At 41.4% G+C, this 71,151-nt stretch overlaps 1 protein-coding gene across 1 annotated transcript; it reads left to right on the forward strand.

The window, feature by feature from the left end:
- Window positions 1–19,652: 19,652 nt before the first annotated feature.
- Window positions 19,653–46,003, forward strand: LOC124592221 (axoneme-associated protein mst101(2)-like; the record flags this gene model as incomplete). The annotated part of the gene is made up of 3 exons (XM_047131813.1): window positions 19,653–19,719; window positions 44,480–45,129; window positions 45,284–46,003. Coding segments are annotated over exons 1-3 (1,437 nt in total), but the record flags the coding sequence as incomplete, so codon positions are not given.
- Window positions 46,004–71,151: the final 25,148 nt, after the last annotated feature.

The raw sequence follows: 71,151 nt of genomic DNA on the forward strand, positions 1-71,151 counted from the left end.
AAAACCGACACAACTAGCTAACCTGACTACATGAGAAGTACATACCAGTCAGGGAAGGAATGACTCATCACATCAAAAGCTCTTTACCAGGGCCTAACATCTACAGAAGTGAGACCAAGTATTAAAACATGCCAACTCTACAATGAAGGCATTAGTTGAACCAACCAAATTCTAGGGAAGATACTGTTTAAGCATGTTATCAACATGGTTGTCCAACAGCAAAGCCAAACTAATCATGGAGATCAGCTACATACAAGAGGAACGTGGCTAGCAAGCATCAATGTGCAGTAGCGCGTGTGACAAATATCTGTAGAGGTTGTAGGTGAGCAGCTGTGCATTGTGTAAATGACAAAATTCACCGGAAATCCTCAGACTGTGACAAAGGATGAAAAGGAATAAATAAAGAGCTTCTACTACACAAAATTAATGCAGCATTAGACAAAATAGAGACTAACATTGACAATGCACCTCAAATAACCGCAGATAATGGAACTTTCAGGACAGTCAAAAATGGGCACAGGGTATTCACCTTGGTTGGGTTCAAACAGCTCGAACATTTCAGAAACATTAAACCAAACAGGGCAAAGTAGACATGTGTGTTAGCCAGATGTAATGTTAAGCAAATATCTGGGTCATTTGTTTAACAAAAATTTATTCCAATTCTGAAGAATTTAAACCACCTTCATAAACAAATTTTGGTTTTGTGAAGAAAAAAAAAAAAAAAAAAGCAGGATTGAAAATAAAATACTTCCAACATATGCCAGAGAGAGTGCAAAACCAATGGCCAGGTATTCCAAAGCTGAAGTCATGTAGCTGAAGCTGTAATATGTGAAGTTATGATACAGTAAACTAAATGAATTTTGGAAGTTGGCCACTCAGAAACTGAAATTGTCAGAAATGAGTCAGAACACAACCTAGTGCAAACCTGTCACTGTAGTGAGTTAGGATTTATAGAGGAAGGAGAAATGGAAAATGAATACATTTTAATGCTTTTCATGCGAGGAAGACGGGAGCTATCACAGAAAATCTACATCCTTGCATTTTGAATATTTCCTGTAGATCATTTCCATATTGCCATTGCTGTAAACAATCAATGCAATCCCACCAAAGGCCAGGCACTATTAAATTTCAGAATTCAGGAGAGTATGTACAAGCAGAGTGTATTCATTTTAGCATCACTTGACATCAGTTTAGTTCTCAGAGTTGGCTGATTCTGAATAGCTTTGTAAACGCATTCTCTTGCACTTCCTTCCACTAGTCAGACAGAAATGAACAGAAGAGGAGATAGTTTCAGGATTCATCAAGGGAGACAATTAGGGTGCTCCATTCATAAATATGAGCTTGGGAACTGCATCTTCAAGTAAGTCTGAGGAAATGCTGGTCTGCAGGAGAATAATAATGATTAAGATGCTGTGACTAGTACTCAAAATATGATTCAATCATTAGTGGACATGCCTGAAGGTAAATGGGAGGAACAGGTAAAAATACAAGGGTGTTATGTCGATCTGTTCTAAAAACACCTGGTCCGATCAGATGATGCGCTTGGGAAACTCCAGTTAAGAATCATGAGTGATTCCATAGCAAATTGTACCCAGTATCCTTGCCCTAGAAAGTAGTAGTTAATAAAGCAATTAAGAATATGTAGGAGAATCAGATAATTTATAACTCAGGTAGGGAAGGTTCTATTCCAATCCCCACTGTAACAAAAGAAGATGGCAGTGTGCATTTACTAACTGATGCTCATGATGAAATGATGCAGTTTACTGTACAATGTGACCAACTGGAAGATGAAGGCATAGCAGGCAGAACACAGGCTTTCTGTGGAGTGGAAGGTGTTACCAGTTTAAAAGAATGGCCTTTGGTCTGTCAGTATCATCAGTGGCCTTTATGACAGCACTTAACGAAGTTCAAAGAGAAGAATTATCGACACACTTAGTCCGCAGCTCGTGGTCGTGCGGTAGCGTTCTCGCTTCCCGGCAGGGTCAGTGATTTTCTCTGCCTCGTGATGACTGGGTGTTCTGTGATGTCCTTAGGTTAGTTAGGTTTAAGTAGTTCTAAGTTCTAGGGGACTGATGACCATAGATGTTAAGTCCCATAGTGCTCAGAGCCATTCAAACCATTGACACACCTAACATTATGTAGGCAGTATACAAATTAGTACTGCCTTTAGAGAGCACATTTAGACATTCTGTGCCATGTAATTGAAGGGTTTAGTGGAGCAAGAGTCACATTAAGGATGGATAAATAAGAATTTGCCAAATTGCAAAACAATTTCCCTGGGCATGTCATTTCTTTGTGTGGAATCATATCTGATCTGATGAAAATGAAACCAGTGAGAAATTTTCCTGCACAAATATGCTGTAGACAACTGAAAAATCTCTCATTTCATTTCATGCAATTTCTATCACAGTATTCATCCTTGATTTTTTTTATCTTCACAAGTCCATCTCCATCTGAAAATGGAATAAGGAATATCAAGAAGCATTTGAGTTAATTAAAAACCAGCTGCATGAGGCACCAGTACTTCATCATCCTGATTTCAGAAGAAATTTCTACATCGGTACTGATTCCATTTATTCCTACTGGTTGCTTAGTACATTTAATCCACCACAGGAAATGAATATGAGTATAGCAATCTCTCTAAATAGGCACATTGAAAGTATTTAGAAACATTCTAGAGAACTACTCAAGCTCTTTGCCTTCTATCCAATCGTAAAGTTACTGAATCACAGTAATAGAGATGAACAGTGAAAGAATGGAAGTGTGCAAACATGTCTAACTTCCCCTACACTGCAAGTCAATGGGAGTAAACTGCTAAATCAAACCTACTGCAGCTCACTATCTTGGTAATGACCCGATCAGATCCCCCAACATAATTACAAGTAAATCACGGAGGAACAACTTATGGAAACAGCTGTCTCATGCTTTTGATGGTATTTGTGGGTCTTTGGATTGTGGTAGTCCACACTCACATGCTCCGAGTCCTGTATCCACTAACAGAAGTTCATATTCAAACAACAACAGTTAACAGACACTTTGTATACTTGGTCCCCTGTATTGCAGTGATCAGTATCAGAAGAAGAATGGAACATGTGTTTAAGTAAAGATATGACATAGGAGAATCAAGAACCTTCCACAGCTGGGAACTGCTTCTAACTTTAGCCATAAATTAATGGATTGAGTTAATGATTTATGACCACCCAACAACCATGTACACAAACAAGATCTACACTAATCAATGTTCATGTACCCAAAATTCTTACACATTAAGTAAGAAATGTGCATGGAGTGGACATGCATGGACACATGCATCTGATGGAGAAAAATCTGTAGCCAATGGCTAGTGTAATAAAAAACAGAAGAGCCCCAATGAAGATGCACTATATTAATAACAAGGCTTTTTGACATAATAAGTCACTTTACAATCAGACAGTATTGCGAAACTAAACATCACTTATTAAACTAATGTTATTCCAGTAACTGACCTTCAAGTTAACTCTTACACTGTGGTACGGGAGATTCAGTTGTATATCCTGGAACCCAGTACCAGTCGCAAGTTGCCTAATTAAAGCCTTCCAGGAACTAGAAAAAATATTTTGCTTAATTATTGATGGACTTTAACACAACAAGACATTTTTGATGTTAGATTATACGTCTTAGCGAGTAGATATTGGCCAGTAGTACAGTGGGAAACTGTGTGCTTGTCAAGGCAGTGTAACTTTATTTGTTGAGTATTTCAGGATGAGTGCACTTACAGACTTCTGACAACTTCACGCATTTAAGGAAGAAAACGTCAAGCAAATGTTTGCAATTATGCTTTAAGTGAAACATTGAGCTCATTAACTTATTTGCATACCAGTCAGAAGATTAACTCTTGTGTATAAAATGGCATCATAGTCTGAACAATTGGCAACCTTTACAAAATCTGGATGGTAAGGTACTAAATTTTCACATATGAACAACAGGAACATGCAAATATCACTATAATTTGTGTACATATGATTATCACAACAGGGATATTATGAATACAAAGACATTATTGCAGTAACTTGTGAACCACAAAAAAGTTTGTTGTAACAGTAAGTGTGCCATATATACATTCTTGCTGACAGCACATGCACTCAGAATATATTTATGAACAAACTATTGTAATATTACCTGTTGTGTTTCAGTCACATTCTTCACCACTGTAATACTGAATTTACAAGGGAAACATGGAAGTTGATAACTGAAAACTCCAAACTGAGGTGATATTACTACAAAAGATATCTAAACTGAGAATCATATGGACTTCACCAAATAATGATGTTTTTGTATTATTGCATATTTATATTGATTAGGTGAGACTAAAGCAAAGCTTCTTAAATGCAAGATTTTTGTGACTATTGAGCTTACACTCAACACATGCCATCCACCTGCTCACTAATAATTCCAGAGTGTTTCACAATTCCTATTACAGAGAGGTTCTTGAGCAAACTTTATCCACCAGGTTTCATTAATGAACCCATGTCTGGAAACATACAAAGTCCCTTCTATAACTCTTATACACCTGTAATAGGAATTCTGACATGCCTTGGGTACAGCAAGAGGAATCTGTGGCAGTTTTACAACAGATTGCATGTTTTACATTAAATGCATGTAACACCAATGAAAATATCCCAGAAGCATAAGGCATTTAAGACTAAATAAATAAATGACCAAAATAGCGACTTTACCATTTCTATTATCCATTTCATTCTGAAGTTATGTGATCCTGCCTAACCACACCAGGTCTCACTGGATGTGTCTTAAAACATCTGGAAGGGAATTCCACATCTGAAGTGCTGGGTTAACACTGGAAACTTGCACAATATTTATTTTAAGCTGGCTCCTTCCACACCAGACAATTGTGAAATCCACAACCACTTAACATCACTTTCTGACCAATATGAAGTGCTGTGAGTAGCTACAGTGTCGACACGTGATGGAGATTCCACAACTTTTAGTTGACGACACTCGTGAGCTACCCTTAATACATTTGTGCTCTGGCTTTTATAATGCTGATGCACATTTTTGGGAAGGGAGGCATGCAAATGGCTGGAAAAAGTGTGATGCTCAGCAAGTAGGGCTTCTGATGTGAGACAGTTTGGTGCCTTCCCCAAGTGATAGGCTGCAGTTAAAGGTACTTCAGGAATCTGACAATGCTAGCAGGACCTTGTGTCATCTTCCCATTAGCAGCCTTGGAGAACATTCACCCATGATGACAATTATCTGTCTCCCAGTAGTGGACACCAAAATACAAATGATAGGAGCAGAGCAGACATCCACGAGGTCTGGGATGAGAGACATCACTCTGAACATAGTAGCATCTGGGAAACTGTTTAGCAAGAAGATACTCTCTTGTGAGGAGATACAGCAGTACCTCATACTTTCAACACTGCTCCATCACAAAGTCCTGTCCTCATTTCTATTTCAGTCTTCTCCAAACATCTGGCACCTCCAAATTACTTTTGTGTCCATCAGGGATGTCCAGTCTTTTGCACAACTTCACGGAAATTTAATAATGCTCCACCACAGCATGGTCATCACTCTGTTCTGATACAAGTATTGCTAAAGATTTCTCCAGACACTTTGAGGAGATACTAGATTGTATCACAACTGCTTCCTCTTCATCTTGTTCTTGTTCTTCAATACATGAGCATGTCCTCCTTCCATCAGAGAGAAGATTAAATAAAGAAAATGAAAGACACCCTCTGGCCTCGCAACCTAATACCATTGGGGTCGAAAAGATCAAGAGTTGGTCAAGTGAGACCGACAGGAAAGAAAACAGAATATGTCTGACAAGTAAGTGGAAGTAATGTCAGACATTTCTAGAAAGGTGATAGAACAATCATGTGTGTCTCACTGTTTATGGCAAGTGGTATTTGACCACATTTAAAACCAAAGATCATGTCAAATTTAATACTGTGAGATTCACATGTTTATGCTGAGCCAACAAGTTGGCAATACCATGTTTCCTAACATTGCATGTACATTGTTTGGTCATGGTACAATTAACAATGGGTAAATATACAGAAGTGTAACATTAAATTATTCAAAAATATAACAGCACTTTATGCACTGATGTATGCTGTTAGATATTCCTTCCAAGTAACTGGTACCTTGCTGATATTAAATTGTTTGAAATTTTATTTTTACAACACAGACACATTAATGAAATTTAACATCTAACAAGCATCTGTAGTCAGTACAGGCTACACCTCAGCTAACATTAAATAATAAGTGTTAAAAGGAATTATTAGCACCTATTACAATTTAAATAACTATGCAGCTTGTGTGAGCTGATCATAATACACAAAATAGTATGTCCTACATTACTAAATTGGAACATTGGATTGTCTAAAATGCTCAATTAATTGTATGAGGGATATACAGTAAGTAATGCAACAATTTTTCAGAAAGCAGGTTGGTTCTATTCAGGATTCCGTAACACCATATTATTTCCTATCATCTTTGATACAAAACCTGAGTTTTCAACATAATTTCTGTTCAATTTGATGGCCTTATGCCACCTTTCTGGGAGGCCTTGTATACCTGTGCGACACCAATCTACTGATTGACATTGGTGCCATCTTGTTGCTTCAACAACTACCCTATCATCCACACACTGCTTTCTGTAGAGAGCGTCCTTCAATGGATAGTTCTTCCTTGTCCACACAACAGTCTGGATATCGCACCTTCTGGCTTTTGTTTCTTTGTCCCAATGAAGTATGTGTGCTCCTCTAACGTGTGCAGACTTGGTGCAGTGTTGCCATGCCATGGAGAAGGAAAAGTTCATTTCAATTTTTGTGGTGATCTACATGCTGAAGTTATTTGTCAACTTCCTGATGGTAGTGCAGAACACGACATTATGATGGAGGTAAGCACAAAGAATAACAACTTCAAAATTTCAGAAGACCACCACCATGACTTCATTGGTTGAGGATGCAGCTTTGAACTTTTTCTTCAGAGGAGGTGATGTGGCACTACTCTGTGGATTGCTGTTTTGTTTCTCAGTTCAAAGTGTTTCACCGTCTGACAAATTCAACAAAAATTATCACTATAACCCTCCTAATGCACAGTCTGTTTGGCACAGATGGTCGTTCGTTGGTCTTTACCATCTCTAGTTTGCCGGAACAGAGCAGGGCACATCTTTGATTACCCTAACTGGTGGACAACTGTGTCTGCACTAACAACAGAGATGTCCAGCTGAGAAACAAGATTGTTCCATCCATTGTGATTGCCAGATCACCATCAGAGTGTTTGCATGTTCCGACACAGCAGAGTCACAACTGCAAGTGCCTATGAATAACTGTGATGGTCTGCTTTTGCACTGAAAACTCAACAGGTCCCTGCTTGGAACATACCTCTGTTACAAACAATTTTTAAGGCACAATTAGTGCTGCCACTTAATGGAACTTTGTGGAATATTCCTACTTCAGCTCCTATAGTTTCATCATATCCAAAGACGTTTTGTGCACATTTTTTTGAACTGGAATAGAAACATGAATAGAAATATGTTCCATTACTTAGTGAATGCCCCTCCTACATTGGGTTACAAATGCAGACTGTCATTATACAGAAAAGCATCATACGGAAATATCAAAGTTGAGAGAAACTAGAATTTTAGGGAAACATACTGCTATTGTGGTAATGGTATGAAAATGCGCAGATAACAATTTAATCAACACAAAATATGTTAATTGCCTGTATACACAGGTTACCTAACACATGGTAAATATAACATTCCACAAATTCCTCTGAGTTTCTAAATTATGCTAAAGTAAGTTTTCTATGAATAAATAAAATTTAAAAACTAATAACAATCATATTTACAATGTCATTAACAAACTCCCATACCTTCTTGACCAGCAGTTATGGTAGCTACATTTAACAAGTTTGATTATATGCACGTCCGCAGCCTCCAAATATGATAATCATTTTGTAAAAGAAAACATCGTCCACTGTAGACTGCACTGGAAAATATGCACCATGTTCCATGAAATGTGATATACAGATAATGAACAGTCCACACACACAGGCACACATGAACAACAGTATGTTCTGTATCAAATACAAAGGAAGGAGCAGTACAGTATGTGAAAATATCCATACCTAGTATAATTTAAGAATGAAGATCCTGTCCTTTCACCTCAGAACCATACTGGATCATGTGTAAACTACAACTAATCGAATCTACCAGTAACATCAACACACAGAATGAGGGATTAATCAGCTCTTCCAATTTCCACCACAGACACATTAAAAAACAATATACAAGTCTTCCGATACTGTATGCCAAGGCACATTACATAGTTTTCTGCTGTGCCAATTAGTGTCAGTTGAATCTTACATTCTAAAATAGACCAAAATGGTATAAACACTGTTACTGGAATGTTAGCAACAACTGTATGCAGTGAGACGACTGATCATATCCAGTCACTCACGATTGCCATCTCATACTTTAGTATTATAAAATATGCATCATATTAGTATAGTAAAGTGCTCTGTCAATCTTGAAAGATTGCAGCTTAGTAGAAATGTATGTACATCATGAACTGCTTTTTCAAGTTTTAATGCATGTATCCTTGTAACAAACTACTAACATTCTGATTATTAGGACAATGGCACAATACATTTCAGCCAACACGTGTATCCATTAATTATCTGTGACGTACAGTTAGAAGAGAAACCTATAACTGAAACTTCTAATAATACTTAGTAATCATTTAGGATATATACTATTGTTACATCTGCATAAGAGAATTTCAGGCATGAGTGACGAGCCACATTATTGTAAAAATATGCTCAAATTATGATGCACAACAAGTATCTTCCATATAAAACATACTCAGTATGTTTAAGGAATCAAACTACAATGTATATAACAACTTCATACTTCTGACTGCTTTGCAAATGGACAAGTATGTTCTGACATTTAGCATTTAGGAGAAGTTTGAAATTATGTTTGAAGTTTTTGGAAATCACAAAGTGCTCTCACTATGAAACATTGGATATTTACAGTATGTATAAATAGCGCAACTCTAGCAACACTGCTGCAAGACGTGCATGCACAGTTTCCGACTGTAATACTCGTCCTACAGGGTAAAACTTTTGTTGCAACAAATAAGTACTAAATTATGGCAGGGATTTAAATTCACTCTGCATTTGTATTAAATACTGAAAATCAAAGAAAGCACTTATATAGGCTACATGCAACTGGTACTGTGTGTCATGAACCTGATAAGTCATCTAGTAGTACAGCTGGAACAGAGTTTGGGTAAAGAAACACCTTCTGTCCATCAGAGTCCTTCAGCATCTCTGTTTTATGCTAAGATCTGCCTGCAGTAGTGAATGGTGTATAGTGGAAATGTACCATGTTTACAGATGACACCATCATTGTAACAGAATATCTGTCAAACACAGTCTCCAATAACATTTCACAAAACTTTTGTAACAGGTTCATTAACTCCCTTCCTGCCAATATAAACATGTTAAATTTTACGCAATTTACATGAACTCACAAAAAGCCAGACAAAACACCCAGTGACACTGAATAACCAGCATATCAGTTGATACCATCAAGTTATTGGGCATTGACATCCACTGCAAATCATGCAAGTAATGTCACATTTATCACGCTGAGCAGAGTGTCAGCTCAGCAGCTTTTGTTCTCTCATTCTGGATGATGAAGGGGTCAGACAGGTAGCTTATTCTGCTTCTGTGCACTCTATAGTGTCACATAGAAATATGCCCTGGGGGAACTCTTCCTTAATCAAACTGCTGAGAATATTTGCTACTGCTTCTCAACACTTATTTTCTCTAATGTATAGTGTTCCTGGAGACTGGATCCTTTGTGACAGAACTCAGCAGCTCACAGGTGTGGCACTAAACAAAGAATTATGTACACTGTCTCTGCTGCAGCGAGATGCTATGTATGCTGCTGTAAAAATTCTCGACCTCCTTCCCACTGAGCTGAAAATCTTATGGAATAGTAAATATCTATTAAAAACTAAATTACATAACTTTCTCTTGAATCACTATGTTGTAATATATGTTTATAAACTACTTATCCAACGTAAGATATACTTTTATTAACCTTCTGTCAGTTATGAAGCTTGTTAGCTATATCAGGGGTCAATGTAGCTTCACAAGTGCATGTGTCAACCTCAAAGGACTCTCCATGTGATCCCTGGGTGGTACTACAAAAAAGAACACAACTGGCTAATCTCCTAACTACATGAGAAGTACATACATCAAGAAAGGAATGACTCATCAAGAGCTCTTTACCTGTGCCAAAGATCTACAGAAGTGAGACCAAGTATTAAAACATGTCAACTAAACATTGAAGCATTAGTTGAACCAAAGGCCTAATTCTAGGAAAGATACTGTTTATGCATGTTAACGTGGTTGTCCAACAATGAAGTCATACAAATACGTGCAAGAAGAAAGTGACTAGAAAGTGATGTCATAGTTACAAAGTACCACTGTAACTAATGAAGGGAGCAGTACCCATACATCTTTGAATCTAATATCCCCGACAGCATTAATGTACAGTAGCACACATGGCAAAAAATGTCAATAGAGGTTGTGGGTGAGTGGTAGTGTGCACTGGAGAAAATGAAATCCACCAGCAAGTCATACACTATGAGGAAGTGTCGATGGAATAAATAGAGGGCTTCTACTGCACAACATTAACGCAGCATTAAGCAAAGTAGAGACTAACATTGATAATGCAACTCAAATAATTGTAGATAACGCAACTTTCAGGACAATCAAAAAAGGCCACAGGATGTATGCCATGGTTGGGTTCAAACAGTTCTTACATTTATTTCAGAGACATTAAACAAAACAGGGCAAAATAGACACATGCATTAGCCACATGTAATGTTAAGCACATATCTGGGTCATTTGTGTAACCAAAAATTATTCGAAAGGTGAAGAATTTTAAGCCACATTCTTAAACAAATTTTGGTTTTGTGAAAAGCAACAGGACTAAAAACCAAAAATTCCAACATATGCAGGAGAAAGAGAGCAAAAATAATGGCTAGAATTTCCACAAGCCCATGTCATAATATGAGAAGTCGTGATTCAGCAAACTAAATAAAGCTTTGGAAATGGGTCACTCCAAAACTGAAGTTGTCGGAAATGGATCAGAAGTCACAATGAACACTACCAAGTGCAAACCTTTCACTGAAGTGAAAGAAGATTTATAGAGGGAGGAAACACAGCATCATAAATACATTTTAATGCCTTTTGTGGAGGTCCAAATATGCTGAATTATGGATGTAACAGCCATTTCGTTGGGGAGAAAGGGAATTATTATGGAAAATCTACCTCATTGCATTTTCGGTATTTCCTGTTAATCATTTGCATATTGCCATTGCTGTAAACAATCAAAGTAAACCCATTAAGGATACTGGGTACTTTTAATTGGTCGAAAAACTTAAATTTTTTAATGACTTTATTAAATTCTATAGTCTTTCCAGATTACATTGATATATGTACATTATAGGGTTTCAAATGAAAAATGACCTACATATAGCAAATTTTAGAGTTATGGACATGTATGCCACCACACCCCCTTTATTTCTGTTGCAAAAACCAGTATTATTTTGGGAAGAACAGTGAACTTTCTGTTTCCAGTGATTATTCGTATGATACATTGTATATGTTAGTAACAGTGCAGGTTTCTAGTGTCTGTAAATGATTATCTTTGTTAGTATTTACCACTGTTCTGCTGAAACAGTTTACGCACGTGTTACTGAATGTCTGTTGCCCAAGTGCTACATAAATGACAAAGCAAGCCACACTGTTGAAAGTAACTTATGTATCATTTCTTTGGGGAGAAATTCCCACCATGCCTCCCAGTGATTAAAATTTTTTGTTAACAATGATGCTGTCTGTAGTGGATTTGTTGTTGGTGATGAGGGCATTTTTTTCTTCTTTGATAAAGGAAGTGGGGAAATGTAAGCAGCGTGATGGTGTAGGCTGTCTGGAAATAACTGAACAACAAGGTAGCAGGAAGGGTTTAGCATCAAAAGTAGCTGTTCTGTGTACATCCTCCAATAAATAACCTCAAAAATGACTTTGAACATTGTGCATAATACATATGGTGTGAATCTAAAGTTAGTGCCTGCATGTGTGCAATACAAAAAGGGAAAAGGCTACTCAAACATTTTGTGGTTTGATGGACCTTCCTCTTCCTCAAACTAGGTTCAAGAAGTACATAAAAATACCTTTAGGTGCCTTGACAGTTGTGCCTAAGGCATCTACAAAACGTGCAGTTAAAGAAACTGTAAATATTAGTGGAACCAGGGACATCGCCATGTCCCATCAAGTGCAACAGCAATGTCAAGGACATTGTTTCTTGAATGGTGTTTTAAGTGGTACTTCTCTGGAGAATGGAAAAGTAGTTGTTGATTAGTGCTTATCTAAGAACTGCCACACCTGTGATGGTAACATTGAAGTATGTATTGAACGTCAGTGTTCTAAGAATTATGGTGGTTATAGTGGTGGTACGGAGTGTGATGGAGCTCTAAAAAATATTTCAGAGGTCGGTGCCCACTTATAATGTTACATATACGAAGTGCCTAGGTGATGGGGACTCTAAAGCTTTCAACAAAATTTGTTACTAAGGTGTCACCATAGACACTGAAGTTATTAAACTTGAGTGTTGTGGAAATATGCAAAAGAGGATGGGTGCTAGATTGAGGAAGCTATGATGAGAAACGAAAGGAAAGTTGCTATCGGATGGAAAATCTCTGTCTGGCCAAAGCAGATTGACAGAAACTGAAATAGACCTTCATTCAGAGGTGCATGTCATCTAAAGGTCAGTCCATAACAACTCTGAAGATGTTACAGCAATGAGAAAAGCTGTATGGGCTACCTACTTTTACGAGTTGCCCACAGATGACCACCCTGTTCATGGACTTTGCCCTAGGGGAGCAGATTCTTGGTGTGGTTACAATAAAGAAAAAAAAATATCAGATATATTGTTATAAGCATTCTCTTCCTGAGCCTGTTATGAATAAAATAAAACCAATTTTTAGAGATGTGAGTGACCTTGTTTTGCTTAGTAAATGTCTTCATGGGGGCACTCATAATAAAAATGAAAGTTTCAACCATTGCGTATGGGAAGGATTACGCAACAATGTTTTTCTAAGACTAAATACATTAAAAATGGTGTACTAGATGCAGTGATATGTTTTAATGATGGAGTAATAGGAAGGTTGGAAGCTCTGAGAAATTTAGGCATAAAATGTGTATCTAATATGGAAAATCAATTGCTTGTGTGTGATGGACAATGGGTACAAGAAGCTGAAAGATTCAGCTCTTGAAGTTACCTAAGAAGCAAGAGGTGCTAAAAGGACGGCCAAGAGGGAGCTTGAAGATGAATAAATGCTGCAGGGTGAATAATATGCTTCAGCAATGTTCTGAGGCACGATTTAATTGGACTCATCTTCATTCACAATTTCCCACAACCTGTATTTTTCAGATTTCAAGTACAAATATTTCCTCGAGTTATATACCATTGCTCTAATATTTTTCTTTAACTTGTAATAGTTGATAGTTACGTAGTAGGTATAAGGTATATTGCAGAATCAACTAAATTATAGAAAATGTAACATTTTTATTAGGATAAAAATTGTAAAGGTTAAAATGTAAGATACAATGTTTCCATACTTGTAATATACATAATAGGTGGAATTAAATAGGTCTAGCACCTCAGCCATAATATCATGCATATCTGGTAAAAATTTGGTCTCCTTCAAATGTGCAACATTGGATTAAAATGGCATGTCAATTTGAGGAAGCATTTTGGGAAAAAAAGAGTTGCATCAGTTTCTATGTAATCTTTTTGAATAACCTTAAGCAGGTTCAAAAATATTGAAAGTACTTCTAAATTAATTAGAAAGTGTGCTGCATTATCTGATATCAACAAAAAATCTGTGAAACATATACAATATAAACAGTGCCTGAAAGAAATAGGTGTTGATTTTCACATAATATGGAGCTGGAAAAGTACCCTGTATAATTGAAGACCAGGCACTGTTAAAATTCAGAATTCAGGAAAGTATGTGTGAGCAGAGGGAATTCATTTTTGGATCACTTAATATCAGTTTATTTCACAGAATTGACCGATTCTGAATAGCTTTGTAAATGCATTCCCCTACACTTCATTTCTGTCTGACTAGTGGAGGGAACACAAGAGAAGAGTGTTTCAGGATTCAACAAGGGAGACCATTAGGGAGCTGCAATCATAAATATGAGCTTATTCATTTTCGACAAAAGGGGGAACTGCAACTTTAAGTAAGTCTGAGGAAGATACCGAGTTCCAGGAGAATAATATTGATGAAGATGCTCTCACTAATCCTCACAGTATGATTCAAACATTAGTGGACATGCCTCTAGCTAAATGGAAGAAACAGGTAAAAATATTAATGTCTATATATTTTAAAAACACCTGGTCTGATCAGATGTTGCACTTGTAAGACTGTAGTTAAGAATCGTGAGTCATTCCATAGCATACTGTATCCAGTACCCTTGCCCTAGAAAGCAGTAGTTAAAGTAATTAAGGGTAAGTTGGAGAATCAGGTAATTTAACACTGAGATAGTGAATGTTCTAATCCGATCCACACTGTAGCACAAAGGGATGGCAGTGCGAATTTACTAACTGATGCTCATGGTGCAGTGATGTGGTTTACTGTGCAATGTGACCAACTGGAAGATGAAGGTATAGCTGGAAAAACACAGGCTTTCTGTTGAATGGAACATGTTACGAGTTTAAACGAATACCCTTCAGTCTGTCAGGATCATCAGTAGCCTTTATGACAGAACTCACAGAAGTTCTAAGAGAAGAATTGACACACTCAGCATTATGTGGGTCATATTCTGATTAGTGCTGCCATTAGGGAGAACATTTAGACACACTGTGCTATGTAATTTAAGCATTTAGTGTAGCACGAGTCACATTAAAGATGGATAAAAAAAGAATTCACCAAGTCACAAAACAATTTCCTTGGGCACATTTCTTTGTGCAGGATCATATCTGATCTGACAAAAATAGAACCAGAGGGAAAATTTCCTGCGCCAAAATACTGTAGACAACTGAAAGTCACACAGTATATGTAATTTCTATCACCGTTTTCAACCTCAAAGTTTTTCATCTTCACAAGTCCATCTCCATTTGAAAATGGAATAAGGAACATCAAGAAGCATTTAAGTTAATTAAAAAACCAGCTGTGTAAGGCACCGATACTTCATCATTCTAATTTAAGCAAAATTTCTACATTGGTTCTGTTTTTGTTTATTTTTCCCTTGGTGCAGGAAACTGTGAGGGTAACTGAGTCATTTAACATTTCACTGTAGCATTCACAATTAGTGTACTCACAAACTCAATCACTCACTGGGAGACGTAGTACATAGTTACTGGAAGAGATGCACTTTCCATGGCAAAGTTTTGCTGTTACTGGGATGTCATATTGTCACATATAATAATACACTTTGATTCTTACTAAATTGGTGACTACTATCCAGCAGACTAAACCAATTGAGAGTTAGAATTTGAAGGTTGTGATTTTTAAATTCAGTGTATACCAGTACAACAAAAATAATATCTCAGCAAAACCAAGTGATAATTCTTGTTGAGAGAAATTTAGGAGGTGAGCATCTTAGAGAAAATTGTGTGTGTAATACCAGATGGGAGTAGGTGGTGGTTGAAATTCTTAAGAGGAATAATAAAAATATGGTGTTCCTGATGCAGACAATGGTTTTAATGGAAGCATTATTTTCTTGTTAGGAAAAAAGAAAGAAAGAAAAAAGAAAGAAAGAAAAAAAGAAAAAAAAGAAAAAAATTGTGCTCAATGATGGTAGAAGAGCAGGAGCTTTCAAAATGTGGCTGAACATTTTACATCACTGCATTCACTATCACCCCCCCCCACCACCACCTCCAAACAACGAAGTGTGGGAGCCTAATTAGCAAATGTAAAACACAAAAAGTTTACCTCTCACCTCCTTTTATTTTGAAACCTGGAAGAAGTAGTAGCATTTATTTCCCATCTCTATGGTGTTGACCTGTGTCACTACCGTGTTTACGTCACTGGCAGTACCTCCATTATTTACAGAATTTAACCTGTTTTTGCTTTTATATTCATTCAAACAGCAATTTGTGGATTAACATTTATGAGAAAGATAAATGAATAAAACATAAGAAGAGTAAAAATGATCTACAGAGCAGCTATCACATTTTCAGTTCATGTAGAATATAAAATGTAATATGTACCTACAAAGAATGGAGATACACAAAGGTATCAGATTATATAATGGTAAGACCGATTTAGGAACCAGGTTTTATATCGTAAGACATTTCCAGGGGGCAGATGTGGACTCTAACCACAATCTATTGGTTATGAGCTGTAGATTAAAACTGAAGAAACTGCAAAAAGGTGGGAATTTAAGGAGATGGGACCTGGATAAACTGATTAAACCAGAGGTTGTACAGAGTTTCAGGGAGAGCAATAGGGAACAATTGACAGGAATGGGGGAAAGAAATACAGTAGAAAAAGAATGGGTAGCTTTGAGGGATGAAATAGTGAAGGTAGCAGAGGATTAAGTAGGTAAAAAGACAAGGGCTAGTAGAAATCCATGGATAACAGAAGAAATATTGAATTTAATTGATTAAAGGAGAAAATATAAAAATGCAGTAAATGAAGCAGGCAAAAAGGAATACAAACATCTCAAAAATTATATTGACAGGAAGTGCAAAATGGCTAAGAAGGGATGGCTAGTGGACAAATGTAAGGATGCAGAGGCTTATCTCACTGGAGGTAGGATAGATACTGCCTACAGGGAAATTATAGAGACCTTTAGAGAAAGGAGAACCACTTGCATGAATATCAAGAGCTCAGATGGAAACCCAGTTCTAAGCAAAGAAGGGAAAGCAGAAAGGTGGAAGGAGTATATAGTGGGTCTATACAAGGGCAATGTACTTGAAGACAATATTATGGAAATGGAAGAGGATGTAGATGAAGATGCAATGGGAGATATGATACTGCATGAAGAGTTTGACAGAGCACTGAAAGACCTAAGTCGAAACAAGGCCCCGGGAATAGAAAACATTCCATTAGGACTACTGACAGCCTTGGGAGAGCCAGTCCTTATGAAACTCTACCATCAGGTGAGCAAGATGTATGAGACAGGCGATATTCCCTCAGACTTCTAGAAGAATATAATAATTCCAATCCCGAAGAAAGCAGGCATCGACAGATGTGAAAATTACCGAACTCTCAGTTTAATTCGTCACAGCTGCAAATTACTAATGTAAATTCTTTACAAACAAATGGAAAAACTGAGAAGCTGACCTCGAAGATCAGTTTGGATTCTGTAGAAATGTTGGAACATGTGAGGCAATACTGACCCTACGACTTATCTTAGAAGAAAGTTTAAAGAAAGGCAAACCTACATTTCGAGCATTTGTAGACTTAGAGAAAGTTTTTGATAATGTTGACTGGAATACTCTCTTTCTAATTCTGAAGGTGGCAGAGGTAAAATACTGGGAGCGAAAAGCTATTTACAATTACTACAGAAAGCAGATGGCAGATATAAGAGTCGAGGGGTATAAAAGGGAAGCAGTGGTTGGGAAGGGAGTGAGACAGGGTTGTAGCCTATCCCCGATGTTATTCAATCTGTATATTGAGCAAGCAATAAAGGAAACAAAAGAAAAGTTTGGAGTAGGTATTAAAATCCACAGAGAAGAAATAAAAACTTTGACAGAATTACAATGTCATTGGCGAACATCAGGGACAGCAAAAGACTTGGAAGAGCAGTTGAACAGAATGGACAGTGTCTTGAAAGGAGGGTATAAGATGAACATCAAGAAAAGCAAAACAAGGATAATGGAATGTAGTCTAAGGAGGGTGATGCTGAGGGAATTAGATTAGGAAATGAGACACTTAAAGTAGTAAAGGAGTTTTGCTATTTGGGGAGCAAAATAACTGATGATGGTCGAAGAGAGAGGATGTAAAATGTAGACTAGCAATGGCAAGGAGAGCGTTTCTGAAGAAGAGAAATTTGTTAACATCAAGTATAGATTTAAGTGTCAGGAAGTCGTTTCTGAAAGTATTTGTATGGAGTGTTGCCACATATGGAAGTGAAATGTGGGCGATATATAGTTTAGACAAGTAGATAACAGACTCTTTCGAAACGTGGTGCTACAGAAGAATGCTGAAGATTAGATCAGTAGATCACATAACTAATGAGGAGGTATTGAATAGAATTGGCGAGAAGAGGAGCTTGTGGCACAACTTGACTAGAAGAAGGGATCGGTTGGTAGGACATGTTCCGAGACATCGAGGGATCACCAATTTAGTATTGGAGGACAGCGTGGAGGGTAAAAACTGTAGAGGGAGACCAAGAGATGAATACACTAAGCAGATTCAGAAGAATGTAGGCTGCAGTAGGTACTGGGAGGTGAAGAAGCTTGCACGGGATAGAGTAGCATGGAGAGCTGCATCAAACCAATCTCAGGACTGCAGACAACAACAACAACAACAACAACTAATGGTGCTCAGTTACTACTATCTGAACTGTGTTCTTCACATTTGCGATATATGAAAATCAATATGAAATTTGGAATGGTGGTCACGCATGCGCTAACTGTGGATGAAGGATGTCATTGGCAAGATAGTTGAGGAGGGAGCAGGTCGAGCATGTGTCGGCGTCTTTTGGTCGCTGTTCTTGCCTGGGTAATGCATTAAGAGCTTCAGCATATGATGTGTCACCTGTGTGCTGAAGTGGTCAGTGCATCGGTTTGGAACTTGGTAATGTGTATTCATTCTGAATACTGATTTTTTGTACTGAATAGCAATTCAGCAATAACTATTAAAAGTGAATAATTTTTCCTGTCAAAGTTGTGGCACACAGCACAAGGACACTGGCATATGCTCAATGCTGCCTGTACAGGCTCTGCTTCTTCCGACTGCACTGCTATTTCAAATCACATTTATTACACTATCTATAATATTAACCTCTGTAGTTGTCAGTACATCCCTATCCTAATAGCCTGTTACCATATCATCCGGTTTAATATTCGACATTTATTGGTGTTTTGCAATATAGTCATCGACTTTCCCTTGTGATTCTCATATTTCTTTAGGGCACAATGGAAGGTTATGCAACCAGACACCTACGTTAGTAGTGAAAACACTAAAGCAACATAATTTACTCGAGTGGAACTATATAGTTCCAGAGGCCTCAAACACCAATGATATATACATGGAGACTCAAAAGAATAAAAATTAATTGTGAAAGGCAGGATTTGAACCCAATCCCCCTGCTCATTAGGCAGATGTGCTAAACACTATAGTTAATAAGATGGCAAAGTGGTTTTCATAACCTCACCAATTATCCTGCATGCTTCACTCCTCAATCTGAACTCCGATTCATGCCACAGCCCACTCAGTATTCCCCAAAAACTAACAGCACTTCATAGAGTCTCAGTATGTAGGTTGTTACTATATAACCACTGGAGAACACATACACTACTCTAGTTTCATTTGCTTATTTTCGCTTTACAATTTTGTTACTATGAACAAAAGCATTAGGTTGCACAGTAACCTGACAAATGCCAACAGATGAATGAGATATGGACGACTGGTCCCACAGCTGCTGGTTCCTTGTCAGATCCTACTGCTGCAGCAGGTAAGTCCTCTAATGCTCCAGTACTTTAAAGTAATTAAAGAGTAGTAAAAGGAGTGACCTCAGGAGAATTCTACCCCATGATGATGCCAGGGGTGCCAGATCCCCCATGCCATCAGACTCAGAACCCAATTTAATCAACATTCTTCTAGTTCAATTGATGGAGGTGGAACACAATTTTGGTCATCAACAGAGGATAGTACAGTGGTAACAAGCAATGATGGGTGCCGTAATGAACACCACGACTCCCAACATTACGACGAGCTCCTCTGAGTACGATCATTTTCAGAGGTAAAATATTCGTCGTACAATTCGATATATCACAAAAAACTTGCAGGTAAAAGACTTCAATGGCTCTCTTGTGCCCTACCTGTCACAATATTAAGGTTGAAGTGCAGCTCCTTCGAAGTGGAATTGTGTATCAGCATGTGGCCTCTTCCTTAGATGTCCTGTCATGTGTTACTTTCGACCTACTGATTACAACCAGTGTAAGCTGATACCAAACAACATCACACTCAAATTTCCAACAATCTGACTGTTTAGAAGTCTTGCCCATTTCCTCAGATACATGGTTCCAAAGAAATAATAGTTTCTGACAATCCATGTAGTCCTGCACAACTGGTTATCACATATTTGTCTAACTTACTTGTAAGTCTAAGACACATGATATCAGAAAACCATTGCACCAGAATTTGTTAAATTTGTTTCCTGACTGATAATGTCGAGTAGCTATGGAGGGCACTCAAATGTTTTGCTTCAGCCATACAGACCAAATAACAGAATTTCACTTGGTTATGATATTTATATACCATCCAACTGCCACACGCATTGGCTCTTGTACCCCCACAAAGGAATAAAAACAATTATGTCAGTTAAGTTCAGCAAAAACAGCCATTACTAGCAGAGATCAGTGGCATATAATGTTAAGGTTACATTCATGACCCCAGGAAATAATCATTCGAGAGTAAGTCTCTCCCAACAGTGACAAGCCAAGTGGTAATTGACAACAGTGAGGACAGAGGGCAGGGTTATGAATAACTGGTTTCGCTCTTTTAGTGATATTGCATATGGTAGGTGCGAGAAAGATGGCGTCTGGCCAAATCAATTACAACCAATAATGAAATTTAAGGGAACAATTGTGAGGGAGGAGGAAAGGTTGAATGTGAATTACTTTGAACTACATGTGGCAATGACCTAAGTTAGCAGCAACTTTTCTCACTATTGCACTCCTTACCCAACACACAATTTTAAGGGTAGATTATTTAAGTGAACAAGAAGCCCTAATCAATTTCAGCAGTTCAAAAATAAAGCTCACAGTAAACGGTATCTGTGTGTTGTTAAAGAAAGCTGCATCAAACCATACTTTCGACTGAAGACAACATGGACAAAATCTGGAAACTGTGTTTTGTGACAAGATATCTCAATTATGGTCAGATTAAAATTAGGACAGCTTACATTTGTCACTTTCCGCTGCACTGCTATCACATTGTCAGCCTGCTGCTGCTCATTTATGGGCTGCACACAAAGATAGTGTGACACTTCACAAAGGCTGTTAATGTGTAACAAGAGCAATTTTCAAAATAGGCTCACGCATCTTAGGCTCATGGGCAGAAATTTGTATGTCAGTGCATGTACCTTGTAAGTAAATTTTTGAATGTCTCACCTATAGTTAAGGCACATTATACAAGCAAGCTATTGCAAAGATAATATTTAAGCATTTCAAAGGTATCTACAAAAACTGGAGTATTACGACTTGAATTTTTGATCGTCATTCTTCCGTCACTGATGGAAGGTAGAGGTGTTGCCACAGCCATACAGACCAAGTAACTGGAAATCAAAGACGAAGATTTCTAAATGAGTACGATTCAGAGATCAGTAGCCTCAGATGCCAAAAATGCACAATGACAACAATTATGGCAGTAGGTTCAGTAGAAATGGCTATGAGTAGAAAAAAATTGTCGAGATTGGATCTGCAGGATGAGGAAATAATCCTGTGGGAGACAGTACCTCATAACAACGAAAGCAACACCACCAATGACAACAATTACAAAGATGATGACACAGGTGATAGTTGAGTCAACAGACAGGGTAGAACACATGATGATGATGATTTGTTTGTGTTGTGCTCAACTGGGCAGTTATCAGTGCCTGTACAAATCCTTAAATTTACTCTATCCAATCTCACCACTTTTATGAATGATGATGAAAACTATACAAACACAGTCCACATGTGGAGAAAATACCCGACCGGCCCAGGAATCGAACCCAGGACCCTGTAATCCAGAGGAAGCACTATAAGCCACTAGACAGGCTAAACAGAGCAGACTTTGTAGCAATCACTTTTTACATCATGATGATATATGGGGATGGTATCTGATACACGTTGTTTCATTTTGTATACATCTACACCTACATACATACTCGGCAAGCCACGGTGTAGTGCATGGTTGAAAGTATCCCATAATTCTAGTAGTAATAACTATTTCTGTTCAACTGGGAAACAGAGCGAAGGGAAAACAATTATCTGAATTGCTCCATTCAAGCCCTAATTTCTCTCTATCTTACGTGAAATGTATGTTGCCAACAGTAGGATCGTTGTGCAGTCAGCTTCAAATAGTGGTTCTCTAAATTTTTTCAACAGTGCTCCTAAAAAAGGAAGTTCCCTTTCTTCCAGGGAGTCATTTAACTTCCCAATCTCTATAATACTCACATGTTGTACAAACCTATGGGTGAAACATCTTGCAGCATGCTTCTGAATCTTTCTTTAATCTGACTTTGTACAGAACCCGCAAAGTCATTCACCCTTTTATTATTTCTTTAGGTGAGGTCTTGCTGTTTTGCATGAAGTGGTGTTCTGGTTATCAGCAATATCATGTGTCAAGATGAGAAACCTCACTATTTCAATCACAAAAAATAATTGACGTTTGAATTGTGGGAAGGAGAAAAATTCAGTGCAAAATAGGTTGGCCCAGACGTACCGAGGACATAAGCTGTCACACACACACACAGTTGTAGGAGAAGATCTTTAAAATTAACACCAAGCAGTACTGAATTTCAGTGGTGCAAAAACAGAGCTGAGTGTAAATGCATCAAACCCGTATTTGCACTGAAGCCCACAACAAGAAAATGGTTTGAAAACTGTGTTTTGGGAAAAGATATTGGAACAGATTGACTGATGTTTCTCACTCCATCTAGATCATGAACTGAACTAGGATTCTTTGAAGGGGGTACAGGTGAGATCGGAATGTCATCAGGTTGAAAGTTCTTCAGATTCAGGCAGACTGTAACTTGTTTATATTTTCTAATTCCAACGTCATGAGAAAGGGAGGTAGAGAAAGAACCGGCACTAAAAGGATGCAACATATTGGTGGAGGTATCAAATTCCTTTGCCATGCAGTGCAACACTTTACAAATCCATCCAAAATTAAATGCCAACCTGGGACACTCAGATTTCTCGCATTTACCACTGGACAGCCATCAGTTGTATAATGGAATGACAATCATGAAAATTTCTGCCGGGCCAGGACTCTCAGCCAGATTTCTCCTTATTGCACAAGGTAGTATTACCATTATGCTATCGAAGCACAATTCATGGGCAAACCCAGACTTCCACTTATTGTCAACCATGTGTCTTCAACTCTCACTCTTACATTCACTAGGTACACTCCTGTATGGGTGAAATATTGTGATTGAAATGCACATTTTGATTCAAATGTCACTTACCTGGTGTCAGGGGAGAGACATGCTCTGTGTTGTTAAGAAGTACCGTCCAGTGTTCCTTCGGACAGGCATGCATGTCCAAAGCAACAGTGCATCATACTTCTGAGCATCACTAGCACTGCGTTACCCCACTCCAGTGTTCAGATTGCCACGCTTCACACACTATATAAGGAACCACAGATAATTGCAATTACCATACAGGTATGACTAGCAGCTTCATTCTGACTTCAATCAAGGCTGTCAAAGAATGTGCAACAATTTTTGTAGCTGTGACATAAAATATGGGTGTACAAAGTATTCAGGTATGTGTTGATACAAATACAACAGTTTTTTAACCAAGACCAGAGGCTTTTTGTTCAATGTCACATCTGTGAAAGTTGTTGCAGAGCTATTTCACAGATAAAGGTATTGTGCTATGTAATGGACTGAAATTAAGAAGTTTCTGTACCATGTTCTTCATAACTAATCAAAAGAGTGGCCTAATATTAATAAACTGCATTACTGAGGTAAAACTTTAGTCTAACTGGTTGAGCAAAGCAGGATGTAAGGATGAAATCATGCCTACTTTCATGATGAATAGTCCAGTCCTTGAAGTACATTCTATGCATACACACTAAGGATTACTCTACTGGAGTCATTAATGACATACTTTATCTTTTGGGACTCTGTAGTTCAGCACATAAAGGTTCACCTCTATGCAACAGGTTTGGAATCTGTATTACAATTCAGGAGAATACTATAAAAATTACTGTATGTCATATATTCAGAACATATTGACTGGTACATTGTTAAGCTGAAGGCTGTTGGAAGTCAGCTTTGGAACTAGAGGATAGGAAATCAGACACAAAGCAGATAGGAGGCAGAGTGACAGTATTTAGAATACCAGAGGTAGATAGTATTGCCTCCAAATAGCAGGCACTAACTGACCCAGGGTAGAATCTTCAGTTCAGAAAATTAAATGGCAACAGCATCCACTGCCTAAATGCTGCTGAACAGTGTCACTTTAGAAGATGGCTGCCCACACACCCACCCAATTACCGTCCACAAACACACAAAATGTCTTATTATGGGCAAGTATCAAGCCTGCTGCCTATGCTAACTGCAATTTAGTTTGTTTACAAAGGTTAGAATCTGATGAGAAAGGGGAACAGTGCTGCAACTTCACTCCCCACTCATGAGATGCCTCAGGGTAGTGCCAGGTGACATAGGACACGGTTGTTGCTAGTCGTAATACAAAGTGCAGTGACCTTCAGCATTCGTTGCTACAAAACTTGGAGTTAATTTAATGGCCAGATCGTCACCACCTACACAATAGGAGAAGAGAAGAGAAACGATACAAAGTTGCTAGCCCAAGACACCAGGGAAGTACAAAGCCACAATGCACAATGCATGTGGTATGAGTGGATTGGTTGGCGAACTACGGATAAGGAGAATTAGTGTACTGCCACTATCCCTCAAAAACCCATAGTTTTCTATCTGACCATTGGAGCCCCAACTCCTTGTCATTCATAGCCAGCCTCTACTTCTACATTGCTCCAGCAGATTGCCACAACTCTGGATCTCTTATTATATTGGCCACAGTAGTGGAGAGGAGATGGTCCACTTCACATACAAGTGGTGGAAACTGGGGTCTCCATACCTGTACTGAGGGATTGCCAATCAACACTTACGTTTTCTGGAATAATTTTTCTCTTGTTTTTCAAGCACGTGAATTGTCTCAATTATGAACCTTGCATGAATGCCAGGATTCTTGGCTTATCCCAAGCAGACGATATCAAGTACTGATACTGCCTGGTCTATCATGACCCCTCTCTCCAGACATTGGAAACCTTTCATATGCACACTAACACACAGTGGAAATTACAATGGATTTATTATTGAAGTTTAATGAGAAGCCATCATATAACAAAGTAATTTCCACTAGAAAAAAATCATATGCTGCCACCTGACCCAATCTAACACTTCTACAAGCATATTTGATAGTACACTGCCAGCAAGTCTTATTTTTTCATCCTATGCAGTACCAGTTCATTCAACACAAGATAGTATGTGCAAACTTGCAACCAGTGAGATCCGAACTTATGCATATTTGACAGAGTTGTCAAGTCCTAATTGTCTGTGTATCATATCTATGATGTGTATCTTAGGTGGCTTTCCGTACCTTCACTTCTGCAAGATACCGAACGGCAACCCTCCAGAATTATGGAGGGGTACAAAGTTTAACATAAATTATTATTGTTCAGAGCCAATAACTCCATTGACACTATGACCTCAAATAATAAGGAGAACAAGGCTACATTATCACATCTCCTCCACACAGACCAGCCAAACAGTACAGGTACAAGGCTGTAGACATCTTAAATACTAAAGTTGAACGACAGTTGCATTACCCCGTATTTGGTTCTTAATAACTAATACCTGGAACAGATACTTCTCTGAAATGCACCTTTTCTGGTGAGAATTTTTTTTACCACCCAGTCTCTCAAGCTATTAAAAAGATTTCTCTAATGAAATTGTGTTTTCAAGCTTTTTGGCACTAATATTGCAGATATGATAGTATCCCTTACTACCAAATATACTGAGAACCTTGAAAAAAAATAAAAATGTACAAGAGATTGTATAGCCCTGGATAGTCATGAAATTATGCCAATATTTGGCATTTTGCATTTGACAAGTATAGAGAAAGGTCAGCATGTAAATGTAAAAGAATTTCTGGAGTCAGGCAGTATACACATGAATATCCTGAATGCCATAATGGGCTACGAGAGATTTCTGCTTGTAATACATTGTATGAGATTTGCTGACATTTCCACTCCAAATGAAAGGAAAAAACTTGACAGCATAACTGCTGTCAGAAAATGTCCACATTCCTTTGCAGTCAACGTGAAGTGATTCTATAATCCTGCTGATTATGTTACAGTCCATGAAATGTTGACTGTTTAGAGGCTGCTACTCCTGGACCCTATATATACACCACAGAAACCCACAAAATATTCAATTAAAATATGTGCCATGAGTGACAAAAAGGTTTTATACCAGTAATATTGAAGTATATGTAGGAAAGCAGCTAGATGGACCCTTTCTAGTAACAAACAGCCCAGCAATAATTGTAGGAAGGCTTGTCAGTGACATCAAAGATACACACAGAAATGTCATCATTGACAATTGTCACACAAACTGCCAGTAGTGGAGGACATGTTGGAGAAAAAATTGACCATTCTACACACTCCTCACAAGAAGGAAAGGGAGATACCTCTTGAATTTGCATCTAAGAGACCAACATGTGGAGTTTCAAAATGTTGCTTCCAAGCTAATGAATTCATTTTTTGTACCCAACCAAGAAGTAACTGTTTGCTGATACTCCTATCTACAATGCATGACATGGATGATATCAACCCCAAAACAGGGAAGCCAATTATAATTTTTTTACATTCACACTGAAGGAGGAGTGGATACTGTAGATAAAATGATTACAGGTTATTCTGTTTCCAAAATCAGAAAAAGTTGGCCTATGGTGTTATTTTATAGTAAGCTAAACATATCTGGGATAAACTGCCAAATTTTGGATTCACTTTCAAATCCAAAAGGAACCGTAAAAATTTGATGTAATTTCCTGAAGAATTTAGCATTTGCATTGACAAATGAACACTTTGCAAAATAAATAGAAAATCATATCACTGAGGTCCAGTGTCCTAATTTTTTTTTTTAGAAGGGAACTCCCTTCAAAAGTTGTCATTGACACACCAGTGAACATGAAGAACGGGTATTACTGTGTGTGCGGAAGGAAAGTCAAGGCAACTCCATGATTAAGGTTTCTATGAAGTGCAATAAGTTTACTTGTCAAGCACATCTGACTACAGAGCCTTTGTGTGTCCTTTTCACGAAAAGGAGACTGCCTGGATGTGTTGTGTCAGTTGTGGAACGACACTCTTGTCAGCGGTCATGTGAATATTGACACACCCATTGCATGGTTGGTTGGGGGAAGGGACTAAACAATGAGGTCATTGGTCCCACTGGATTAGGCAATGATGGGGAAGAAAATCAGCCATACCCAATCAGAGGAACCATCCTAACATTTACCTGAAGTGTTTTGGAGCAATCACGGAAAACCTAAATCAGGATGGCTGGATGCAGGTTTGAACCATCATCTCCTGAATGTGAGTCCAGTACACTGACCATTGCACCACCTCACTCAGATTGTCGCTCACATGAAAGAGATCCTGGACCTACACACAGCACAGACGTCTGTCTAGACAGACATATGGTAAGGGAAACAGTGGCAGTTCTTACAGCTACCACACCACAGGTAAGAGGGCTTGCAAGCCAACACATGCCAACATGAACTGTTGGAAACTGATTATTAGTGGTCGGGCTAGCCTATCTTCCACCCACGGCACAGCACCGACTTGCACAGTTCATGCTATCAGAGGATGATTTGGAAGACAGAATGGGGCATCAGACTTCAACAATGAAAGCAGATTCTGCCTGTGAGCAAGTGATGCTCATTTGCATGTATGACATGTACTGGTGAGTGATGTCTCAAAGTCATTTCATTCAAGGCACACTGGTCTCACCACCGGCCTAATGGTCGCGGTTGCGATAGGCTACTCTCATATATCTTTGCATTTCTGAAAGGGACATGAACCATTGCTCTGTATGGGCAGAATATTGTTAGCCCAGTTGTTTTGCCATTCTTGCAGCTGGAAATTAATGTGTCATCCCAACAGGGTAACACTAGCCGACACAGTGGCCGTGAAACTCAACGTGTTCTGCAAGACATGCAGACTTCTCTGGCCAGCACTTTCTCCACACTTGTCCCCAATGGAGCTGAGCAGGAGACAATTGTTGACAAATAGCAAGAGTCATTTCCTGTCCCAACAACTCTTACAGAACTACAGTAACAGGTCTGGGAAGTGTAGCATAAAGAATCCCTGTACAATAGACACCATCTGTACAATAGACACCATCTGTACAATAGACACCATCTGTACAATAGACACCATCTGTACAATAGACACCATCTGTACAATAGACACCATCTGTACAATAGACACCATCTGTACAATAGACACCATCTGTACAATAGACACCATCTGTACAATAGACACCATCTGTACAATAGACACCATCTGTACAATAGACACCATCTGTACAATAGACACCATCTGTACAATAGACACCATCTGTACAATAGACACCATCTGTACAATAGACACCATCTGTACAATAGACTGGGTGCCAAAGTCAGTACCTGCATTGCCACATGTGGGGGCTGCAGCACATACTAAAATGGACATTTTGGCATGGGCCAGTATCTGATACCTCAGTACCACTTCTGCTACCAACCTGTAAATTTAGTAATTTCATGTACTCCATATGCACTGTCGCAACAATAAATTGTAAGTGATTTGGAAACTTTTGAAAGGGTGTACAAATTTCTTATTCCAAGAGTATATTTTTACACGTCACTGTTCACTTTATGAAAAAAATCTTTATAAATCTGAAGTAAGTATGTGGATCCTGACAAATGAATGGAAGAAACTGTAATGCTATTGTAAATATAATACTGCAATTAATCTGTATATTAAAAAAATTTTGTTTTGTCCCATAATTCTGAAAAATTAAGAAAATACTATAAATACTATAACAAGAGTGAGCTTTTGTTATGTGTAGTTTATCTATTTAAAATAACCTCTGCATCACAGAGCACTGGTGCAAAGTCAATGAAATTCAATACATAAATTTGCCCTCATATGTACTAGCTTGTTCTTATTGCAGAAACTCAATGAAAGGTGGAGGATCATGTATTTTTGTTAAGAGTGGTATTTCATTTAAAGTCAGGAATGATATTATCCTACTAAGTGTAGACAAGCATTTTGAAGTGTCAGCAGTAGAGATACCAGCTGTAGATATGCCCAAAAAACTAATTGTACTATGTGTATACCGTTCTCCCAGTGGTGATTTAGAAACATTCTTTTCAAAACTTATGCAAAGCCTAGAACAAGTGTCATCCCTGAAAAGTAATATACTCTTGTGTGGTGACTTAAACATTAACACAGCTAAGGCAGATGAAACCAGTAACACTTTTCTGAATATTCTGAATAGTTTTGGCATGTCCTCTTTAGTTAATTGTGCAACAAGAATAACCAAACACTCAACATCTACCATTGACCATGTAGCTACAGATATAGGTGGGGAAAACTGTGTCATAACTGTCAAAAATCTTGGACTGTCAGATCATTTATGCCAAATCATAAAAGTAAAAGCTTCTGTAGAAAAACCAGTAAACCTCCACATGTTTAACAGAGTCTACTCAGACGCAGCAATACAAAAATTTTGCTTACAATTAAGACATGAAAGATGGGAAGAAGTATATTCAGAAAATAATGTGAATCAGAAATTCTCCAAATTCATGTCGGAGTTTAAGATAATATTCGAAGAAGCCTTCCCCAAAGCACTAAGTTCTACTGGAACATCCACCAAAAATAAGTGGATTACCACAGGAATTAGAAAATCTGCCCAAACTTTTAAATACCTAAACTCTATAAAAAACAACAGTGATCCAGATTTTCTTCATTACTACAGAAACTACAAAAAAATCTATAGGAAGGTGCTCAATGTTGCAAAAAAAAAAAAAAAAGGCCAATGATAGACTAATAAATCTAGCTAAAAATAAAAGTAAAGCTACATGGACTATACTGAAACAAGAGACAGGAACAGCAACACAAAGGCAAACAAACACCCAAATCAGGAACAAAGAAAACCTAACAAGTACCCCAAAAGAACTAGCAAACTTTGTTAATTCTTACTTTAGTAGTATAGCTACAAAGTTACAGGAAAATTTTTCAAAATCTCATAATCCACGAACACGGGAATATACATCAAATTCAATGGTATTGCTACCCACTACTGAGGAAGAAGTATGTAATGTGGTAAGGAAATTAAAGAGCAAAAATTCAGCAGGTTTAGATGAAATTCCAATGTCTGTGCTGAAAAAATGCATAAATAGTATCAAAGCCCCCCTAACCAATATCATAAATGAATCTTTCAAAGCCGGTTGTTTCCCTGATTATCTGAAACATGCAAAAATTTTACCTCTACACAAAAAAGATGATGTAGAAAACATTGAGAACTACAGGCCAATTGCCCTACTGTCATCATTTTCCAAAATAATAGAGTCCATAATGAAGAACAGACTTATGAGATATCTAAACAAATACAACCTTCTTTCAAATGACCAATTTGGTTTCAGACCAGGCAGAGATACAGAAATGGCAATAGCACATTTCACTAAAGTGGTTCTAGAAGCACTGGATGAAGGCAACTATGTATCTGGCATATTCCTTGACCTGTCAAAGGCCTTTGATACAGTTGACCACCAGAATCTATTACTTAAGTTGGAAGCACTAGGAGTAAGAGGGGTAATCAACAAATGGTTCCATTCATACCTTAAAAATAGAGTACAGTGGGTAGAGATCTCTCATGTCTCCAGTAGATCAGAGTTCATAGAAAAACACCTGTCAGATCCACAGCATATTAATATTGAGGTCCCTCAGGGAAGTGTGCTGGGTCCAGTGTTGTTCTTGATTTATATAAATGACTTTCCACAATATATCCGACATGGAGAGAAGATATTGTTTGCCGATGACAGCAATATTATAATCACCAGTGAGACATCAGCACAAATGTTGGAAAATTGTAATGAATCACTGAAAGATGTCTACAAATGGTCTACAGAGAATAAAGTGACCTTAAATATTAAGAAAACAAATAGCATACGCTTTAGAATAAACAGAAAAAACAGTCCCCTAAAGTTAAAGCTACATAACACGTCTGTAGACGAAGTGCCCACCACAAAATTCCTAGGGTTGCATATTGACAGCCAGCTTAGGTGGAGTGAACATGTTAAAAAACTCACAAAAAAGATATCTACAACGTGTTACGCACTTAGAGTTCTCTCCTCAGTATGCAGCGATGAATGTCTAAGAACTGTATATTTTAGCTATGTACATTCAGTCATAAGCTATGGGATAATTTTCTGGGGAAATAATGTACTCAACTTACAAACAGTTTTTAAAGTGCAGAAGAGAGCAGTGAGAATTATAACTAAAAGCAGTAAGTGGGCTCACTGCAGAGAACTATTCAAAATACTTGGTTTTCTAACTGTTCCCTGTTTATTTATGTTCCACACTATAGTATATATAAAGAAAAATATAGTGAATTATAGTACAAACAGCATTTTACACAGCTATAGCACAAGAACAAGCCACTGCCTTCATCTAGATAGGAGAAACAAGCATAAGACCCAAAAAAGTTTCTTGTATCAGGGTGTAAAATTGTATAACAAGCTGCCACAGGAAATCAAAGAAATTAACAGCATGTACTGTTTCAGAAATACTCTTAAACTGTATTTTCAGGAACACTGTTTTTACACAGTAAGTGAATATTTAAATGTTTGAATGTAATTTAAGTGACATAATGACATTGTATTGTATATTCTGTAAATGTATAACAAGCTGCACAGGACATCAAAGAAATTAACAACATGTACTGTTACAGAAAACCCTTAAACTATATTTTCAGGAACACTGTTTCTAAACAATAAGTGAATATTTAATTGTTTGAATGTAATTTAAGTGATAAATGTCATTGTATTTGTATACTCTGTAAATGCATATAAAAGTGTCAATGTATCTGCAAAAATCACTGTATCCAAACTGACAACATCCATACATTGCAAAATGTCTACGGATGGCTAATCAAATAAATAAATAAATAAATAAATAAATAAACATAGGTGGATAAAAGTATTAAAACATATTTTGTAAATAATTATCTAATATTTCAAGTTCAACTGTAATTAATTAGGTCAATTTTGTATGTATATGTTGTCATTCTATTGTAGGTGGTTCATACTAAGGGTTTTTGTAAGCAGAAGTGTGCATTGAAAAGGTGTAGTGATCATAGGTAGAGTGGAACTCCATTCTGTGGTGTAATGGAAAAGGTGGTGGGGCGCACGAGTGAGATTTTGGTGTGCAAGTGGCTGATACAGTCGGTAGCTGCACAGCAAGTAGTGAACACGCATTATGTTGGTCAAGCACTAGAATCCCAAAATTTAACTTTAAGTCTGACATGTTCTACATGATTAGCACTGTACGGTAATAAATTCATAGCTCATAAATTTTCTATTTTATCGTCGCCACCAAGAAGACTGAGTATGTACATCAAGAGCCGTATATGTGCAATGTTACTATGCAGCACCGCCTCACGCCACCTTCGACATCAGCAACAGGCAAAGTACTTTATTTAGAAGTGTATCACAGTATGAACCATCCGTCTTCAATCAGTGGAATGTAAGTGTTATATTTACCTCTGTGTTTAACAGTCATTTTCCTATCTCATTTACCTCAATAGGGTCCCTACCTAAAAGAATTTATTCCGAGTATCCTGATGTTTAATGAAGCTTGAATAATAGTAAATAACAGGCAATTTTACTGTTTTGGTAGTAAATTCTGATAATCATTATTAAATACTACAGTTTGCACGTATCAATTTAAGGGCCACCCCTTTGTGTGACCATGTGGATAAGTTTTCAATAGTATTTGTGAAAGTAAAGTAACATGTTTCTCTCAGCAGCATAATACATAATACACATTTTACGTTTATGCAGCTATGTGTAGGGACAATAACACTTTCTCCCAAAACATTAACAGCATCATGTAAGACTGATATTAACAGGCACAATATGCAACTAATGCCGAAGTCCACGTTTTTCCAGTGTTGAAGATGATGCTGGGAGGATGGTTAAATGAACTTACATTGCAAACTCTGAGAATCATAATAACCTGGTAGGGAAGTATGAGGAGGCCACCCCATATATGATTAGCAAACCAGAGGTTCAATCAGCTATCTATTACTTTACTCAACTGCCTTGCACCTGTGATACTCTAGTGACAAATTGTCTACTGAATCTACCATGAAGGACCTGTTCCACAGATTGGGGCTCCTGCATTAACTCAATGGAATAACAGTGCTTGCCAGACACAGATGACTGGATAATTGTAATGTAATTTAAGTCTCATGTGAGGAATTCCTAGAGGAGCAAAGCATCCACTTTCTGGATGAAAAGCCAATATTGGCTGAAGCTGGCAAAATTCCTCGGAAATCAGTGAAAGAACCATGCTAGAACAGTTTAGTCTGTTCAAAGAAAGTAAACCTCAAATTATGGCCTAATCAATGTAATTTTAGTTTCAGATTCACCTAGTAAATGATAATGAGAAATAAAAAAATGGCATTAGTTAGAAGAAAACTATCAGGTTTGAAAATATAATGTAACTGAATAGATAAAAGATCTACTCACCAACACTCATATAGAGGGTATTACAGTTTGCAAGCTTTGGGAGCCAGTGGCTTCTCTCTTGGCAGAGGGGTTGAAGGGGAAGGAAGAGAGGTGACGGAGAAGGCCTGTTGAGGTGTACAATAAGTGGTAGAATTTGCTGAAGTCGTCCGAAACAAGGGGGCCATTTGAGGAATAAGAGTCCCAACTTCTCTCAACTCCACTCCACTCCTTTTTTCTAAACCTCACCAGTTGTTTTCCTAGACCTCTCTTCCCCTTCAACCTTTCTTCCACAAGGAAGGTCCACTGACTACTTAAGCTTGCGAACTTAAAGACCAATGTAGTAGATCTTTTCATGTATCTAATTGCACTAAATTATTAGAAGAGTAAGTCAAATGAGGACAGAAAATCAAGATGGACATTCAACACAGTGAAGATGGGACATTGGATGCATTCTGAGCATCATGCAACTAATGAATACCTTGGCACAATTGAATTATGGCTGCTCCTCTGTAACACTCTCCCCATTCTGTTGTTACCTTCTTATGAGACTATACAACCATGACATTAATTTATCTTGTCTCCTCTCTGTTTAAGTCAGCTCAACTCATCACCATTCCCTTACTCCAAAACAACCTGCTCTTTCTCTGAAGTTTTACTCCAATTGCTCTTCTTGCCTCATTATGCAGAATTTAACATGTTGGAATGCAGTTGCTCATAATTCGTTTCAGACACTGATACCTTACTCCCAGAACAGTCTGGATTCCTCAACAAGTGTTTCACAGTCTACCAGCCACTGCGATCAGCAGAGTGGATCTGCACAGCAAAACATCAGTGATAGAGCATCAGCAGAGTGTTCCTCAATACAGAGAGCTTCCAACTGCATTTCCTGTGGGACCTTAAATATTCAACTTATTTGTCATGTGCCAGTGAGGGTATTTGCTCGTAATGACAGTTTCTTAAGATGAGGTGACTGTTTGGATGCCAAACATTGCAGCAGCATAAATCTGATTTGCAGTTGTAATGGTGCAGGTTTCAGTTCAGGAACAAACTCACTGTAATATCTACAAAAAACAGATCCCCAAGTATGTGGGAAGGGATATTGCCCAGGAATATATGCCACAAAACAGGAAATAAATACGACAAATGCTGTACTTCAGAATGTACAAAATTAACACAAAAAGAGAAAAAAATTCAAGACACTGTTTATGGAGTACAGCTACAATTGGAGAAAGAGTGCATAAGGATGCACTGACAAGTCAAGAATCTTAAGCTGTGTCATCTGAGAGCAAGCACAGAAGTGTTTTCTAGAGCCCCAATAGGACATACCCTATACATACAGGAGCACCTAGAAATGTTTACCCACAAAAACACAGCTCCACAAACCAAGTTGAATGAAAATAAAGAATTTCGCCCTAATGGGTTTTCCAACACACAGTCTGTGGCATGCTCTGCTGCTGTTCACTGGGCCACACCTCACCCCACACCTGCTGGTGGTCACACAGCCAATGACATACCTGAGGAAGCGAGTTGTTGCCTCTTCTGCACAATTGAGGGACTTCAAAAATATTTGAATTTAATACTAGAGTTGTTCTGGCTTTTTATAACATATTCTTACATGTCTGTATCTTTTAGTGTATTCTTTGCTGAAGTTTTAGTTCACGAGGCACAGTGGTTTTTTTTTTACATGCCAAATTGTAGCAGCAAAAACTACTTTCACAATCCAACTTCCCGTTAAAGTGAAAGGTATTTAATACCTAAGTTTCATGTGGGTACCATACAGGTATTATGGAATCTGCTAATAATATCTACAAAGAAATCTGCTAATAAGTTCTTGTTGTCAAGTTTGGGTAAACTACACATCGAATAAATAAACCATACCAGGAGTTGCTGCAATTAGTATGCAATTTTAGTCATTTTAACTGTGCTTTGTGACACTACTAATCATTTTTAATTTGAACTGTGTGTGTCTTTTTATAATTAGTAATAACAGGGGGAAAATATATCATTAATAATAACAAGTAAAATCTAAAGACAGTGTTCCCCACTCCAGTTCCAAGTGTCAACTAAACCTACATCTTAGTGTAATTCTTAAATCCGTTTTCAGTTAACATCTCAATAAGATGTAAATTTCAACATCGCCACTGAACCTCACTTCACAAGTACAAATTTTTTGATGACTGATCCTCTCAAATTAGGTTTCTTCTTTTCAATTTCGGGAACACGATTTATTAATAGAATTTATTATTTTCTCGAAAATTTTCATTGGAGTAGAAGCACGATTGTTGTACCTTCATTTCTACTAAAATGTACTCTTTGTGCCTCCTACCAGCAACGTGTGAACACATTTGTCTAACTACTGTTGCATTTTTAGCAGTTACATGGAAGAATGATTTAGTCAACAAGATTGCAAAGCTTACTAAATGCCAGGAAGTAAAGCCATTCCACAGCAGAATTCCATATACACTGTGAGGAAATATACTGAAGATGCACATATATTCCATCAAAATTAGCTAATATGGAATTTTCCATTACAAATGAGAAAATATGAAAATCCAATGCAAAAGAACAGCGTCAATACAAGCAATTTACTTACAATGCATTTAAATCTAGCAGTCCAAACAGATTTCTGAGCAGGAACAGAAATACACGAGTACACATATCATGGAGTGAAACCAGATTGTGAATCATATGGAATGAAATCGTATATGAAGTCCATAGAAACCCAGGCATCGCTACACCTCCACCCCCACTATCACTCATTAGAGTAGTGCACTGTTCACCTGCTCTGGGTCCCAGACAGAGGCCACTGATCTCGAGCCTGCACCTCTTTCCTGCAGCCGAAAGACAGCTCCCTCTGTTGGGCAAATGCTTCTAATACAGCCACATCCTTACTAACTAGAATGTATCTAACAGCTGCGCCTTTTATTGTGTTCGGAGTTAGACAACAAGTGGAAACAAGTTGTTTCTGTCACTGTTTCTTCTTGTATCTTACCTATGAATGTGATACCTCTACCACTTGTCTGGCAGCAGCAATTTACTTTACCCACCTCAGAAAAACTAGTGGCTCCATTGATGGTTCAGGCTCCACCATCACAGGTGCACCGACCATGGTTTATGTCTGTCATACAATGACTCTGCTGAAGAAGCGAAATTTGTGAAAAATGGCTACACCGACACCTCATTGCATTCAGGATAATGGACAAAGAATCTTAAGGATTTGTTATTGTTGTAGATTCCTGCCATGTGTTCAACAATGGCTGTGCTTTAAATGAACTGGCCTCACACTTTTGATGAAATGTGTAGTTTGTCATCTTATAGTCAGGAGTGCATCCACATCAGTGTCCCCCATGTGGAGTTTTACCAGTAACGCAGGCAGTAACATCAGTCTTATCAGGATTAGGTAGCAGAGCTGAAGGGTTTGAGGGCCGTAAGTGTCACTTTGTTCCTAAAAGCTCCACAGAATCTTACGCAGACTTTATAGTTCGTGACGTGAATGTCTACCTAGTGCCTGATACGGAAATTCATCAGAAAACCCTGTGATGTGAGGACTTGTCCTCAGAAAAAGTTTTACCATTAGTCACTCTCTTTAAGTACCCTCCCAAATAGAAGCACCAGGCGACATCACCATCATACACAGTGAACTGCTTCAGCACATGGCACCAATTCACCAGATGTTGTGGAAGTCACAGCCCCTCAAACCGAAAGCCTAGCTGAGCTGGATAAACCTGATGACGATGAGAAGGAGACCCTGTGGCACTATGGACAAATCCCTCTCACTTTGTGCAGCATGAGGAGGTTCCATGCCCCAATTGGTGAGTTGTGGCACAACAAAATCCACATGGCTTCTATTTGTCACACACAGCCTTCCTTGATATAAATGGACATTGACATTCATTCTATTTCATTATTGTCTGCAGGTTAGAATGAATTTTTTATTGGAGTGTTTGTGCTGCAGAAACCGTTATCTCCAAAAGTGAACACCAGATTAACCGTTTCACTCCTCTGCTATCAGACCCGCACAAAGATCGGCTCCCACCATCAGCAACCATCAAATGCCATGTGGTAAGCTACAAACAAACAGCATATTCCAATTCTCACTCAGTTTCTGTCCACCAGAGCTTACATGGTTGAAGGGACTGCAGATGTTTATTTGGTTGTTAAAGGTACTGACACTGAAAATTTAATTGGGTTGCATGCTTTTGTTACCTTTGAATTTTTTATTAATGAAGATATGTATCTTTTGTCAGATTTGGTTCCTTATCAAGACCGAGATTAATTGCGTTCTGATTCTTCAGATTTGTTTTCTGTGGGATTACGGTGTGTGAACAACTTCACAGCACATATCAATCTAACCATTTGGCTTGGCTGCATTTTTTCACGTCCTTACATGAATGAGTACAACTGAATCTGTTGAGTCACCAGGCTTAATTCGACTTCTTTAGACAAATGAGTGGGCTACACCATAAATGACCATCAAAAACAGGTATGGCACCTCCAAATTTGTGGAGACATCAAATTTATCAGAGTCCTGTTATTGACACACACCTTCTGCCATTAACTGACGATTACTTGCAAAATTGCACTAATCCTATTCCCGAACTGACTGGTGTACAGTCGCCCTGCAGGTTCCATTAAAGGACACAGTGAAACAATTTCTCAAAGTAAGCACACATCTTGGTCTTCATTGATATGAACATTAAATGTTTGGAGTGGTTAGCCCACAGCAAAATTTCAATGCTCACCAGAGCAGCATATGGCCGATGTTGCTCGCTGCATCATCTGTTCCCCCAATATTGCAGTAACAGGCACTTCAACTAAAGAACAGTTACATGAGCTTCATTGTCTAACGTTTTGAACAGCATCTGAAGTGTAATCCAACTGACCCACATTTTCCCCTTTCTCTGCTGTATATCTTGGACACAAAATTTCCATGAACAGTTTTTTTCGTTTTTTTTTTGTGGTTTTAGGGCGCACAACTTCAACGGTCATTAGCGCCCAGACTACGTTAAGAATGCACCGCGAGGCACAAGTTTAAAACAACAACTAAAAGGGAAAACACGATAAAAGATAGACTGACAGGCATAGGATTAAAAAAACAGCATAATTAAATGTCCTTAGAGAGGTTTGTCAAGTTGATAAAACGAAGAACGCGAGCAGCTGCTCTTGGGTCATCTGCTAAAATGACATCTAGAGTACATGGCAGGCCAAGATCAAGACGCAGTGTGTTAAAATCCGGACAGGACGTTAAAATGTGGCGGACCGTCAGCAATTGCCCACATGGGCAGAACGGCGCCGGCGCAGCCGTCAGCAGATGGCGATGGCTGAACCGGCAGTGTCCAATTCATAACCAGGCCAAAACGACCTCCCGCCGAGAAGGGCGGGAGGAGGACGTCCAAGCCGCGGGAAGAGGTTTCAAGGCCCGAAGCTTGTTGTCGGCAAGTGCAGCGCAATCGGCATGCCACAGCGATAAAATGCGCCGACAAATTACCCTGCTACAATCTGATGAAGGGACACAACAAGAAGCTGTCCGAGGCTGGACGACCGCAGCCTTAGCCGCGGCATCTGCAGCTTCATTCCCAGGGATACCGACATGGCCAGGAACCCACATAAAGCTAACCGGAGAAACGACGTCCACCAGCTGCTGAAGAGAGCGTTGGATCCGGTGCACAAAAGGGTGAACCGGATACGGATCACTGAGGCTCTGGATGGCGCTCAGGGAATCGTAGCAGATGACATAAGCAGAATGTCGGTGGCGGCAGATGTAAAGAACAGCCTGGTAGAGGGCAAAGAGCTCAGCTGTGAAGACTGAACAATGGCCATGGAGCCGGTATTTGAAACTTTGTGCCCCGACAATAAAGGAACACCCGACCCCGTCATTGGTCTTTGAGCCATCTGTATAAAGGAAGGTCATATTAATGAACTTCGAACAAAGTTCGACAAAACGGGAGTGGTAGACCGAACCGGGGGTAACCTCTTTTGGGAGCGAGCTGAGGTCAAGGTGAACGCGAACCTGAGCCTGGAGCCAAGGTAGCGTGTGGCTCTCACCCACTCGAAAGGTTACAGGGAGTGAAAAATTAAGGTGTTGAAGGAGGCGACGAAAGTGAACTCCAGGGGGTAGCAGGGCAGAGCCATACAACCCGTATTGACGGTCGAGAGAGTCGTCAAAAAAGGAACGATAAGACGGGTGGTCGGGCATTGACAGTAGCCGACAGGCATACCGACAAAGCAGTATATCGCGCCGGTAGGTGAGTGGCAATTCACCAGCGTCAGCATGAAGACTCTCTACGGGACTAGTATAAAATGCTCCGATCGCAAGTCTTAAACCCCGATGTTGTATGGAGTTGAGGCGGCGTAAGATGGATGGCCGTGCAGAGGAGTATACGAAGCTCCCATAATCCAGCTTGGAGCGGACGATCGACCGATATAGACGAAGTAGGACGGTTCGATCCGCTCCCCACGACATACCCCTGAGAACACGGAGGACATTTAAAGAACGGGTACAACGGGCAGCCAAATATGACATGTGGAGACCAGCTAAGTTTCCTGTCAAATGTAAGACCTAAAAATTTTGTTGTCTCCATGAATGGGAGAGCAACGGGACCAAGTCATAAGGATGGTGGGAGAAACTCTTTGTAGCGCCAGAAGTTAATACAGACCATCTTCTCGGCAGAAAAACTGAAGCCATTGGCGACACTCCAGGAGTAAAGACGGTCAAGAGAGCGCTGAAGACAGCGCTCCAGGACACGTGTACGCTGCGCACTGCAATAGATGGTAAAGTCGTCCACGAAAAGGGAGCCTGATACATCAGCTGGGAGGCAATCCATTATTGGACTGATCGCTATGGCGAAGAGAGCGACGCTCAAAACTGAGCCCTGTGGCACCCGATTCTCCTGGCGAAAGGTGTCTGACAGGACAGAACCCACACGTACCCTGAACTGTCGATCCATTAAAAAGGAACGAATAAAAAGAATGAGGTGACCGCGAAGACCCCATGTATGCATGGTGCGGAGAATGCCCGCCCTCCAACAGGTGTCGTAAGCCTTCTCCAAATCAAAGAACACAGCCGCGGTTGGGCGCTTCCGCGAGAAGTTATTCATAATGAAGGTCAACAAGATAACCAGATGGTCAACAGCAGAGCGGCGCCTACGAAATCCACATTGTACATTGGTAAGTAGGCATCGAGACTCGAGCAGCCAAACCAATCGAGAGTTAACCATTCGCTCCATCACTTTACAGACACAGCTGGTAAGCGAGATGGGTCGATAACTGGAAGGCAAGTGCTTGTCCTTCCCCGGCTTAGGAATCGGGACAACAATAGACTCGCGCCAGCATGCGGGAACATGTCCCTCAGTCCAGATGCGATTGTAAGTACGAAGAAGAAAACCTTTACCCGCAGGAGAAAGGTTCTTCAGCATCTGAATATGCTGAGAATAAGGCCCTGGAGTGGAGGACCGTGACCGGGCAAGTGAGTTTTCGAGTTCCTGCATGGTGAATGGGGCATTATAACTTTCACGATTCGAGGAGCGGAAGTTAGGTGGCCTAGCCTCCTTTGCCCGTTTGCGGGGGAGGAAGGCAGGGTGGTAATGAGCGGAGCTCGAAACCTCTGCGAAAAAGCGGCCGAAGGCATTGGAGACATCCTCCGGGGCCACAAGGATGTCATTTGCGACCATCAAGCCAGAAACTGGTGAGTGGACCTTAGTGCCAGATAGCCGGCGCAGGCTACCCCAGAGAACAGAAGGAGTAAAACTGTTGAAGTTGCTTGTGAAAGCAGCCCAGCTGGCTTTCTTGCTTTCTTTAATAAGACGACGACACTGCACGTAATCGTTTATAAGTGATACAATTCGCCACTGTAGGGTGGCGTTTAAAGGTGCGTAAAGCACGTCGTCGAGCACGTAAAGTGTCTCTACATGCTGCGGTCCACCAGGGGACCAGTACGCGACGTGGAGAAGAAGTAGGATGAGGGATGGAATATTCAGCAGCAGTGAGAATGACTTCTGTCAGGTGGGCGACCTGACGATCGCAGCTTGTGAAAGTTTGATCCTGAAAGGTCATCCTGGAAGAGAAGAGCCCCCAGTCTCCTTTGGAGTTGTTCCAACTAGATGAGCACGGGGAGGGGGTATGCTGCAGGATATGGATAACACACGGGAAGTGGTCGCTCGAATATGTATCAGAAAGTGCATACCACTCAAACCGGCGTGCAAGTTGGGGAGTACATATAGAGAGGTCTAAATGAGAATAGGTGTGAGATGTGTCCGAAAGAAAAGTAGGGGCGCCACTATTGAGGCAGACAAGATCGAGCTGGTTGAAAAGGTCTGCTAACAAGGAGCCCCTCGGGCAGGATGCTGGAGAGCCCCAAAGGGGATGGTGGGCATTGAAGTCTCCAGTTAACAAAAATGGTGCAGGTAGCTGAGCAATAAGTTGCATCACGTCTGCCCTGGTAACGGCAGATGACGATGGAGTGTAAACGGTACGAAAGGAAAACGTAAAAGTGGGGAGAGTAATGCGGATGGCAACTGCCTGCAGGCCGGTGTGCAACGTGATGGGATCGTAGTAAATATCATCCCGGACCAGCAACATAACCCCTCCATGAGCTGGGATACCTACCACAGGGGGTAGGTCAAAACGCACAGAGGTGTAGTGTGCCAAGGCAATTTGATCGCATGGGCGTAGCTTCGTTTCCTGGAGGGCTACGACAAGCGGACGGTGCAAGCGGAGCAGCAACTTCAAGTCCTCTCGGTTGGAGCGAATGCTGCGAATATTCCAGTGAATAAGTGCCATCGTAAGAAAAGAAACATGAGAGAAGTGGTCACCTCGAAGGCCGCTTAGGGCCTGGCTTCGAGCGAGCACTGCCGCCGCTATCAGTAGGCGGACAGTCATCGTCCATTGGGTCTATAGGGTCATCGGCCATCTCGGGAGGATGGCCGGGAGGGGGAGCTTCCTCCGTCAGTGAACGGCCAGATGTACGGCGACCAGCGGTGCGGCCAGGCGAAACGGACGACGGCCTGGGGCGGCAGCCGCTGGGTGGCGCAAGAGAAGAAATGCGCCGTGGCGGGGAAGGAGAACTGTGCTTCCTATGCGCCTTTTTGGAAGGACGTGCAGTGGAAGTACCGGTCGAAGGCTGTGAGGTCGAGGTACGGAGGAAGTCTGCACGGGATGGTTCCTTCTTGAAGGCCCGTGCATCTGACTTCGGTGTCTTCGTCTTAGCAGAAGCTGAAGAAGGTGCTCGTGTCTGTGGGGTGATGGGAGGAAGAGGAGACGTCGACCGCGCGATCTTAGCACTGGCCGAACGGACGACCGTGGTGCTGAAGGTCAGATCGCATGTCTGGGTTGCTACCTCCCGGGTAGTCCGAGGAGAGGCGAGGACAGTACTGTATTTCCCCGCTGGGAGCAGCGTGGGCTTCCTACTAGCCAATAGCTTGCGAGCAGCCGAGGTGGACACTTTCTCTTTGACCCGAATTTCCTGGATACAGCGTTCTTCCTTATAGACAGGACAGTCGCGGGAGGATGCTGCATGGTCACCCTGACAGTTCACACAACGAGGAGACGGAGGTGGACAGTCACCCTCATGGGCATCCCTGCCACAGGTGACACATTTAGCCGCATTGGAACAAGACTGTCGAGTGTGATTGAAACGCTGACACTGGTAGCAGCGCGTAGGTGTCGGGATATAGGGGCGAACAGAAATAACCTCGTAGCCCGCCTTGATGCGCGATGGCAGCTTAACACTATCGAAGGTCAAGAAAATTGTCCGGGTCGGTACAAGGTCATTGTTGACCTTTTTCATGACCCTATGGACAGCCGTCACGCCCTGCTCAGCGAGGAATGATTGAAGCTCCTCGTCAGTCAATTCGTCGAGGGAGCCAGTATAGACCACACCACGAGACGAATTCAAAGTTCGGTGGGCCTCCACCCGGACAGGGAACGTGTACAGGAGGGTGGCCCGAAGCAGTTTTTGTGCCTGAAAGGCATTCTCAGTTTCTAGTAATAAGGTGCCGTTACGCAACCTGGTACAGGATTTGACAGATCCGGCTATGGCATCTACGCCCTTCTGAATAACGAAAGGGTTGACAGAGGAAAAATCCTTTCCGTCCTCAGTTCGAGAAACTACGAGGAACTGTGGGGCAGGCGGTAGTACTTTAGTCACTGTTGGCTGGTCACGTTTCCGTTTTTGAGTCGAAGTCGAAAGAGATGGAGTAGAATCCATTGCGGAGGAATCCCCCATGATTGCCACCGTCTCCGATGGCGCGCTCCTTCCTTGTGGGGACCCTCGCAGAGGGCACTCCCGCCTTAGGTGAATGTTTACACCTCAGGTCACACCTCCCGAGAAACAGACGGAGGGACCAATCGGCATGGTCAGAAGGTATCAGCTCAGGCAATCACCCCTCCCCGGGCCTGGCCTTTACCAGAGGGTACGCGCGTGCCTTACATGTCTACCCAGGGCGGGGAATTACGCGTTACCCCGTCACCGGCTATGCGTGCGAACGCGTGGGTCGGCCTTCAGGCACGCACAGGGAGGAAGGAAGAAGAGGAAGAAGAGGAAAAAGAAGAGAGAGAGGGAGAAAGAGGACAGACTGTCTCAAACGCCGAGGCGGAGACCAGAGAAGGCAAGGAGAAGAAGGCCATGAGAAAGCAAGGGGAATAAGGCAATAAGAAGGCAAGGAGAAAAAGGCAAGGAGAAAAAGGCAAGGAGAAAAAGGCAAGGAGAAAAAGGCAAGGAGAAAAAGGCAAGGAGAAAAAGGCAAGGAGAAAAAGGCAAGGAGAAAAAGGCAAGGAGAAAAAGGCAAGGAGAAAAAGGCAAGGAGAAAAAGGCAAGGAGAAAAAGGCAAGGAGAAAAAGGCAAGGAGAAAAAGGCAAGGAGAAAAAGGCAAGGAGAAAAAGGCAAGGAGAAAAAGGCAAGGAGAAAAAGGCAAGGAGAAAAAGGCAAGGAGAAAAAGGCAAGGAGAAAAAGGCAAGGAGAAAAAGGCAAGGAGAAAAAGGCAAGGAGAAAAAGGCAAGGAGAAAAAGGCAAGGAGAAAAAGGCAAGGAGAAAAAGGCAAGGAGAAAAAGGCAAGGAGAAAAAGGCAAGGAGAAAAAGGCAAGGAGAAAAAGGCAAGGAGAAAAAGGCAAGGAGAAAAAGGCAAGGAGAAAAAGGCAAGGAGAAAAAGGCAAGGAGAAAAAGGCAAGGAGAAAAAGGCAAGGAGAAAAAGGCAAGGAGAAAAAGGCAAGGAGAAAAAGGCAAGGAGAAAAAGGCAAGGAGAAAAAGGCAAGGAGAAAAAGGCAAGGAGAAAAAGGCAAGGAGAAAAAGGCAAGGAGAAAAAGGCAAGGAGAAAAAGGCAAGGAGAAAAAGGCAAGGAGAAAAAGGCAAGGAGAAAAAGGCAAGGAGAAATAGGCAAGGAGAAATAGGCAAGGAGAAATAGGCAAGGAGAAATAGGCAAGGAGAAATAGGCAAGGAGAAATAGGCAAGGAGAAATAGGCAAGGAGAAATAGGCAAGGAGAAATAGGCAAGGAGAAATAGGCAAGGAGAAATAGGCAAGGAGAAATAGGCAAGGAGAAATAGGCAAGGAGAAAAAGGCAAGGAGAAAAAGGCAAGGAGAAAAAGGCAAGGAGAAAAAGGCAAGGAGAAAAAGGCAAGGAGAAAAAGGCAAGGAGAAAAAGGCAAGGAGAAAAAGGCAAGGAGAAAAAGGCAAGGAGAAAAAGGCAAGGAGAAAAAGGCAAGGAGAAAAAGGCAAGGAGGAGAAGGCAAGGAGGAGAAGGCAAGGAGGAGAAGGCAAGGAGGAGAAGGCAAGGAGGAGAAGGCAAGGAGGAGAAGGCAAGGAGGAGAAGGCAAGGAGGAGAAGGCAAGGAGGAGAAGGCAAGGAGGAGAAGGCAAGGAGGAGAAGGCAAGGAGGAGAAGGCAAGGAGGAGAAGGCAAGGAGAAGGCAAGGAGAAGGCAAGGAGAAGGCAAGGAGAAGGCAAGGAGAAGGCAAGGAGAAGGCAAGGAGAAGGCAAGGAGAAGGCAAGGAGAAGGCAAGGAGAAGGCAAGGAGAAGGCAAGGAGAAGGCAAGGAGAAGGCAAGGAGAAGGCAAGGAGAAGGCAAGGAGAAGGCAAGGAGAAGGCAAGGAGAAGGCAAGGAGAAGGCAAGGAGAAGGCAAGGAGAAGGCAAGGAGAAGGCAAGGAGAAGGCAAGGAGAAGGCAAGGAGAAGGCAAGGAGAAGGCAAGGAGAAGGCAAGGAGAAGGCAAGGAGAAGGCAAGGAGAAGGCAAGGAGAAGAGTAAGGAGAAGAGTAAGGAGAAGAGTAAGGAGAAGAGTAAGGAAGACAGTGAGGTGGAGAAGAGCAAAGAAAGGAACCAACAAAAGGAAGGAAGAAACGAGAAGTGAAAAAACCAAAAGGACCACGATAATAGGTCGTGGAACTGTCCGTCTCCGGACGCAGGCGCGAACTACCCCCGTGAGGGGGATGGACTCCTTTTAGTCGCCTCTTACGACAGGCAGGAATACCGCGGGCCTATTCTAATCCCCGGACCCGCAGGGGGGACCGTCCACAGCTGAGAGCAGTGGGGACAGAGCGGGGGAGGAGCACCGCTTAAAAGATGTCGATGGCTAAAAAGACAGTGCCCTATCCGGAGTCTAGCTAAAATTACCTCTTCCCGACGACGCGTTCGGGAGGAAGAGGTCCTAGCGCAAGGAAGGGCTTTCACTTCCCGCAATTTATTATGGGGAAGTGTTGACCAATGCGCATGCCATAAATGAGCAACTTGGCGACATAAACCGCTCTGTAGATCGGTAAACGGAAGAGACTGAATAGCTGGCCGAGGAAGAGAGACTGCAGCCTTGGCCGCTATATCGGCCGCCTCATTCCCACAGATACCAGCGTGTCCCGGGAGCCAGAGGAACGGCACTGAGACGCCCCCCAAGTGGAGCAAGCGCAGACAGCCCTGAATCCGGTGGACCAGAGGGTGCACAGGGTAAAGAGCTTGGAGACTTAGGAGAGAGCTGAGAGAATCTGAGCAAATTACGTACTGTATCCGCTGATGGCGGCGGATGTAGTGGACAGCCTGGAGAACAGCGTAAAGCTCCGCAGTATAAACCGAACACTGGTCGGGAAGCCGAAAGTGATTTGGGGTGTCGCCAACAATATAGGCACTCCCTACACCTAACGATGTTTTCGAGCCGTCGGTGTAAATAAATGTGGCGTCCGTCATTTGTGCACATAGAGCAGCAAATGCCCGACGGTAAACAAGTGTAGGGGTACCACTCTTGGGAAATTGACATAGGTCTCTGAACAAGTCGATCCGGGGACAGAGCCAAGGCGGTGCTGTACCCCAAGTTGTCAAGAAGGTTTTAGGAAAGCGGAAGGAAAGAGAATGGAGCAGTTGACGGAAGCGGACTCCCGGGGGTAGTAGGAGGAGGAGCGGCCTGCATACCCGACATCAAAGGAGGCGTCGAAAAAAAAGGTCATGGGCTGGATTAGCAGGCATGGAAGACAGATGGCTAGCATGACGACTCAGGACTGCCCGCCGATTGGACAGCGGAGGTTCAGCAGTCTCAGCATAAAGGCTTTCCACAGGGCTGGTGTAAAAAGCTCCAGACACTAAACGTAATCCACCGTGGTGGATAGAGTCGAGACGCCGAAGAATATACGGCCGAGCAGAGGAGTAGACTATGCTTCCATAATCCAATTTCGAGCGCACTAACGCGCGATAGAGGCGGAGAAGGACCACTCGGTCCGCTCTCCAGGAGGTACCATTCAGGACACGGAGCGTGTTAAGGAACGCAGACAGCGAGCCGAAAGATAGGAAACGTGGGAGGACCAGCACAGTTTTCTGTCAAACATAAGACCCAAGAATTTAGCGACGTCGGAAAACGGAAGGTTGACAGGACCTAGATGTAAGGAGGGCGGAAGAAACTCCTTACGTCGCCAAAAATTAACACAAACGGTCTTACTGGGTGAGAAACGGAACCCGGTTTCGATGCTCCACGAGTGGAGGCGATCGAGACATCCTTGAAGACGTCTTTCAAGAAGGCTGGTCCGTTGAGAGCTGCAGTAGATCGCAAAATCGTCCACAAAGAGGGAGCCCGAGACATCAGGAAGGAGACAATCCATAATTGGATTAATGGCGATGGCAAACATTACAACACTCAGCACGGAGCCCTGGGGTACCCCGTTTTCTTGGGAGAAAGTATGGGAGAGAGTAGTGTTCACCCACACCCTAAATGTGCGCTCTGCCATAAATTCGCGAAGAAAAAGGGGCAGCCGGCCTCGAAAGCCCCAAGAGAACAGTGTGCGGAGGATGCCTGTCCTCCAACAGGTATCGTATGCTCTCTCCAGATCAAAAAATATTGCTATCGTTTGGCGTTTCCGGAGAAAATTGTTCATGATATAAGTGGAGAGAGCAACAAGATGGTCAACGGCAGAACGATGCTTTCGGAATCCGCATTGGGCTGGTGTTAAAAGACTGCGGGATTAAAGCCACCAAGCTAATCGGTAATTCACCATACGCTCCAAAACCTTACAGACACTACTCTTGAGAGAAATGGGGCGATAGCTAGAGGGGAGATGTTTGTCCTTTCCAGGTTTCGGAACGGGAACGACAATAGCTTCCCGCCATCGCCTGGGAAAGGTACTGTCGGTCCAAATTCGATTATAAAGGCGAAGGAGGTAACGCAGGCTATGGGTTGATAAATGCAGCAACATTTGGACATGGATACCATCCGGTCCTGGGGCGAAGGAGCGAGAAGAAGAGAGGGCATGTTGGAGTTCCCGCATGGAGAAAACAGTATTGTAGCTTTCGTGATTTTGAGAGGAGAAAGCGAGATGTCGCACTTCCACTGCACGTTTCTTCGGGAGAAACGCTGGCGAATAATTTGAAGAGCTCGAAATCTCAGCAAAGTGCTGACCCAATGAGTTAGAAATTGCGACGGGGTCCACTAAGGTATCATGCGCGACAGTGAGCCCAGAGACCGGGGAGAAACTAGGCGCGCCTGAGAACCGTCGAAGCCGACTTCAAACTTCCGAGGAGGGAGTGAAGGTGTTAAATGAGCTAATAAAGAATTTCCAACTTGCCTTCTTGCTATCGCGGATGACGCGACGGCATCGCGCACGGAGCTGCTTATATCTGATACAGTTGGCCAAAGTTGGATGGTGACGGAAAATGCGAAGAGCACATCGCCGCTCACGTATTGCGTCACGGCATGCCTCGTTCCACCAAGGAACTGGGGGGCGCGGGGGCAATTCGGAGGTGCGTGGTATTGAACGTTCCGCAGCTGTGAGAATAACGTCGGTAACATGTGTGACCTCATCGTCGACGCTGGGAAAGCGACGGTCATCGAATGTCGCTAGAGACGAAAAAAGTGTCCAGTCGGCTTGGGCAAACTTCCAGCGTCGCGAGCGCATATATGGCAGTTGAGGCTGCAGTCTAAGAACACATGGAAAGTGGTCACTCGAGTGTGTATCATCAAGGGCGAGCCATTCGAAGCGCCGAGCTAGCGGAACAGTACCGACCGCAAGGTCCAAATGACATAAATTTGTCGTGGAGGCAGACAAGAATGTGGGGACCCCAGTGTTGAGGCAGACTAGATCCGCTTGGTGGAAGACGTCTAGCAATAGTGAGCCACGTGGACAAGGATGTGGAGATCCCCAAAGCGGGTGGTGGGCATTGAGGTCCCCAACCAGCAAACAGGGGGGGTGGAAGCTGATGAAGAAGATGAAGGAGATCAGCTCGTGCCATTGGTGTGGACGATGGAATGTATACTGTACAAAGAGAGAACGTGTATCCAGAAAGGGAAAGACGGATGGCGACAGCTTGGAAGGAACTGTAAGGGGATTGGGTGATAATGGAGAGTATCATGGAGCAGAATCATGAGTCCTCCATGGGCTGGAGTGCCTTCAACAGAGGGGAGGTCATATGGGACGGACTGAAAATGAGGGAGAACAAAGCGATCATGGGGATGCAGCTTTCTTTCCTGAAGACAGAAGATGACCGGCGAGTAGGATCGTAAGAGGATTGACAATTCATCCCGATTGGCTCGAATGCCGCGGATATTCCAGTGGATAATGGACATAGAGTGAACAGAAAATGGAGGAACGTGACCAAGGGTGCTGTCAACTCAACGACTGCTCAGAGCTTGCGACCGACAGCATGGAATGGCATTCAGTCGAAGGCAGAAGATCCTGATCCATAGGTTGGTCAGGAGCAGCTCCTGCCACCAACGATCGGCCAGTTGACCAGCCACCAGCAGTGCGCCTCGGCGACACAGAAGACGGCCGAGGGCGATTTCCGCCAGGTGGTGCTGTAGATGGGACACGCCTTGGCGGAGAAGGAGAGGAACTGTGTTTCTTCGCAGCCTTCTTGGAAGTATGATGTTTAGATGAAGGAGGAACCGATGGTTGTGAAGTTGCGGTACGTAAAAACTCTTCACGAGAATGCTCTTTTTTCGAAGACTTGGCGTCTGACTTTTGGGCTCGAGATTTAGCAGAACCCGACGAAGGGTGAGCCATAGAGTGGGCAGGTGGAAGTGGTGAGGTTGAACGGGCGATCTTTGCGCTGGCCGATCTGACGACCGTGGTACTAAAGGTGAGGTCGCAATTCTGCGTGGCCGCCTCCTTTGTTGGCCGAGGAGAAGCAAGGACAGTGCTGTATTTGCCTTTCTGAGGCATGGTGGGCTGTCGACTGGCGAGTAACTTTCGAGCAGCAAAGGACGACACCTTTTCTTCACTCTGATTTCCTGGATGAGCTTTTCGTCCTTAAAAACGGGGCAATCTCGAGAGGAAGCAGCGTGGTCACCCATACAGTTGATGCAGCGAGGGGATGGAGGTGGACGAGCACCCTCATGGGCATCCTTGCCACATTTAACACATTTGGCCGAATTGAAACAGGACTGCCTGGTGTGATTGAACCGCTGACATCGATAGCAACGCGTCGGGTTTGGGACATAAGGGCGAACGGAAATGATCTCATAGCCTGCTTTGTTTTTTGATGGGAGTTGACCTTTGTCAAATGTCAAGAAGACAGTGCGGATTGGAATGATGTTCGAGTCAACCCTTTTCATAACCCGATGAACAGCCGTGACGCCCTGGTCAGACAGGTAGTGCTGAATTTCTTCGTCAGACAATCCATCGAGGGAGCGTGTATAAACGACTCCCCGTGAGGAATTTCAGGTACGGTGCGGTTCCACCCGGACAGGGAAGATGTGGAGCAGAGAAGTACGCAGCAATTTTTGAGCCTGGAGGGCACTGTGTGTTTCTAACAACAGGGTGCCATTCCCTAATCTGGAAAGAGACTTTACAGGACCCGCAATTGCGTCGACACCTTTCTGAATAATGAAAGGGTTGACGTGGAAAAGTCGTGACCTTCGTCAGACCGAGAAACAACAAAGAACTGTGGCAACGATGGAAGAACCGTCTGTGGCTGAGACTCAGTGAACTTACGTTTGTGAGCAGACATAGTGGAAGGTGAGGAAACCATTGCGGAAGAATCCCCCATGATTACTGGCGTCTCCGATGGCGCGCTCCTCCCTTGTGGGGGCCCTCACCGAGGGCACACCCGCCTTAGGTGATTGTTCACACCTCAGGTCACACCTCCCGACAAACGGACGGAGGGACCAATCGGCACTTTCGGAAGGTATCAGCTCGGGTAATGACCCCTCCCTGGGCCTGGCCGTTACCAGGAGGTACGTACGTGTCCTACCTGTCTACCCGGGGCGGGGAATTACACGTTACCCCGTCACCGGCTACGCATGAAAGTGCGTGGGTCGGCCTTCAGACACGCACAGGGAGGAAAAAAGTGAAAGGGAAAGGAAAGAAAAGGGGGTCTCAAACGCCGCAGCGAAGAAAAGGGCAAGGAGAAGAGGGAAGGAAAAGAGAAGGACAGAGGAAGGACGAGGACTTGCAAGTGTAAAAGCAAGGAATTTGGAACAATTTCGAGCGTCCGTCTCCGGACGTAGGCACAAACCATACTCCCAGAGGGGGAGAAAGGGAAGGAAAGAGCCAGAGATGAGGGGGGGGGGGGGGGGCGAAGATGGGGGACGGGGAGGGATGCGGAAAGAGAAGGGAAGGTATGCAGCCCGGAAAGGAAGGAGGACCACATTAGCTCGGGGTCTTGTGCTCGCTACGCACGTGTCCACAAAAGAGTTGTGGACCCCCTGGGGGGGCTGCAGGCCAGTGTGCAATGTGATGGGATCGTAGTATATATCATCCAGGACCAGCAACATAACCCCTCCATGAGCCGGAATACCTACCACAGGGGGTAGGTCAAAACGCACAGAGGTGTAGTGTGCCAAGGCAATTTGATCGCATGTGCCCAGCTTCGTTTCCTGGAGGGCTACGACGAGCGGACGGTGCAAGCGGAGCAGCAACTTCAAGTCCTCTCGGTTGGAGCGAATGCTGCGAATATTCCAGTGAATAAGTGCCATCGTAAGAAAAAAAGAAAGATGAAAGAAGGGGTCACCTCGAAGGCCGCTGAGGGCCTGGATTCGAGCGAGCACTGCCGCCGCTATCAGTAGGCGGACAGTCATCGTCCATGGGGTCTATAGGTTCATCGGCCATCTTGGGAAGATGGCCGGGAGGGGGAGCTTCCTCCGCCGGTGAACGGCCAGATGTTCGGCTACCAGCGGTGCGGCCAGGCGAAACGGATGACGGCCTGGGGCGGCAACCGCTGGGTGGCGCAGGCGAAGAAATGCGCCGTGGCGGAGAAGGAGAACTGTGCTTCCTATGAGCCTTCTTGGAAGGACGTTTGGTGAAAGTAACGGTCGAAGGCTGTGAGGTCGAGGTACGTAGGAAGTCTGCACGGGACGGTTCCTTCTTGAAGGCCCGTGCATCGGACTTCTGGGTCTTCGTCTTGGCAGAAGCTGATGAAGGTGCTTGTGGCTGAGGGGTGACGGGAGGAAGAGGAGACGTTGACCGGGCGATCTTAGCACTGGCCGAACGGACGACCGTGGTGCTGAAGGTCAGATCGCATGTCTGGGTTGCCACCTCCCTGGTAGTCCGAGGCGAGGCGAGGACACTACTGTATTTCCCTGCTGGGAGCAGCGTGGGCTTCCTACTAGCCAATAGCTTGCGAGCAGCCGAGGTGGACACTTTCTCTTTGACACGAATTTCTTGGATACAGTGTTCTTCCTTATAGACAGGACAGTCGCGGGAGGATGCGGCATGGTCACCCTGACAGTTCACACAACGAGGAGACGGAGGTGGACAGTCACCCTCATGGGCATCCCTGCCACAAGTGACACATTTAGCCGCATTGGAACAAGACTGTCGAGTGTGATTGAAACGCTGACACTGGTAGCAGCGCGTACGTGTCGGGACATAGGGGCGAACAGAAATAACCTCGTAGCCCGCCTTGATGCGCGATGGCAGCTTAACACTATCGAAGGTCAAGAAAAGTGTCCGGGTCGGTATAAGGTCATTGTTGACCTTTTTCATGACCCTATGGACAGCCGTCACACCCTGCTCAGCGAGGAATGATTGAATCTCCTCCTCAGTTAATCCATCGAGGGAGCTAGTATAGACCACACCACGAGACGAATTCAAAGTTCGGTGAGCCTCCACCCGCACAGGGAACGTGTACAGGAGTGTGGCCCGAAGCAGTTTTTGTGCCTGAAAGGCGCTCTCAGTTTCTAGTAATAAGGTACCGTTACGCAACCTGGTACAAGATTTGACAGATCCGGCTATGGCATCTACACCCTTCTGGATAACGAAAGGGTTGACAGAGGAAAAATCCTTTCCGTCCTCAGATCGAGAAACGACAAGGAACTGTGAGGCAGGCGGTAGTACTTTTGTCACTGGTGGCTGGTCACGTTTCCGTTTTTGGGCAGAAGTCGAGACAGATGGACTGAAATCCATTGCGGAGGAATCCCCCATGATTGCCAGCGTCTCCGATGGCGCGCTCCTTCCTTGTGGGGACCCTCTCAGAGGGCACTCCCGCCTTAGGTGAATGTTTACACCTCAGGTCACACCTCCCGAGAAACAGACGGAGGGACCAATCGGCATGGTCAGAAGGTATCAGCTCAGGCAGTCACCCCTCCCCCGGCCTGGCCTTTACCAGGGGGTACGCGCGTGCCTTACATGTCTACCCAGGGCGGGGAATTACGCGTTACCCCGTCACCGGCTATTCGTGCGAACGCGTGGGTCGGCCTTCAGGCACGCACAGGGAGGAAGAAGAGGAAAAAGGAGAGAGAGAGGGAGAGAGAGGACAGACTGTCTCAAACGCCGAGGCGGAGACCAGAGAAGGCAAGGAGAAGAAGGCAAGGAGAAGAAGGCAAGGAGAAGAAGGCAAGGAGAAGAAGGCAAGGAGAAGAAGGCAAGGAGAAGAAGGCAAGGAGAAGAAGGCAAGGAGAAGAAGGCAAGGAGAAGAAGGCAAGGAGAAGAAGGCAAGGAGAAGAAGGCAAGGAGAAGAAGGCAAGGAGAAGAAGGCAAGGAGAAGAAGGCAAGGAGAAGAAGGCAAGGAGAAGAAGGCAAGGAGAAGAAGGCAAGGAGAAGAAGGCAAGGAGAAGAAGGCAAGGAGAAGAAGGCAAGGAGAAGAAGGCAAGGAGAAGAAGGCAAGGAGAAGAAGGCAAGGAGAAGAAGGCAAGGAGAAGAAGGCAAGGAGAAGAAGGCAAGGAGAAGAAGGCAAGGAGAAGAAGGCAAGGAGAAGAAGGCAAGGAGAAGAAGGCAAGGAGAAGAAGGCAAGGAGAAGAAGGCAAGGGAAAGAGTAAGGAAGACAGTGAGGTGGAAAAGAGCAAAGAAAGGAACCAAACAAAGGAAGGAAGAAACGAGAAGTGAAAAAGCAAAATGACCGCAAATAGAGGTCGTGGAACCGTCCGTCTCCGGACGCAGGTGCTAACGACCCCCTTGAGGGGGTGGGACTCCTTTTAGTCGCCTCTTACGACAGGCAGGAATACCTCGGGCCTATTCTAATCCCCGGACCCGCAGGGGGGATGTTGTTAGTGACCGGAGTTTGTGGTAAACTACTTTTCTTAGGTTGCCTTCCACGTATGGCAAAACTGATGCAAACTCATGACAAGTCAATTTGAAATGAACTTCGTACCCCTCTATCATATTGTTGATCAATATGTTCAATACATCCTTATCCTCTCAGTTCAAAAGTTTGTAATATATTGCTAGCTACTTTCCTGCCCTCAGTGATGGATTGGGAGAGGGTTTTAAGGTGAAGCATTAGAATGGCTACTATGGTTTCTGGAGAGATAAATAAATGAACTAAACCAACTGCAGTGAAAGCTGTAGCTTACATTATGTTTTATTAGTAATAGCTAACTACAAACACTTATGTATATTTCTGTCCATTTTACAACCTTTGAATGCATAATGCCTTGCTACACCAAGAAGAAATGCAGATGATAAATGGGTATTCATTGAACAAATATATTTACTGGAACTGACATGCGATTACGTTTTCACACAATTTGGGTACATAGATCGTGAGAAATTAGTTCTCAGTACAACCACCTCTGGCCATAATAATGGCCTTGATATGCCTGGGCTTTGGGTTAAACAGAGCTTGGATCGCATGTACAGGTACAGTTGCCCATGCAGCTTGAACACAATACCACAGTTCATCAAGAGTAGTAACTGGCATATTGTGACGAGTCAGTCGCTCGGCCACCATTGACCAGACGTTTTCAATTGGTGGGAGATCTGGAGAATGTGCTGGCCAGGGCAGCAGTTTCACATTTTATGTATCCAGAAAGGTCCGTACAGGACCTGCAACATGCGGTCGAGCATTATCGTGCTGAAATATAGCGTTTCACAGGGTTCGAATGAAGGGTAAAGCCATGGATCTTAACACATCTGAAATGTGATGTCCACTGGTCAAAGTGCCATCAATGCAAACAAGAGGTGACCGAGATGTGTAACCAATGGCACCCCATACCATCACGCTGGGTGATACGCCAGTATGGTGATGCAAAATACACATTTCCAATGTGCATTCACTGCGATGTCGCTGAACACGGATGCGACCATCATGATGCTGTGAACAGAATCTGGATTCATCTGAGAAAATTATGTTTTGCCATTCGTGCACCCAGTTGCTCCTGTCTGTGATTCAGTGTCAAGGGTAACTGCAGCCATGGTCTCCAAGCTGATAGTCCATGCTGCTGCAAACGTCATTGAACTGTTCATGCAGGTAGTTGTTGTCTTGCGAACGTCCCCATCTGTTGACTCAGGGTTCGAGACGTGGCTGCACAATCTATTACAGCCATGCGGATAAGACGCAATTCATCTTGACTGCTAGTGATACGAGGCCATTGGGATACAGTACGGCATTCTGTATTACCCTCCTGAACACACCGTTCCATATTCTGCTAACAGTCATTCCATCTCTACTAACGTGAGCAGCAATGTAGCGATACGATAAACCACAGTCATGATAGGCTAAATCCGACCTTTATCAAAGTTGGAAACGTGTTGGTATGCTTTTCTCCTCCTTACACGAGGCATCATCACAACGTTTCGCCAGTCAACTGCTGTTTGTGTACGAGAAATTGGTTGGAAACTTTCCTCACGTCAACACGTAGGTGTCGCCACCTGCGCCAACCTTGTGTGAATGCTCTGTAAAACTAATCATTTGCATATCACGCCATCTTCTTCCTCTCGGTTAAATTTCATGTCTGTAGCACATCATCTTCGTGGTGTAGCAATTTTAATGGTCAGTAATGTATGTTATTGTACATGTGTGCACTTTCACAAAAGTGTCCCACACTTCTAGTAACAAATGTGATATCTACATAGCTGTAACAAAAGTTATTTGTGGTACAAGAAGATGACCATTGATTAAAAGTGAAACAAACATACAGCTTTATTTCAGGTGTAGAGTTGGAAAGCAAGGTAAATTGTGGCCTCTACACCTATGTTGCACCCCAATTTGTCTAAACTGAATGCCTGGATGCATGGAAACAGTTTTTTCATTACGTTTACTGTGCCAATGATGTGAACCCACAAATCATACACAAGTTTGCTATTTTTGCATGGTGCCTCCCTCGAGGAAAGGGGTCAGTCAACTTTAAGAGGAACAGGAATATTCAATACCATGATATTCCATTTGTCATTCATGTTGTGGTTCATTGCAAAGGATTGCCAGTTCCAGTTCCCTGACATGCACTATCATTGAGCATTGATAACAATGACTCTGAACTGACACAGACAAAAAAGTGTGATCATCCACCAATGACATAGTCACCATAGTCACCAGGAAACCACAAAATCCTGTAATGTGACCTCAATGATCTGATTAGGGATTTGGATCTTCCAAAGCATAATGCTGAACTGTTGGCATTATGACAGCAGCAGTGGAATCTCCTTGCTGACTTGGGAAGGCAAGCCAACATTACATTCTGCAGTGACTGAATTTGTTTGATGTCCTGAACATCACATATAAATAGGAAAAGTGGAGACCTTTTTTATAGACAAACCTGAAGGCACTGCTGTTACCCAATATTAACAAAAGGCCATCCACCGATATTCGTTATAAACTACATTAATAACAATAAGCACTAACTCTGTAAGTGGGACAGGCAGACATGATAAAAACAACATACAGGGAATGACCTCCATGAGCAGTTCTGGTGCCTTGGTCAAAAAATATTGGCAAAGAAGCTCTAGTGAATCCAAACAATATTGTTCTCCAATCACTGAACATTACACGGACTTCACAGCATTCAGTAAGGCTGTGCACAGGAATGAAGCAGGATTTCAGCACTTGTGTGAGAAGTTTCCATGACTCAGAACAGAAAATATCTGAAAGTGGATATTCATTGGTTCACAGATATGCCAGCTGTTGAGGGTAACACACTGAGTCCACTACCCCCGATCAGCTCCACGAATGGCGTTGCTCTTGGCAAACAGGAGACCTGAAAATTACGTGGTCATTATGGATGAACTCATTCATGCTTTAAAGTCACTGGCTGCAACATGGCACTGGAGATGCACTTCCTTTACTTCCACTTTGATGTGTTCCTAGAGAACTGTGGTGTATTAAGTGATGAGCACAGTGAACAGTACTATCACAACTTTTCTCTCCTAGAACAGCAGTACACTGGATTGTGGGCTATGGCTATGTTGGCCACTACTAACAAGGGGAAGGCAAAGAAGCGGCACAAATAAACTAGGTAAGTTCAATTAATGTAGACACTAATCAGCGAGAGCACTATGCCCTCCTACCAAATAACTGGTATGTCCATCTTTGGCACAGATAACCACAGCTACGCATTGTGACGTGGAAGCAATGTGGCCTTAGACGGTTGCTGGAGGGAGTTGGCGCCACATCTGCATGAACAAGTCACCTTATTCCTGTAAATTAGGAGGTGAGGAGGGGCACGAACTCTGACACCACGTCCTTTCACCTCCCAGATGTGTTCTGTTTAGTTGTGGGCCCAGTGCATGAATTGGAACTCACCAATGTGTTCCTCTAGCCATTCCATCACACTCCTGCCATTGTGACATGGCACACTGTCATACTGGAAAATACCACTCCCACTGGCAAACTTGACTGTCATGAAGTAGTGCACATGGTCTGCAATAAGTGTGTGACACTCCTTGGCTGTCATGGTACCTTGCATGAAAGCAAAGGCAAAACTGAACCAAACTTGAGTGATTCCCTTAAAGAAGGAAGGAAACTGTCAAAAGACTAGTTTTGTAAACAGCTTCCTAATGGACAAAATGTGTGCTGATTTTGGTTAGCATAGAGTAAATTAAAAAATTTAAAAAATTAAAAATGGTTTGTTTTGCAAATCATGCGAAATATTTAACAATAACTTATTTGAGCAAACTCTTATGGTTAAGGAAGTGTTGAAGGTTAAACAAAACAATTCCAGAGTAAAAAAACGAGTTGAGCCCCAAAAAATTGTTTTGCTCATGGTGAACATTAGAGGCATCTCTACGTACTGGTTGCATTGACAAACAGTTGCAACAACAAATATCAGATAAGAAGGATTGTAAATCAGTTTTAGCTGTCACTGCCAGTATGATTCTGTATTTGGCATAACAGGGCACCCATATTAAAGCTTTAGATGAAATATCTTGACACTGGTGCTCCAAGTTAAAGGAAGTTCTTTAGCACCATCAACAATGTCTCATCACACCAAACTGAGGGAGCTGTAAGGTTGTCACAAAAAAAATGTCAAGTCAACTACTTGTCATATGGCATCCAAGATGAGTTTTTGGAAACAATTATATGCAAAATAAGGAATAAATAGTAAGTAATAAACAAAATACTTTTCAATCATGTTTGTTTGGACTCCTGATGGAAGTAATGTTTAGCACATATCACAAATTATCAGATATGTGAGATTCAATGGAACAGGTGCAGAGATTTGGAAAAGTGCCATTGAAACTTTTTAGCAATTTCTGAAAAGACAGGGCAGGCTCTCTCTGAAGTAATATTGTAGAAAATCAGGAATGATGGGCCAGGATTAAAAAACTATCAAGGCCCAATCTTATAACAAGGGGGCTAATATTACTGGAAAGTGCAAAGGTATTCAGCCTCATTGACACGCAGATAAGTGCATCATGTGAGGTAGAAACTTATTTTGGAATACTAAACATCTTCCATTTGCTCTTCGTATCGTCTAATAACTATTGGGAGAGTTAGCTCTGATGATACAATATTTAGAAGAATGATTTAAAAATTTAAAATACATATTAACTATTTCTTTGTTGCTGTGTGGGTGTATTTTTATTTGTTTATCACTAGTTGAATGATCCACCCAAAGAGAAGTTCAGACCATTTACTTTTAGGAATTTGTAGGAATTTAACTAAGGCTCAAGTCTAACTTCAAGCATTACTTTTTTCGTTCGATAATGGAATGCTTATGTACAGACAATATTGGTATTTGAAAATTAGAGCTTACTATGTTACTCAGTATTTATTCTTTTATTTTACATCAAATATTTTGCATTGTTTAAAAAATGCAGATCAGGATAGTTTATTTGTAAGTTAAGCCTAGGTATGTTTTCTTTTATTTATTTTTTTGCTTTATAATTACTTTCTATATATTTACATCTACGTCTCTGTGTTACAAACGATGGCATCAAGCAAACTACCAGGTAAAAATGCAATACGGAAAACAACTAATGATTTGAAGCTCCTGTATACAAACCATCACAGAACAACAGTTGAAAATAATGCCTATAATGGCCAGAAGTGTGTTAATAATTCAAACACAGTTCCAAGTGAAAATACTGATCAAAAGTGTGTACACCATTCAAACATTTTCCCTGTTTCTCAAGAACTGCCTACCAAAGCGAGTAAAAGAAATAACCTCTCAACAAAATTCATAAAAACACAGTCTTGTATGCACAAATAAGTTCAGTGTTTTATCAGAAGACCGCAGCAATTTTGTTAACATTGAAAATGAGCATTACATCCAACAGGAAAATCGAATTAAAATGGTAAAATGGCAAACAGTAAAATCAAAAACACTGGCAATCATAGGCAGCAGGCAAAGAAATGCAATGTGCTTTTTCTAGCAGACAATGACAGGAGAAAGCTAGCTACTATTTTACAGGAAGTGAATACAGATTTGTGTGCAACTGGCATTCTGAAACCCGGCACGATGACCAAAAATGTTACTGAAGGTTTCTCAGAACACAGGAACACTGAGAAAGAGTGACATCTTTGTTTGCATGGCAAGTATCAACGACGTAGCTCATAATGAAGCCGGAAAGTGCATAACAGGTTTGAGGGATTTTTTAAACGTAAATATGATGAAAAACACTGTTGTTGTTGTGATACCTCAGACAACCTCATGTATAATGCATGTGTGAATAAAGTAATTTCCAAAACCAACACTAGAATAAAAACAATTATGCTCGACTTCCCCAAAGTGCAATGTAGTAGATATTAACAGACTGGTGAGAAATATGCACACTGAACATGGTGAGCCTCTAAATTGCCATGATAAAAAACTTCACTGTCACGAGATAAGCAAAATTGTAAATGAAATTCAAGAACACAACTGCAGTTTTAAAAGACTATTTCTGGCATTTTTAGGCAATACAACGTTACAGGGGACGGAAGGGTAGAAACCACTTTAGAGGAAAACTGCAGCAAAGTAATTAATTCAGAAAACTTGTTTTAGATCAATCAATGGAAATTAATGAACATGCAAGACCTTGTGACATCAAAATACCTTTCTGTGCAGATAATGTTCTCCTTCTACATATAAATGTACAATCTCTTCGTGATAAAATCAATGAACTGCAGTACTGGCTTGATAAAATTGACTGCAGTATATTGTGTAACAGTGAACACTGGATGAAAGAGTATGAAATAGACGTGTGTTCCTCTGGGATATTTGCTAGTTACTAGCAATTGCAGAAGGATCACTTCACATGGAGTCTCCATCTACGTTAAAAGAAAATTAGATTTAGATTAATCAGTAGTAGATCTTAGCAAAATGTGCCTTTAAGGCATATTTGAAGTAGCAGGTATGGTAATACACGCACAAAAAACTGTAATTGTGTCAGTGTATCGAACTCCAAGATCATGCAGGACTATGTCGTCGAATCGAAAATTCAAAACACTAAAGAAAGACAAGGGACATAGACTACTAGGAGAATCCAATGTAAACAACATGACTAATGTGTTACCGGAAATTGACTGGTCTCATAAAATTAATAATAATAAGGCAACTGATAAATGCTTTACTATTTTCCTCACAGAAATTAAGCACATTGTAGGAAAGTCATGCCCCACTGTAACCAAAAGACAATATCCTAATAATACACATAAGCAATGTCCTAACAAGTGGCTCACTTCAAAACTTACCGAACTTAGGATACTACTTCTAATTCTGAAGGATAAGTCTAATAAAAGTGATCGAGACAAGACAAATTACATAAATATGAGAAAACTTACAAATCAGAAATAAAAGGGGCTAAGTGCAACGCAAATGATGAATACATTTCGAAGTTCAAATATAAATGTAAAGCAGCCTGGAATGTCATAAAACAGGAAATTAATAACATCAATAAAGAAAACATCCCAATAGACTGTGATACACTCAATCATTTTGTTAATTGTGCCACTAAAACTCCACTCAATAATTCTACCATAGATGCAAAAGCACTACTCATCCATACGAAACACATTAGTGAGAAATTTACTTGGACCCCTATCACCGTAAATGACATTTGCAAATCAATAAACAAACAAACAATTCCAAAACAGAAGACTATTATAGACTCAGTAATTTCATCATAAAGCATATAAGAAAGGAAATCAGCTTCCTGTTTTTTCCCCTTTTTGATGTGAACTGAAATTAGTTTTCTCATCTTTCCACTGTAGTTTTTCCTATCATTTTTCCCAAGAATGAGCACCTCTCTCACTCTGTCTCTGTCTTTGTGTGTGTGTGTGTGTGTGTGTGTGTGTGTGTGTGTGTGTGTATAGACATCTTGAGCTACTGTTCTACAGTGGGGCCACCAACCGAATTGAAAATATTACGTTATAATTGAAAAGTGAATAACTGTAGGTCTCTTCTATAATTCACTCAATTTCCTACGAATCGTGAACAAGGGAAGACCGACATAAGCAGGTGCGAAACATGGTACCATTGGCTTCTACGACGTGTGGTCAAAAAGTAATGGTAATTTTTGGTTTCCTTAGAGAATGTTTATTTTTTGATCAACTCAACCTTGTGCCCTTCAGAGCACACCCCTTCAGAACACACATGCGCCAGCCCTTGTTCCAATCTTGGAAGCACATCTCCAGCTCCCTTTTCCTTACACCGTTCACCTCCGATTTTATCTGATCAGTAGTGGCAAAACGTCGTTTTATGGTTCTCTTCCGCCCCGGAAATAGAAGTCTCATGGGGCCACGCCAAGTGAAAACGCTTCTTGAGGAAACTATCGATTTTTTGCCAAAAAATCACGTATTCCTTATTGACCATACGACGCATTGTAATCGAATAGATCAGTGAAAGGAACCCGCACATGTGATCGTGATTGAATTTTTTTTTCGATGTTTGCTCTTCAGGCTGTTTGCATTGCGACGGTCTGGCTCCTATACCCATTTTTCGTCACCTGTTTAATCTTCTTTAGAAGTTTTGTATCGTCGACTTCTTTCACCAACTCCTGAGCGATGTCAAAGCGACGTTGCTTTTGGCCGAAGTTAAATTTTGGAAAAACTTTGCTGCTAAACGTTTCATGCCTAAAACTCCCGAGGGAAAAAAAAAGCATGAGCCGAAGGATATGCCGACGTCGTTAGAAACCTCTCTGATCGTAATTCGACTGTTTTCCAGAACCATTTTCTTTACTTCTTCCACATGTCTAATTTATGTGCTAGGTAGTCCAACACTGTCTTCGTCTTCATTGTCTTCTCGACGCTCTTTGTAACACTTATCCCACTCGTAAACTCTAGTCTTACTCATGGGAGACTCGCAGTCAATATTTCGGATGCGGTGCTGCACTTTATTCCTGTTTTCAAGCAAAATTTAATGCAAATTCTGTGATACATCTTCAAAAGCAAAAATTCGCCCAGCACTCCAAAAGACGTGTAATCTTTTGGATTGTCATCAAACTAAACATTCAAAATAGTGACGTACATCAGGATCATGTGTAACAACAAGACAGAGTTTGAAAACCGTATGTCTACAGCCAGCGAAATTAAAAAATTCGTTATTTTTTATCACACCGCATATAGGGGGCTAATTCTTCGAAGGTAGAAGATACATTAGCACAACTCTCTGAACATGAGAATAAATATGGCCATGTGCTTAGAAAAAAGAAAGCCATTTGCCGCTGGTTTGGGTAAATTAACCATTTACGTTAGCTCGGTTACGAGGCAGCAGATGTAATACAGAACGGCCTTTCGGAGGTTGTGTCGAATCCCTATGCAGCATCATTTTTTTATTTTGCAGATAGGCCGAAATAATGCTCACTGCATCATATTTACGAGTATTGATATTTTGATCAAGGCATGAAAAGCAAGGGCAAAGGAAAATTAGGAATTGGAAATAAACTTCCAGGAAGGTATATGCAATTAGATACTTCATTTTACAGTTTATTTACACGTGTTCTGGTGATATTCAACGTGAAAAGAGGGATGCAGTAATTGTCTCGGTACCTTCTACGCGTCATACACGCCACATTTTTTACAAATTGGGCTACATGGTTGCCTTAAAGTTTCTGTAGACACACGAACTTTTACATTCATCGCACAGTTTGCCAACAAAGTGTTACCAATTATTTCGCCCAATTTTGATGAAGATAGTTCGTGATGGGGAATTTTGTTTTAGGATTTGTTTGAGGGCGGAGAAACAACTGAGGTCATAAGAGCCCGTGATGTTGAATGAAACATATTTTGATGTAGCCTTCTCGGTCTACGATTTCTTTTTCACTCTGGATTGACCGATTTTAGCTCACTGGGGACACAGTGAGCGTGTGCATTTGCTTAGCGCTGTTAAATGCCAAAATTAAACTAATGGAGTACTAAGTCCTGTAGACTAACTACGATTCTTTCTTGGAGAGTAATTTGCAGTGCCAAATTTTCCTTTGTCTCCTTTTCATGCCTTCCATGATAATATTAATAAACAAGATACATTGTGCATTATTCCGGTTGTTTTGCAGTGCCAGCAACTTTTCATATGAAGACTCGACCCTGCGACACTCTGATTACCTTCCGCTGTGCCAATCGTTACATGGAACGTACGTTAACAGACGGCTGATGCATCGGCCGACCTGCGCTAAAAATGCAATTTCTTCTGAACACTTGGCCATAGGGAGTTCCTCCCCTGTTTCACTGATTGAGCACCGTATATACCATAAATTTGGGAGGAATCGAATGACTATGGGCGGTCCCCTGATATTGTATTACAGTCAGATTACGTCATCTGAACAAATATAAACCCTCGAAGCAAACGAACAACAAAAATTGAGATTTTGCGAACAGAATAAAGGGAAAATTTTAATTGTGTATTCACTGTTGATACGCTTTATTATTCCAAGAACCGTACAAAAAATTTCAAGAATGTATAGTCTACGGTTTATTGTTGAGATCCACCTGAATGAGTGTATCGACTGCAATTGAAAACAGAAATCCGTTTCGTGTTACCAAACATTTTTATTTGAAGGGTTGACTTCCCCAAAAATCAAAACAGATTCTGCACTGCAATTTAAAACGGCTTACTTTTGGATTAATGAATTTAAACGCGGTCAGATAAACACCGTAGACGTCGTGCGCTCCATCATCAAACTGTCACCACAGAGTAACCCCCCCCCCCCCCCCCCCGACAAATATCCACGATACGGTAATGCAAGGCTGTCGAATAAGAATTGCTGACTGATAGATATCTGAACTGAGCGAGTGCGTAGTATTCTGCACTGCGAGTTGACTACGAAGAAACTGTAAGAGATGGGTGGCTCGATTTGCTCACTGTTGAACAAAAGCACATCCGGCACAATATTTCAACATAATGTCTGGCGATATCTTATCCGAATCCGCGAGGCTTTTTACGCAGATTTGTGACTATTGATCAAACATGAAACGATCAGACCATTATACTCCAGAGTGGAAACGTTGGAAATAGGCTAAGGTGTTAGCCGGTGTTTTTTGTGAATCCCAAGGAATAATCTTCATAGGTTACTTCGTGAAAGAATCAAGGCTGGACCCTGTTACGGTTCATTGCTGGATCGTTTGAAACTTCTGTTGGCTGAATAAAGATCAAGGTTGGCAGGCAAAACGCGTTGTTTCACCAGGCCAGTGCACCATTCCCAAGTACCGGTGCTGAATATGCTGGAAGTGCACGAATTGGGGCAAAGTCTGGTGACTAAATCCAGTTCGAAGCCCAACTGACTTCTTCCTGTTTCCAAACTTCAAACTCTGGCTTGCTCGGAAGAAATTTAAATCAAATGAAGTGACAGTTGCAGTCGACGAGTATTTTGAACGGTTTGACAGAATATATCATTCCGCTGTGATCAATAAGTTGGAGGATCGCTGGACCAAGTGCACATCTCTCACAGGAAACTGTCGAGAAGTAAGGTGAACTGTTTACTAAAAAGAACAGTTTTTGTTTTCTTTGCCAGACCGATCAAACCACTATCATATACAACAATACACTGCGTGTAAGCGATGATCTTTTACAACGTGCTATCACTGAAAAATCTGCAGCTACACCAATAATTTCTAATAATCAATATTTTTTGGTCTTCATTGACAGAATGGTTGTTATGCACCGGCTTGCCTGTGTACTTCAAAATGTACAAGAGATGTTTATGTAAATTTCGTCTCGCAAGATCGCTCAAGCAAACAAACATAGCCTTCGACATTTTGTGCTCGAAACTCAAGTTGACATTTGTTTCATCACCGAAACACGGTTAAAACCGAACGAATAGTTCGCACTCCAGGGCTACTTGTCATTAGAGAAGACAGACGACGCGGTGCAGCGTGGTTCGTAAAACAAGACAGCCACTTTTGCGTTGCCAATACGGGAACTCGGCATGACCCACTGCAAACGGTGGGTATCCCCCTGCCGACCAACTATCTCCCTCTGAATTTGATCTCTGTACTCGAAGCACCTAATGAAAGGCTCTCCAGACAGCAGTTAACAACGACCACTGGCTCCCAGGTGGACAGGCGTCTAAAGCTAGCGAAATGAGGGATGCTCAACTACCGGACCTACCGATAGATGGCTCTACCAGCTGATTACTGTCGTCTGTATTGCCCGCCATATTCGAATTTGGCAAGAAGTTTCTTTCGGTCTGTACGGTGTATAAGGAATTAAGGATTATCGAAATGGTGATTTCTTGTTCCGCTTTCAAGCGTACGAAGCGATGGAGTAAGGAAAGTGACTTACCATTTCACAGGTAATAGGACTACCGATACAATACAGACTTAGTGCGTTTGCTAATTCGATGTTTTTGAACAGGTTTCCTCTAAAGCACCCAGAGCTGCTAAAGAAGTGGATTACTTCCGTGAAGCGGAAAGATTTTAAACCTATGTCTTGCAGTTTTCTTTGCGGAAACCTTTTCCGGCAAGATGATTACGTAGTGAGCCCTGGAACGTGGAAGAAACGTCTCAGACACGAAGCAGTGCCATCAATTTTTGACTTTCCGACACATTTGATGCCACCAAATAAACAGCCACGACGACATGTTAGGATTTTGAGTGACAACGATGCTTCACCATTTGAGGTAGCTAATTAATTTCCTTGCTATGTGTGTGATTTTGACTTTTGTGAATTTATTTCGTGCGGACACAAATGGGCTACATAGGTCTAAGCAATGTTGTAATACAGTTCCATAGTTTTGTTTTTAGCGTTGTGTCCTGGAATCCGTGCTTGATTTGCCCTCTGCAGAAGCTACTGATTGCGTGGAGAATTTTGTCAATGAGAATTCTTCCGTGGAAAGCATGTCCCATTTATCCAATGCAGAAGCTGCGAATTGTGTCGAAATCGTTAGTATAAGGATGTTTTCACACCCCCAAAGTTTTCTTATAATATTTTTTCATCAAGCCTTGAGTTATTTCAATCATATATAACGAAATTATTTCTTTATTTCAGAGTGCAGTTGGTTCTCAAGTAATTGATTGTGGTATACAGTCGAAAGTAGAAATGGAAGACAAGGCGACCAAAACTTGCAATTTTTTCTCAGACATTGTGCACGAATTAAAACGTTAACTGAAATGTGAAGTGAGTCCGTGAAAAACTTCGAAGAAGAGAGAAGAAAGTGTTTTCCATGGATGACATCATAAGTTCATTGAAGGAGAAGGGGCATCTTCCTGAGAAGTTACATAACTTCTTCAATCATCAGAAAGGAACACAAGTGGAATTAGTGTGCAATTTAGTGGACAACTCTCTCTCGTCAAAGGGTAATAGATACACAACAAATGTGAAAATGTTTGCAATGACTGTGTACTTTTATTCACCAGCAGCATATGAATACCTGCAAAAATTAATTGCCTCTGACCCATAAATCATTGATTTCCAAATGGGTGGCAAGTGTCGACTGTGAAACTGGCTTCTTAAAAGATGTTTTTAAATACGTTGATTCGAACCCAATCGTAAGGGACCAGTTCAGCGATTCATGTCTAATTGTAGACAGTGTGGCACTTAGGAAGCAAGTAGTTTGGGACCAAGGAACTAAGCAATACACAGGTTTTTTAGAGTTTGGTGGGGAAGTGCCTCAGTCAAAAGAAGTAATAGAGGCATCTGAGGCTCTGGTTTTCATGCTTGTCTCTATTAAAGGCAAATTTATATGCCCGATTGCATATTTCTTTATCAACGGTGTACAGGCAAATAATCAGGCCACACTGATGAAATCCGCTTTAGAGAGGCTGCATAGTTCTGGCATCAGGGTTTGGTGTGTTACATGTGATGGCTGGAAGGTAAATATAAGCACTTTATGTACACTTGGCTGTACTTTCAATTTTTCCAAGGGTGATTTTAAGAGCTACAATGTTTATTGTATGTTGGACATGTAATATGATGAAGTTTGCCAGAAATGCTCTAGCAGAAGTATCTGCTATTGAGTCTCCAACTGGCATTATTAGATGGCATTTCATTGAGCAATTGAACAAGGTACAACAAGAAGAAGGTATGACATTTGCCAACAAACTATCAGGACAACATATAAGTTATGTAAATAGAAAAATGAATGTTTCATTAGCTCCACAGACTTTGAGTTCTAGTGTGGCAGATAGTATAGAGTTTTTGAGGAGGGTTGTTGATCCAAATATTAAAGGAAGTGAAGCAACAGTAGAATTTTTGTATAATATTGATAGGATTTTTGATATTCTGAACTCCAGAAATCCATTAGGTAAAGGGTATAAGAGCCCCCTGAGACTTGACAACAAATCTTATTGGCTTGGTATTTAAAAAAAAAAATTAAATTTAAAAAAAAAAAAAAAATTGGTTCAAATGGCTCTGAGCACTATGGAACTTAGCATCTATGATCATCAGTCCCCTAGAACTTAGAACTACTTAAACCTAACTAACCTAAGGACATCACACAACACCCATTCAGCTCGTTAGTATTTTCAGACACACTGAAAATTATATCAAAAGCTTAAGAATCATTGGTGTTCCATTGCTGCTCCATGCAAGAAATACTTTTGCTTTTGGGATAATTTTCAATATGCAATCAGTAAGGCACATAGCTCTGACAAGTATGCTTCATGTTGAATCTCCTTTGAAGCATTTGCTATCATATAAACTGTCACAAGACCACATAGAGCTTTTTTTCCCCTGCATTCGGTCCAGATGTGGTTGGAACAACAATCCAAATGCATACCAGTTCAAATGTGCCATGAGAAAGTTGCTCTTGGGTAACAGTGTCACTGCAATGAATGGGAATTGCTCAAATTTTAATGTGTGTTGTTTGCCACCTGTTTATGATTTTCATGCAAGAAAGCATGTAGTAGAAAGTGATGAAAGTGCTGCAGAAAATGAACTAGAGGAGTGGTGTGCACTTCTTGACGATAAGATTAAGTTCTCATTTCACAAGTAAAACATACTCTATTATATTGCAGGGTGTGTGTCATTGCGCTTTCAAGGCAGATCACATGCAAAGACTGTCTTCACATACTGAAGCCACCAGTAGTTAAATCTGCATTAGAATGTGATTCTCTCTATGCTTTTCCCAATATGGCCAATAAAAATGCATTTGTAAATTTTGTTAACTGGGGAAAACTGGTTAAAACAAGTGACTGCGTGTACTCTGTTGTAGAATACTCAGAAACTGTTTTAGATGTTTGTGACTGCTGGGGATATGTGACAGAAATATATACAGGCCAAGATTTTGCATTGTGTTAAAAAGAAATTTGTAGATTACCCATTTCCTGCTCTTGGTCATGATTACCGTTATGAAATTAGGATTGAGGACTTACATCAGACTCAGCTTGCTTGTAAGATTGCATCCCTATACTCCTGCATATACTTAAAAACAAGGGGGAAAAAAGCCTGCTGAGAAAATTTTAAACAACAAATCAAGTAGCCTATAAGGCAGAAGTTAAATAAACTCATATTGTTTAATCATGTATAGTGCTCAAATTGGAAAAATTATGTAATGGGACATTCCATGCAGATGGGTGTGACATTTTGACAGATTTTTTAAAACTATTTTGTCCATAGATTTGTTGTTGTGTGATGATGAACTTCAAAAGATGAATCACATTGAAGTAAAATTAAGTCTTTACATCCTGTGTAGATATCGTAACAAAATTATAATTGTTTATTATATAAGCTTATTTTAAGATGTTTGGTGTTACAAAATATGCACTTGCATTAAAAACGGGTGATTTGTGTAAAATTAATGAAAAAAAAAAATGTTCTGAGGCTTATTTGACAGATGGCTTTCAGTGTGAGAAAATATGTCCCTCAATAACTATGTTAACTTGAATGTTTCACTTTTGTTTCACTTTAAGAAAACAGTTGTTTTAATACTTCCTATAATGAACACAATGTTCCAGTTGATCATAAGCATTCTTATTACTTTATAACCATTCTAGAATAAGGGGACCTGAGTCAGGCAAAACCTAATTTTCTGAATTTTGTCTTTATTTTGCTAGGATGTCTTTCTATTATATTTTCCTGTGTTGAGGGGGGAGAAGAGAATGCAAATAATCATATAGAATTATCTTTCTAGCACTACAAAGTGCAGAATACAGTGATTACAGGTACACGTGGAAATCTAGGAAATTTCAGTAATGTTACATGCCTAATTTTCATTAACATTTACCTTAATTATACGGTTACACTTTTTGCTGATTTGAACTGTGTACTACATGTTAAAAAGATTTTGTTTGGTCATAGTAATAAAAGCATTTCATTTTGTTAGTTCATATGTCCCATACGGAACTGAAATTATCGAGTCATGATGACAAAGGAAGGAAATAACATTAAGGAATCTTACTTCACAGAAATTATGTAACAATGGTTACACTTTTTGCTAGTTAACTTTAACATAAACCATTTAGTTTTGCATTAAGAGTGAAAGCAGTTGCACAAGTCACGTAAAGAACAAAGTTTCCCATAGGAAACTAAAGTATTTTACGTTTGAGTTATTGCAGACCCAAAGTATTGTGATCTTCATATTTCTATTTAAAAAAGTTTGTAACTCAAATTCACAGACATTCTGGAATCTGTACATACATGCGTGTAGCAAGGTACTTTTCATGTGCCATGTGGAACCTTTAATTTTCTGGTTTAAATATAATTTATTTCATGAATTACCTTTAATACCAGCACTGCCTGAATGCATTATTTACCATTTAGAAGAAGAAATATTAGTGTACAGAATAACAAACCTCATGAAAAATGCGAGAGATTGTTCTGTACAGAACTTGGAATGGCTCTTTATCAATAGCAGGTAAAAAAGAAGGCTTCTATTAAATGTTCAAAGAAACCAGTCAGTACCTCTTAATTCGCCATAGAGGTGATACAGTAGTAAAACAATTTACTTTTTTCAGAATTTCTGCTAAGTATTAAAAGTGT

The sequence above is a fragment of the Schistocerca americana genome, unplaced genomic scaffold (assembly GCF_021461395.2).
Source record: "Schistocerca americana isolate TAMUIC-IGC-003095 unplaced genomic scaffold, iqSchAmer2.1 HiC_scaffold_91, whole genome shotgun sequence".
NCBI lineage: Eukaryota > Metazoa > Arthropoda > Insecta > Orthoptera > Acrididae > Schistocerca > Schistocerca americana.